Genomic DNA, 56,162 nt, shown 5'->3' on the forward strand with positions numbered 1-56,162 from the left:
TGCCAAGTCGGAGGAAAAGAGATCACTTTGGTGCCAATTTGGCCGGAAATCCGACGTGACATTTTTTATTCATTTTTTACGCCGACGTGGCTCGCCGGAGGCTGAGTCAGCGTGTACAGTCAGCATTTTTTATTTTAAATAATTTTTTTAGCGTGTACAGTCAGCATTTTTAATTTTAAATATTTTTTTCCTTTTTTTTTCTTTCCTTTTTCTTTTCTTTTCTTTTTTTTTCTTTTCTCCCCTCGCCGGCCGGCCACCGGCGAAGCCCGGGAAGGGCTGGGCGAGGGCGGCCTTGCCCATGGCCGGCGAGGGCGGCCGACCCTCGCCGCCGACAGGCGAGGCAGCCTCGCCGGCCCAGCGAGGCCGCCCTCGCCGGCGTCGGGCGAGGGAAGCCCTCACTTGGGCGGGCGAGGCGAGGTCGCCCACGCCCGACTCAGCGAGGGCGAGGGTCGCCCACGCCCGACTCAGCGAGGGCGACCTCGCCCGCCCGTGCGAAGGCTTCCCTCTCCCGACGCCGGCGAGGGTCGCCCTCGCCTCGCCCGACGCCGGCAAGGGTCGCCCTCGCTAGATCTCGGGCGAGGGCGACCTCGCCCACCTGTGCGAGGGCTACCCTCGCTCGACGCCGGCGAGGATTGCCTCGCCGGATCCGGCGAGGGCGACCTCGCCGGCGTCGGCGAGGGAAGCCCTCGCCCGGGCGGGCGAGGGCCGGCCTCGCCAGATCCGGCGAGGGCGACCCTCGCCTGGGCCGGCGAGGGCCGGCCTCGCCTGTCGCCGGCGAGGGTCGCCGCCCCTCGCCGGCCATGGGCAAGGCCGCCCTCGCCCAGCCCTTCCCGGGCTTCGCCGGTGGCCGGCCGGCCACCGGCAACCGGCCGGCGAGGGGAGAAAAGAAAAAAAAGAAAAGAAAAGAAAAAGGAAAGAAAAAAAAGGCAAAAAAATATATAAAATTAAAAATGCTGACTGTACACGCTAAAAAAATTATTTAAAATAAAAAATGCTGACTGTACACGCTGACTCAACCTCCGGCGAGCCACGTCGGAGTAAAAAATGAATAAAAAATGCCACGTCGGATTTCCGGCCAAATTGGCACCAAAGTGATCTCTTTTCCTCCGACTTGACACTAAAGTGATCCGAAAAAAAGTTATGGCACCAAAGTGATCGCCGTACACAAGTTATGGCACTTGTGGTGTACTTTTGCCCATAAAAAATCCTCAAATACAAAATAATGGAAATACATTAGAAAAGTCGGAAACACATTTTCATGGAATCTCTGCCATATTATTATCAATTGCCAATTGATTGGCAATTCTTTTCTTAAGCATGTTGATCTCGATATCCTCCTCAGTCGATGTATCGTCGATAACCTCATCTTGTGCACTTCCAAACGGGTACTCTGAATCACCATATTGGGAAAAGTTCTTATCCATCTTGTCTTGATCACGGATGTAATTATGAATAGCACAACATGCAATTACAATACATGACTGCTTTTGAATTGAAAATGAAGGCATGTGTCTCAAAATGAAAAAAAACGATTCTTTAACACCGCAAATGATCTCTCAATAACATTCCTTAGTGAAGAATGCCTATGGTTGAATAATTCTCTTGCTGTTGTTCCTGCCTCACTCTACCCCTAAAATCATTAATATGATACCGTTCCCCTTTGAAAGGAGTCAAAAATCCCGGAGCTGCAGCATAACCAAAATCTACCACGTAGTATTTGCCTATCACAAGGTATTCATATATTGATTATGATTCGCAAATGCAATACAGTTATAAAGAAAATTATCCCATGAAAAACAAGTAAATACCTGGTGGAGGTCGAGGAAATTGTAAGCGATGTGTCTCGAGTGCTGCCGAGAGCACTCGACAATCGTTGGCAGAGCCTTCCCAACCAGCATACACAAATGTAAATTTCATATCAAATGAACAAACACACATCACATTCTGAGTGGTAATTCCTTTCCTGCCTCTAAATGGGATCTGTTTCGACACTAGTACAGAAGCATGAATGTGAGTGCCATCAATAGCGCCTATGCAGCCCTGTCATTTCAGCAAAGACTAGCATTATACAAGATTATCAACAAAATGTAAATGACGGTGTAAAGGAATGTATGAAAATCCTACCTTGAAGTAAGGATTATATTTAGGATTGATAAGAATTTCTTCTGGGACAACATCAAATGAAGGTGGTACGATAATTTCTCTTGCCAGATTCAGAACTGCTTGCAACACTTTAGCAAAGTACTTGCTTATAATTTGTCCCGAATGTTGGAATCTCTCACATAAATCTCTATTCGAGTTCTTGCGAGAAATCATAGATAAAAATATCCCAACTTGTTCGTCTACCCTAATATATCGACTATCTACCAACCAACCCCTTGCCTTCATTAAATCACAAAGGTTGAGAAAAACATGCCTCTCCATTCGAAAAGCTTCATATACCCTATCTGAATGTCCATAAAGAATCTCTCTTATTCATTTAGGCCCTGACAATTTACTGTCCCTAATAGGTTCTCTCGTGTGCATAGACATGTTCAACGAAACAGTACCCATCCATGCTTTCAGTAAATTAAGTTCAAAATCATCGAATACCTGTTCAATTGGTTCAACTGATGCTATTGGACCATTATTGCTGCTACTTTCACCCCCCTCCATATTACCTATGCCCTCGCACGAAGAACACAAACACAACAAATATATCAGGAATCAACAATAGCCACAACGTCATCATAGTTCCATAATTAACAATAGCCACGTCATCATAGTTGCATAATTAAAAACAAACCAAAGTCATCATAGTTCCATAAATAAAAACAAACCAAAGTATCTCAAGGACACAAGTCATTAAGTGAAAATAAAGCAAACATGAAAAAGTCATCGTAGTTCTCAACATCTATTCAAAGAGATTCAAGAAGACCGCCTCTCCTTTCAGGTAAAGATAGGACGAAACCCCCTCTCTCCAGTTGGTATTAAGGAATGCTTGGTTCATAGCTTTGTTGTAAAGATTCTGCTCTAAGTCAGGCATGTCATTTAAGATGGCAACCACGGCTCCCATGGAGTAGGGGTTCTCGGGTGGGGGGGCATGTGAGGTGACAGAGCCACTTGTTGATTGACCCGCCTTGGACTTGATCATATCTTGAATGGCTTTGCAGGTGACAGCAATATCATATATGCTACTCTTTCTCCTCCTCTTGGAATTTGGAGTCCTATCCAACTTGTGATTCTCACGAACTTGCGTGGCACTCACGTCAGGTGTGAAGACTCCATCACTAAGTTCGTTTGGATCACCTACCAAAGCACCACCACCATTGTCACCATCACTACCGTTGTCTTCCCCCTCCGACACTACCAAGTATTCTGCATTTCCTACTGCGTAATCCCCAGTAGCATATGTATCGCCAAACACGATACACAGATCGGGATATTGAGGAAACCCATCCTTTCAGAATTTAGCCCATTCGATGTTATCCAACAATTTCAAAAATAGTGACATACGTCAGCAACATAATCGAAACATACATCCACAATAAGAACAAAATAACCCAAGTAAACTGATACCTTGATGTGATTATCCCATATACTTGGATCCTCCACAATAACCGTTTTGTTAACATGATCCCATCCAAATCCAGATTGTGAAAGAAGCTTCTTATAACTCCCATACTGTCTCCTCAATTTGTTTGTCCTGTTCTTCAACTGAACTACACTAAACTGGAGTGTTGTTTGTTTATTGAACTCGGTAACTATGTTATTCCACCCTACTTTGTTGTAGGTAGTAGTGGTGCGATTTCCTCTTTTTACCTCTTCTACCATTAAGCTTACAAGCAAATTGGTTAAAGGCTCAGTCCACTTTGCCACAAATGCCTCTTTTTGAGATGCCATTTACCCTTAACTGGTTGAACATCAAATGAAGCATATCATATGGTGTACCAATTCAAATGCAAAAGATTTGATGTAAAGAGCCATATCATCTACAATTTGAGAGGTTCGATGTACATGTGCTTTAATGTTGAGTGTTCTGATAGATAATTATCGGTAACTTTATTGTTTGAGAAATTCAGAAGAACTCAACATAAGTGCAAATGATGTAGGAGTATACTGATATATTCAGGCAAAACTTCGTAAATGGAAAACGAAAAGGAAAGTAAAAAGCCAGGCTTTATTTACTAAGAAGACCTGAGCAGCTAGAGTGTGGAGAAAAGTCCAGGTGGCCCTCCCGAGCTCTCCTTTACTTACAGGTGCAGCAGCTTGTACCTGAAAAAAATATTTAGTTAGAGTTTCAAACATGCAACTAATCTCGACGAACTCAAAACTGAAAGTACAGGACCGGAACAGAATGATAGGAAACCAGAAAACCAAACAGTGACCACTGTCAGTGGTTTTCCACAAGAGCAACATGATTAGCATCATAATGATTGCCAGTAATGTCCAAAATGGGGGAAGAAATAAAAATATTTGCACAAAGAAACCGGATAGTATATGAAAAGGGATAAGTATATAGCTCATTAATAACAATAATCACCGGAAAGAATGATCTTTAGACTTAGGGCCTATTTGTTTATGTTTTTTTAAAAGTAAGTAGCAACTTTTTATTTTCAAGCAAAAACATAAATACTATACAAATTTTAAAGAAATTATAAATAATTATAAATAAATGTATGTGTCAGCATTTGTATATTGCAAAAGTTTCAAGGAGCCAAGATAAAGTCAAACTGTGTCCGCCGTAAGATTTAGATTAAGCAAATGGTAAAAAATATAAGCCTATCTAACCACGCCCTTAAATAACTAGATGGCTCTCTAAAATACTGAAGATACGTATAAAATCTCTCTGGGTGAAAATATAGGCAATAGCCAAATTAAAGGGTCAAAGCTATCAGTTTTTGTATCTGATCAAGAAATGAAGTTTGTTTTTTTCCTCTCCCCTGTTGTGCTTAATTATAGTATGAAGCTACAGTTGCACTATCGCAGAAAAGTATAAGAGAGAAAATGGTATAGTACTAGTCATCAATCATATTTCAGCATTCTTGAAATTCAATAAGGTTCACATGCCATAAGAACAGCACCATATGAAAGTTACAGCGGCAAATAGAGTTCTGCAATGGCAGCTAGTAATAACTTCTGCACATAAAGCCAACTTTTTCTTCTTGTTTATATTTTCTATAAGATAAGTAAAACGGAATCCACCGGTAAAAAACTTGGATGTCCTTGTAAACGACGAAGCATAGACACTAAGTTGCTACTAGTGCAGCAACTGCAACAAAGGGGATAAACAGCAAAACTAACTGTTGAAAATCACACCAAATTTCAAAGGAAAACCAGCATTTAGGATTTGCAACTGTCATCTGATCCATCCATGGGGCAAGACAGTTCAGAGAATTGCAACTAAATAATTGCAATTAGGCCCTATGTGTCTATTTATCCAATATCATGTCAGATATCCCTCATGTTGTAGTTTAGTTGCCTGTTTCATGCATGCAAGCAGCAAAACAATAAGCTCCCGTGAGTGTTTGTGATTATCACCAAACTGCCTCTGCCGCTGAACATGATCTGGGGGAGGCCGAGCGGCCTCGCCATGGCCGAAGGAAGAGATAACTCTAAAATATTGAATTTTTCATACAAAGTTCACTTCGATCGCCTTGACTTGCGAACGCCCAACAGATCATGTTACACTCTAAAATCCCACGACAACAATTCAATCAACTGAAAAAACAGGGGACACATACAAAGCAATCACGACAGCATCAGCCCCCGAATCAAACACTAAAAACAACCGAATTTTCCCCAAACTTACCGAGGGAAAGCAACGGACGCCGAGACTCTTGGGAGGAGGGGTGATCTCGACAACCTTGTAGGGGTGGCGACTATCTCTTTCACGATCTTTCTTCCTACATGAGATATGAAGGCCCTGCGCGCGAGCAAAAACCCACCACGTAAAAAAGCCGGCGACTTTTCGAGACGTCAACCGCGTTCGCACACACCCATTCCGTAAAAATTAAGGATTTCGAAATTCAACGAACAAACAAAAAAGGGGGAAAAAACCTCCATGGAAATGGCAAAATGCTGGCGGTCGACCTCGCCGTTGCCCAGATCTGGGCGACGGCGAGGTCGACCGGCGGCCATGGCGAGGCCACTCGGCCTCCCCCAGATCTGGGGGAGGCCGAGCGGCCTCGCCCAGGTCTGGCGGTCGACCTCGCCGTCGCCCAAATCTGGGCAACGGCGAAGTCGACCGGCGGCCATGGCAAGGCCGAAGCTGACCCCCTCGATCACGGTGACTTCCAAATCTAGAAAAGAAAGAGATGAGAGGAGATCCAGCGCAGGATCGGAGCTTACGTGGAGCAGAAGCGAGCGAGCGAGCGGCCCTAGCTTCCTCTCGGCCGGAGCGAGCGAGCAAGGGGCCCTGGCTTCCTCTCAACGGCGACAGAGAGAGAGTACAGAGAGAGACGGGCTTCCAGATTAGAGAGATGAGAGGAGACGAGTTCTGACTTTTGTTCAAGAAATCAAAAACCAACTTTTTTTTTGTTCTGATTTCTGGTTCAGAATCGGTTCTGGAACAAAAACTTGTCCCAGAAATAGAAAAATGAAATTGCGTTAACAAACGGGTTTCTGGTCCAAAACTGATTCTAGGAACAAAAAACCAGTTCTGGACAGAACCAGAATGGTTATCATGCGGTACCTAAAGTTCCCTGTACCATGCACGAGGCAACCGTATCAGCAGCAGCAAAATCTGAAGAAAACGAGTTCTGCGAAGAAGAAAACACGTCTGCAAAATTTGACCCACCCTCGCTCCACCTGAGTGGGCTCCACTCCCCCGACCAGTCTTCTTCCTTCTTACATCTCAGTCCCAACCTCCTGCCGCAATAATAGCTTCATCGTACTCCACCTCCTTATCGCTCTCTCTCTCTTCTTCTTCTTCTTCTTCTTCATCGTCACTCGTTCGGAAGAGCAGTCGATCTCGCGACCCGAACCGTACTTGTGCGCTCTTTTGGAGAAATGGTCGGCGCTCCCGAGTGGGATCTGAGCTCTTTCAAGAGGCAGTCGTCACCATCGCAGGCGTCCCGGGATCGCGGCTCGACCTGCGGGCTCCGCGCGATGAGGTTCAGGCTTGGTGCGATGCGGTTGAACAGGATCTTAGCTTCGGCTCTGCTGGTGCTCACCCTCATCGCGATGATCTTAGTGTTCTACCCTCGCGACGGGGAACGGCGAGCTTCCGACCAGGTCCTCGGGTTCGCGGAAGCTAGGGTTTTGGAAGGGAGGGCAGAGGCACTGAATGGCAATGCCACGCCACTGGTCTCAGGTAATATTCGAGGTTGTCTGTGCGTGGATGATGTGCATTCCCACTATATGGTTGCAGTCGCTTTGGATCGACCTCTTTATGTTCCCCTTGTCTTGGACTCCTTGAAACTTTTTGATCTGCTAAGGATACCGAGTTCGCATGATTTGAGATTAATAGCTAGCGCTCCATCATTCAGATTAGTTGCCGATGCTTGGTCCTACCTAATGAAGAGAGAATCTCGACAATTGCATTGCTGCCTCTTTGAATATTACTTTAAATGATTCTACCGAGACTTTAAGGCTGCGAATGATAACCATTCTGTTTATCTGTTTTTCTATTTTTCTGTTCCTAGGAATAGGTTTGGAACAGAAATCCGTTTGGCAAGGTAATTTCATTTTTCTATTTCTGGAATAAATTTTGATTTAAGAAATAAGTTTGAAATAGAAATGAGAAGTAAAAATTTTCTACTTTTTTATTTCTGGAATAAAAATGAGAAATAAAAATTCTTTTCATTACTCGCCCTCGCTACTAGCCAGTCGCCCACTCACTGGCCACCTGCTATCCACCACCTGCCGCTGTTCGCTGGCCACCATCTCTAGCCGTGGGCTGCCACCCGCCTCCCATCGCTCGCCCGACGTCTGCTGCCTCCCGCTGCCCGCCTATGGTTCGCCGCCTGCCATCCGCCGCCTCCCGCTGTTCATTGTCTATCCTCCTCCCGCCGCCTCCCGCCATGGGCTGCTGCCTCCCATTGTCCGTTGTCCGCCCTCCTCCCATCGCCGGCCGCTGGCCGCCTCCCGCCGCCCGTCATGGGCCATTGCTTGCCGTCCGCTGCCTCCCGCTGTCCGCCATCTGTCCTCCTCCCTCCGTCCGCCGTCTGCCCTCCTCCCGCCGCTGCCCGACGCCGGCCGCCTCCTGCCGCCACCGCCTCCCCCTGCAGTCCACCACCTGCCATCCCCTCGCCCGCTGCTCAGGAGGGAGAAATTTTATGCCGTTATCAAACAAATTTTTATTTCGGGAACAAAAAATTTGTATCGTTATCAAATGCATATTTTTACTTAGAAACTCATCTATGGTACGCATATTCTGGCCAAAAATTAATTTCTGAAACATAATGGTTGTCATTTGCGCCCTAATTATCCTGTCACGATTGCCCTGCCCCCCTTCGATGCATACATTGTGACCTAGAGCTAGTATCTCGTGCGTTTAATTGCACAAGTAATTTTGTTGCATAATGCCAGTTGGGCCTTTGAGTTGTACATTTATTCCTGCTCTGTACTTCTCAAAGTTTCATGATTAGTAACATGATACTGTGTTCGGTCTCAGGGTTTTGAAGCCGTCTCTCGTGAGTCCACAAAGATGTTTAAGTGGCAGCACAGCGTTGGAGAGTGAAACAAAATTATCCTTTGAGATGCTTGTTGCTCTCACCTGGCAACTTTTGTCAACTAGATCTCAAAACATTTACAATTCTAAAGTTTTTCATTTTTTTTTCTCTTTGCTGGGCTAGACCATGCGAAAGTTGCTTATGAGCAATCACTCATCCCTTAGCCTCTTATCTTGCTGCTGCTGCTGCCTTTGTTGTTTCATTATCTTGGAAAATTTTAATCGCCTTCTCTTATGCTTTCATTTGATATGTTCATATGACACCGACAGTTCCTCTCCGCCAATGCACTTGCCTAAGAATGATTTGCTCGGCGGGCTTCTTGCTGTTGAGTTCGATAAGCAATCGTGCTTAAGCAGGTTCCAGTCAGCCATCTATCGGAAGATTTCACCCCATAAGCCTTCTTCATATCTCATTTCCAGGCTCAGAGAGTATGAAAAGCTTCATAAGCACTGCGGTCCCTACACTCAGTCCTATAATGAGACATTGGCGAACATCAATTCTGGCAAAGCTATTGGTTCTATGGATTGCAAATACATAGTCTGGATACCTTTCAGTGGCTTGGGAAACAGAATATTGACCCTGGCTTCAGCATTTCTTTATGCTCTCCTAACCAACCGTGTCCTGCTTGTTAACCGAGGAAAAAACATGGCGGATCTCTTCTGCGAGCCATTTCCAGAGAAATCTTGGTTACTTCCTACTGATTTCTCCCTATTTAATCAGTTCCAAAGCTTTGACCAGAATTCTCCCAATTGTCATGGAAACATGCTGAAAAATAACATCATAAACACATCTACCAATGCACTACCAGCCTATCTATATCTCCACTTGGCCCATGACTATGATGACCAGGACAAGCTTTTCTTCTGCGATGAAGAACAAACTGTTCTTGCAAAGGTTCCTTGGTTGGTTTTAAAGACGGAAAATTATTTCGTCCCCTCCGTGTTCTTGATGCCATCCTTTGGTGAAGAACTGAGCAAATTATTTCCTGATAAAGAAACTGTTTTTCACCACTTGGGTAGGTATCTCTTTCATCCCACTAATCGGGTGTGGGGACTGATTACTGTTAAGGAAAATTCCCAATAGATTTTGAAGTTGACAAAACTGTCCATGAGTGTTTTGTAAGTATGATAAATGCTTTGAAGTATTTTGATTCAGGAAGTTATTTTTGGAAGAAAAGCATATGTCAATCTTGATCTAGTTCGTGTTCAGATTGTGAAAGAACTTCAAGCAAAAGAGATTCAGACTCAGAACGAGAAAGTTCAAACTCAGAATGAGAAGTTCAGACTTTACCGAAGACCCACACTAATCTAAGTTCTGAAACAGATGCAGACGCAGAAGTTATGCAGACGCAGAAGCAAAACTCATTCAGAACGAAATATACCAGCTAATGATCTGGTATGGATTTCACAGAAGGAAAGTTTTGATTGTTTCAATCTAAGGCTATAATTGATTGACAATCAAATACTATGACAAGTATGCATTACAACGGATAAAGCTCTACTTATGGAAACCAAGATTCTGATTGTATGGGCGACCAGAATTAGCGGGATTCAGATTTTATCAACCAACGGCTACTCAATCCATTTTATACAAATCTGTCCAAAGGTGAATATTGGAAGATGATCCTCTGAAGACTGTCCAACGGCTAGTTTGGAAGTTATAAAAGGAGATCAACGAGGAGCAGAAGGTAGAGAACGAAATCAAGAATCAACAAGTCCAAAGTATGAGCATACTCCGATTCAATCTCTTGTCTTTCGTGAGCTTAAACGTGTAATCATTTGAGAGGTGTAGACAGTGTTATAAGTGTGTGCTTAGGTGTGAGATAGTGTGATCTATCGGCTTGGTATAAGCAGCACTAGCTTCGGGGAGAAGTGCTTGGGTTTAAGCGGCACAACTTGCTGTAACTTTTCATAGATTTGATTAGTGGAATCTAGCCAGTAGGCTGTCAGCGTGGGAAAGTGGACGTAGGCTTGATCTAAGCCGAACCACTATAATTGTTTGTGTGCAGTTTTCTCCATCTCTAATCTCTTATTATATTATTTATACTGCTCACAAGAACATTTGTCACAAAGTCTGATCAGAATCTGCTTGTTGTTCAGACTTTGTTCTTGATCTTTTACTTCCGCTTTAAATTGGTAAAGAATTTATTTAGATCACCTATTCACCCCCCCTCTAGATGATCCTTGCTAGCTACATCAATTACTAGGTACTACCAAGCTTATTTAGTGAAGGCAGATGAGAAGATCGGGATCCAGGTAAGAGTTTTCGATGTGGGAAATGATCCATTCCCACACGTAATGGACCGAATATTAGCCTGCACACTGAAGGAGAAATTGGTGCCTGAAGTAGATGAGAAAGGATCCATTGGCTCTCCTCCAGAAAACCAGAAGCTAAAAGCTGTTCTTATGACATCTCTAAGTTCCGGATACTCTGAAAAATTAAAAAACATGTATTGGGAGTACCCGACTGTCAATGGGGACTTCGTTGGGGTTTATCAACCGAGCCATGAAGAATACCAGCAGACAGAAAGGCAATTACACAACCAGAAAGCATGGGCTGAAATGTATCTCCTTAGCATGTCTGATGTATTAGTCACCAGTTCGTGGTCAACATTTGGGTATGTAGCTCAGGGCCTCGGGGGTTTGAAGCCTTGGATCCTTTCCAAGCCAGAAAAAGGAATCGCTCCCGACCCACCCTGTCGTAGAGCCATGTCGATGGAACCCTGCTTTCACGATCCTCCTTTCTATGACTGCAAGGCTAAGACGGGAATCGACACGGGTGCATTGGTGCCTTATGTAAGACACTGCGAGGACATGAGCCGGGGCCTTAAGGTGGTCAGTGGTCGTAATGAGTTATAGTTTTATGATGAGCTTAAGTTTTTAGTTTTTATCTTTTTCAATTTCATTTTTTGAATGCGACTTTAGCTTCAGGTAGAAATTATGGTGGTAGTAATTTGATTTATTGCAGTGTTCTCACGAGGGTTGTGCATAATTTTGACATACATTATTGTCGATGTAGAACGGCAGAGTATTGGAGAATTTTGAAGTACAAGAAGGATTGGAAATTTCAGGCTAATGAGTTGAAGTATGCTTTATTATTCAAGAATGTTATCAATTGCTATTATCGTTTTATTTATATGCTTAGTTGTAACAAAATGAATGACGCAACGGAACGACGATTTCTTCTAACAAATGAATGATGTAAAGGAGTGAAAAAAACGAAATGAAATTGGAATCTCCAAATGCCCATGTAATGACTGCCCAGGTTGATGAATTATATTCAGAAATTTGTGCAACGTAATAGTTTGCTTCTCGCAATACCCCATTCATTATCTTTTGGGTGAATGTTTAGCGATTTGTAATCCCTTTAGTTGCTTGATTATACTGCAAAATGGGAGAATAACCAAAATGTAGAGCAATCCTCTTAAAAGGACGAACTAAAAGCGGAGAAACAAATCGTTGTACTGCTCCATCGGCTACCTTCCTTCAGTAGCAAGCACACAATCTCTTGCTATCCTCTCTTTAATCCGAGCGCAGGAAGCAAAGCATAGGACAAAAGATACACTCCTTGAATTTTCAAATATTTACGCTGGGAAAAAGGGATAAAGATAAAGGGTGAGATGCACATCCTTTTCCTCGGGAACGCTAGGAACCCACGTCTTTCTTTGTCCCCCCTTTCAACCTGATTACTAAAATAGATGAGCAATTATATCCACATACTAAGCAAAACTCGAAACACTAGAAGGAGAGGAACATCTATCTTCCCCATTACCACTTAGAAACTCTTATGGCCGATGTCGGGTATATTAACCAAGGTCTGTAAAATCTACATATCGTGTATCACGGACTACAAATGTGCGCTCTAAACAAATTAGGCACGTTATCGAGTATGCAAATCTTTGCCGATAACTTAGCTACAGGAACTTGGAAATAAATGGGAAACATCACTAAACCATATATGGAGAATTGTTATCCACAAACGAGTCGCATGACTGAGACAAGTAACTAGAAGAGGAAACCACCACCACCACCAGTCCATCCTCCTAAGATCCTCTCAGATCCTCCTGATATAAATGTGGGGGACCTCATTGGCTAGAGCTTACCGGTAGATAGAAGAGAGGCAGAGAAGGAGCAATCTCTGCTTTCAATTCTTCCTCCCAAACATCCTTACTCATACGATAAGTGGCTCTCACTCAAGCTCACCAGCCATCATCACTCATACTTCCCCAATTCAGTTGTCACCTTCCTCCGCGCTCAATTTTGATTCGTCTCTGCATCAACATCTCCTACGATGAACAGCTTCAGCTTCCTTGCAACTCCCACCACCAACGCTCACAACTTTACCAACCCAACTACGTCCGCAGCCATGTCGGCAATGCTGCCGAGTGCCTCATCCACCTCTACTGCATCGTCCCGAGGCTGACCCTTCCACGATGACCTGCTCTTCCACTACGACGACTCGGAGCTCGTTGAGCACCTGAAGCTCTCAGAGATGACCCTCCGGAACGCCAAGGAGAATGGAGCGTTCAAAGGTGACAAGGCATGGCAGAAGAAGGTCCAGTCGCTGTTGCCAGCCGAGTGGATAAAAGTGAAGCACAGGAAGACCGGAGAGGACATGCTCCTCTCGAGGAGGGTGGTCGCGGTTTTCTTGATGATGGCCATGGCCGATTTCAGCGACCAGTATTTTGGGTTTCAGGTAACGGTTATCGTGTCATGGTACTCGGATCTGTTATTCGTTACAGTTGCTGTTGAGAAATATTACTACTATAAACAAATGAGCCAATCGGTTATTTCGAGTTTCTCTGTGTAAATTCTTACCACGTTCGAGTCTTCTTGTGGTGAGAAACTGACACTAGGGCGGAAAATATTTTCCGAGACTTTTTTAAATTTCAGCCGAACACCGGAAAATTGTGTCATATTTTAGGAAAATGGCTTTCTGGAAAACATTTTCCGGAAATGTAACATTTCCTGCGAAACGAACGGAGTCTTAATTATTGTAATTTTCCATTTCACGTTTTCTGTTAGTCGAAGGATATGCTTACCTAATGGGGGTCCGAATCTACCTCAAATGAAATTCCGCGTAAAACTTTAGAGGAGAAATTGATGGATGTGCCTATATATTTTGTAATAGGAGTGAGCGGTTCTAGATTCCGTTCAAGTTCCACCTGAAATCTAAACTTACTAGTTAGAACAAGTTTCTTATTTTTTTGCAATTAAACATCACCTTTTATGATCGCCACTGCTATAATTAGAGGTGAGTGGTTCCGTACAGGTTTCATAAAGAACCTGGAATATAACCGTGGGAACAAGTTCCTCATTTTTTGAAATCCAGAACCTACTCTGCATACTTTGGAACTAGGGGTGTGCAAAAAACCCGATACCCGCCCAACCCGCCCAGGACCGCCCGGAACCGGACCAGGACCGGTGGGTTCTAAGGGTTTCGGTCCGGTTCCCGGTTCCAATTTTTTGGAACCGGTGGGTACCGGTCCGGTTCCCGGTTCCGGATGTGGAACCGCCCACCCGCCCACCCGGACCGGACCGGTATAATATATATAATATAATATTTTTTAGTTTTTCGTTCGAGTTCTCGCATCTCGAAGAATTTCTGCGTCCGCTTCGAAAAATTTCAGCTTCGCATCCGCTTCGAAAATTTCTCCGTCTCGCGTCCGAATAATTTCGTAGCTCGAATAATTTCTGACATGTAACTTAGATTATGTGAGTCTTCAATAATGTATTTACTACAACTTGTAAAGTCGAAAAACTTCCTTCCGAGCTTCCAAAATATACGTACCTGGAATAAATTAGTTCAGAATAAGTATCAGATTTACAATAACATGGAAGGTTTTGTCAACTTCAAAATCAATAGGAGTTTTCCTCAATAGTCACTCACTGCGCTCGGTCCGGTCCGAACCCATTGGGTCGGTTGGTCTCGGGTTAAACCTGGTACAAAAAATGAAATAAAAAAATTATCGGTTGGTCTCGGGTTGACCCTGGACCGGACCGAACCCATTGGGTCGGTTCGGTCCTCGGTCCTAGGCTCAATAGGGTCGGTCCTCGGTCCCAAAAATTGAGGACCAACACTGTGCGGGTTGGTCCTAGGGTTAGGGGGTGGACCGGCCCAACCCGGACCATGCTCACCCCTATTTGGAACCTGAAACTTACCATGTTACAGGTTTCAGGTTAGTTCCAGGATCTACCCAGGTTCCACCTGCATTATTAATTGAACGATTGCAATGAATCATCACCTTTAATGGGGAAAAATTACCAAAAAAGTTATAAACCTATTGCAATTGTGCCAATTCAGTCCTAAACAATTTTATTAGCCAATTCAGTCCTAAACTTTTTGTAATTGTGCCAATTCAGTCCATTCGGCCACTTTTGGCCGGCCGGCACTGATGTGAACGTCGTCTGGTGTCTACTGTCCGGGTGACGCTGACGTGACAATTTTTTAATTTTTATTTTTAATTTTTTTCGATTTTTTTTTTACTTTTTTTTTCCTATCTTCTTCCACGATCACTGGTTCGGCGACCAGCCAGAGGCTGAGGCCGGCCTCGGGTGAGGTTGGCCCTCGCCATCATTGGGCGAGGTCTTGCTAGATTTGGGCAGCCTCACCGTCGATGGGCGAGGTCGAGCTCACCATGCCCACCGATGGCGAGGTCTCGCTAGATTTGGGCGGCCTCGCCGTTGATGGGCGAGGTCGAGCTCGCCCGGCCATGGCGAGGCTTGACCTCACCCAAAGACGACGAGGGTGGATCTGGCAAAACCTCGCCGTCGGTGGGCAAGGTCGAGCCTCACCATGGCCGGGCGAGCTCGACCTCGCCCATCGATGGTGAGGTCTCGCCAGATCTAGGTGAGGTCTCGCCAGATCTAGGCGAGGGTGGATCTGGCAAGACCTCGCCCACCGACGACGAAGTCTCGCCAGATCTGGCAAGACCTCGCCCACCGACGGCGACCTTTAACTCGCCCGCTGATCTGGGCAATCTCGCCGTCGCCGGGCGAGGTCGAGCTCACCCAGCGAAGGCGAAGCCGCCCAGATCTGGCGAGACCTTGCCGTCGTTAGGCAAGCTCGACCTCACCCAGCCATGTTGAGGCTCGACCTCGCCTGGCGACGGCGAGGCTTACCCTTGCCAGTGCCGGCAAGGGCCAGCCTTGCCGGCTTCAGCCTCTAGCCGGTCGCCGGACTGGCGACCAGGGAAGAAGATAGGAAAAAAAAAAAGAAAGAGAGAAAAAAAAAGTAAAAAATAAGGTCCGGCGACCGGGGAAGAAGATAGGAAAAAAAAAAGAAAGAGAGAAAAAAAGTAAAAAATATAAAAAAAAAATTCAAATTTTTTTTAAAAATTGCCACATTAGCGTCGCCCGGTGTCCACGTCAGTGCCGGCCGGCCAAAAGTGGCCTGATGGACTGAATTGGCACAATTGCAAAAGATTTAGGACTGAACTGGCAAGAAAAAAAGGTTTAGGATTGAATTGACACAATTGTAATAGGTTTAGGATTTTTTTGATAATTTTCCCCCTTTAATGGCCACTAACCACAACTTATATTTAGACACACGAATAATATGAACAATTAACAAAGTAAAAGTCTCATTCATAAAATGGAAGTTCAGACTAGTGGTTCCATATTATACACTTTTCATTTGGACGTCATATAATATCGCAGGATTGCGTAAAGACATAGACAAAGAAAAACACAGAAACTTGTTTCAGGTTCCAGATTCCACCTACATAAAACTTGGAACTTACTCGTAGAAACATATTCACGAAACTTTGAAACCTGGAACCTACTCTTCATACCCTGTAACCAATAGGTTCTCACTGGTCTGGAACCAATAGGTTCTCACCGATCCGATTCTTAGGTTCCAGATTCTACCCTGGAACCATACTAACCCATAGATACAATTCACTGGCCACAACTTATATTCAAAGTAAAAGTCTCAGTCATAAAATGAAAACTCAAATTAGTACGTCATGAAATACCGCAAGATTGCATGAAGACACAGACCAAGTAAAATACAAAAATTAATTTCAAGTACTAAGTTTCGGGTTATAGGGAACCTACTCGTTAAAATAGGCTCCCCAAATTTTTGGGATCTGTAGCTTACCCTGCATACCTTAGAACTTGGAACCGGACAGGTTCTTATCGATCCGATTCTCAGGTTCCAACCTGTCCGATTCCTATGGTTTCATGATTACTATCCCGAAACCATGTTCACCCCCATTTTGTGGCACGGTCCGCTGACTTATCAAGTGTCCAAAAAATTGCGTAACGTTTATTTATTTTTATTTTTTTTGGTCGAAGTGTAACGTTGATTTAGCGTACCAAATTATTATATCGGTGAATCTTATTCGACCCTCCCCAAAAAAGAAATAATAATCTTATTGCAATCATTAAAGTTCCCCAGATTACGCCAGGTTAGCAACAGCAGCAAAACCTGAAGAAAACACGTCCCGCAAAATTTGACCACCAATCACACTCCCTCGGTCGCTCCACCTGAGTGGGGCCCGCTCCCCCGACCAGTGTCCTTTCTTCTTCCTCACCTCAGTCCCAACCTCCTCCGCAATAATCGCTTCCTCGTACTCCACTTCCCCATCTCCCTCTCCCTCTCCCTCTCCCTCTCCCTCTTCGTCGTCGTCGTCGTCGTCGCTCGCTCGATCGGAAGAGCAGTCGATCTCGCGATCCCGAAGCGTCCGCCCGCGTCAGCGACGACGAGGAGGCTCTCTTCTGGAGAAATATGGCCGGCGCTCCCGCATGGATCTGAGCTCTTTCAGGAGGCGGTCGTCGCTGTCGCCGCCGCCGCCGGCGTCCCCGGATCGCGGCTCGGCCCGCGGGCTCCTCCCGGCTCCCGCCAGGGGGTTCGGGCTCGGTGCGATGCGGCTGAACAGGATCTTGGGTTCGGCTCTGCTGGTGCTCCCCCTCATCGCCACGATCTCGGTGTTCTACCCTCGCGACGGGGAGCGGCGAGCTTCCGATCGCGTCCTCGGGTTCGCGGAAGCTAGGGTTCTGGAAGGGAGGGCGCTGGACGGCAATGCCACGCCACTGGTCGCAGGTAAAATCCGAGGTTGTCTGGGAGTGGACGATGTGCGTTCCCACTATATGCTTTGCAGTCGCTCTTCATCGACCTCTTCTTATGTTCCCCCTGTCTTGTACTCCCTGAAACTTTTTGATCTGCTAAGGATACCGAGTTCACATGATTTGAGGTTGATAGCTAGCGCTTGGGAGATGGAAAAACTCCATAACCTGCCCTCCATCGTTCAGATTAGTCGCCGGTGGATGGTCCTACTTAAATGAAGAGAGAATGTCGACAATTGTATTGCTGCCTCTGTGATTATTACTATATAAAGATCATTCATTTGAGCTTGTTGAAGATCGACTTAACTTTAAATGGTTATACCGAGACTTTAATTATCCTGTCACGATTGATCGTTTCCCCCTTCGATGCATACATGAATGACCTAGAGCTAGTGTCTCGTGCGTTTGATTGCACAAGTAATTTTGTTACATAATGGCAGTTGGGCCTTTGAGTTGTACATTTATTCCTGCTCTGTATTTCTCAAAATTTCATTATGAGTAACATGATAGTGTGTTCGGTCTCGGGGTTTTGAAGTTGTCTCTTGTGAGTCCGCAAAGATGTTTTAATTGGCAGCACGACGTTGGAGAGTGAAACAAAATTATCATCTGAGATGCTTGTAATTATATAGGGATAATTTAAATTTGCATGATCTTTGCTCTCCTTTGGCAACTTTTGTCAACTAGATCTCAAACATTTACTATTGTTCCTTTTTTTCTCTTTGCTGAGTTGCTTATGAGCAATCACTCATCCCTTAGCCTCTTATCTTGCTGCTGCCGCTGCTGCCTTTGTTGTTTCATTATCTTGGAAAATTTTAATATCATTATCTTGGAAAATTTTAATATCATTATCTTGGGAAATTTTAATTGCCTTCTCGTATGCTTCCATTTGATATGTTCAGATGACACTGACAGTTCCTCTCCGCCAGTGGACTTGCCTAAGAATGATTTGCTCGGCGGGCTTCTTGCTGCTGAGTTCGATAAGCAATCGTGCTTAAGCAGGTTCCAGTCAGCCATCTATCGGAGGATTTCACCCCATAAGCCTTCGTCATATCTCATTTCCAGGCTCAGAGAGTATGAAAAGCTTCATAAGCGCTGCGGTCCCTCCACTCAGTCCTATAATGAGACGTTGGCAAACATCAATTCTGGCAAAGCTATTGGATCTACGGATTGTAAATACATTGTCTGGATATCTTTCAGTGGCTTGGGAAACAGAATATTGACCCTGGCTTCAGCGTTTCTTTATGCTCTCCTGACCAATCGTGTCCTGCTTGTTGACCGAGGAAAAGACATGGCGGATCTCTTCTGTGAACCATTTCCAGAGAAATCTTGGTTACTTCCTACTGATTTCCCCTTAGTTAATCAGTTCCAAAGCTTTGACGGGAAGTCTCCCAATTGTCATGGAAACATGCTGAAAAATAACATCATAAACACATCTACCGATGCAATACCAGCCTATCTATATCTCCACTTGGCCCATGACTATGGTGACCATGACAAGCTTTTCTTCTGCGATGAAGAACAAACTGTTCTTGCAAAGGTTCCTTGGTTGGTTTTAAAGACGGACAATTATTTCGTCCCCTCCCTGTTCTTGATGCCATCCTTTGATGAAGAACTGAGCAAATTATTTCCCGATAAAGAAACTGTTTTTCACCACTTGGGTAGGTATCTCTTTCATCCCACTAATCGGGTGTGGGGACTGATTGCTAGGTACTACCAGGCTTACTTAGCAAAGGCAGATGAGAAGATTGGGATCCAGGTAAGAGTTTTCGATGTGGGAAATGGTCCATTCCCACACGTAATGGACCAAATATTAGCCTGCACACTGAAGGAGAAACTGCTGCCTGAAGTAGATAAGAAAGGATCCATTAGCTCTCCTCCAGAAAACCAGAAGCTAAAAGCCGTTCTTATGACATCTTTAAGTTCTGGATACTCTGAAATATTAAAAAACATGTATTGGGAATACCCGACTGTCAATGGGGACTTCGTTGGGGTTTATCAACCGAGCCATGAAGAATACCAGCAGACAGAAAGGCAATTACACAACCAGAAAGCATGGGCTGAAATGTATCTCCTTAGCATGTCTGACGTGTTAATCACCAGTTCATGGTCAACATTTGGGTACGTAGCTCAGGGCCTCGGGGGTTTAAAGCCTTGGATCCTTTACAAGCCAGAAAACAGAACCACTCCCGACCCACCTTGTCGTAGAGCCATGTCGATGGAACCCTGCTTTCACGCTCCTCCTTTCTATGACTGCAAGGCTAAGACAGGAATCGACACGGGTGCATTGGTGCCTTATGTAAGACACTGCGAGGACATGAGCTGGGGGCTTAAGGTGGTCAGTGGTCGCGATGAGTTATAGTTTTATGATGAGCTTAAGTTTTTAGTTCTTCTCCTTTTCAATTTCATTTTTTGAATGTGACTTTAGCTTAAGGTAGAAATTATGGTGTTAGTAATTTGATTTATTGCAGAGTTCTCACGAGAGTTGTGCATAATTTTGACATACATTATTGTCGATGTAGAACGGCAGAGTATTGGAGAATTTTGAAGTGCAAGAAGGATTGGCAATTTCAGGCTAATGAGTCGAAGCATGCTTTATTATTCAAGAATGTTATCAGTTGCAATTATCGTTTCATTTCCATGCTTAGTAGTAACAAAATGAATGACGCAACGGAACGACGATTTCTTCTAACAAATGAATGATGTCATGGAGTGAAAAAAACGAAATGAAATTGGAATCTCCAAATGCCCGTGTAGTGACTGCCCAGGTTGATGAATTATGTTCAGAAATTTGTGCAGTGTAATGGTTTGCTTCTCCCAATACCCCCATTCATTATCTTTTAGGTGAATGTTTAGCGATCTGTAATCCCTTTAGTCGCTTGATTATCCTGCAAAATGGGAGAATAACCAAAATGTAGAGCAATCCTCGTAAAAGGACGAGCTAAAAGCGGAGAAGCTAATCATTATATTGCTCCATGGGCTACCTTCCTTCAGTAGCAAGCACACAATCTCATGCTATCCTCTCTTTAATCCGAGCGCAGGAAGCAAAGCATAGGACAAAAGATACACTCTTTGAATTTTCAAATACTTACGCTGGGAAAAAGGGATAAAGATGAAGGGCGAGATGCACATCCTTTTCCTTGGGAACGCTAGGAACCCATGTCTTTCTTTGTCCCCCCTTTCGACCTGATTCCTAACATAGATAAGCAATTATATCCACATAATAAGAAAACTCGAAACACTAGAAGGAGAGGAACACCTATCTTCCCCTTCTTCACTTGAAACTTTTATGGGCAATCTCAGGTATATTAATTAAGGTCTGTAAAATTTGTATATCGAGTGTCGCGGACTATAAATGTTCGCTTTAAACAAACAAGGCACGTTACCGAGTATGCAAATCTCGCTTCGTATGCCTCGAGCATTATTTTGCTGATGACATAGGTAATGGAACTTGGAAATAAATGGGAAACATCACTAAGCCACATGGAGAATTGTTATCCACAAACGAGTCGCATGACTGAGACAAGTAACTAGAAGAGGAGACCACCACCACCAGTCCATCCTCCTAGGATCCTCCTGATATAAATGTGGGGGACATCGTTGGCTAGAGCTTACTGGTAGATAGAAGAGAGGCGGAGAAGGAGCAATCTCTGCTTTCAATTCTCCCTCCCGAACATCCTTACTCATATGATAAGTGGCTCACAATCTCACCAGCCATCACTCATACTTGCCCAATTCAGTTGTCGCTTTCCTCCTCGCTCAATTTGATTCGTCTCTGCATCAACATCTACTGCGATGAACAGCTTCAGCTTCCTTGCAACTCCCACCACCAACGCTCCCAACTTTACCAACCCAACTACCTCTCTCCCTCCATGCCCACCCCCTCACAAGCCCAACCTGCTCACTCTCCATACGATCGCATTCGACTCCAGGCACGCCCCTTCTCTCGTCGCTCGCTGTTCCACGAAGCCCAACGCCGACATCACCAATGGAACCGATAAAAATCCGAGCTTCGAATCCAGTCATGGCTCGAAATTCCAGGAAATATCAACACCCTCATCAGATAATTGCACCTCTTCTTCTGCTTCTTCTTCCACGATATCGCTTTGTTCGAGAGGTTTGGTGCTTGACTTGGGCCCTGCAAACTCGTGGGACAGTGCAGAAGTTGGGTCTCCAGTTGTGAAGAGGTTCTTGAGCGATGAGGAAGAGAGGTGGTACATGTGGTACCATGGAAGCTCAGATCAGAATCCTAGTTCTGATGCAATTGGATTGGCAGTTTCCAGCAATGGGATTCATTGGGAGCGCGGAGGAGGAGTGGCGGCGGCAAGATCAACCGATGTTGCAGGTTTGGTTTTGAATTGCGGTAAAGATTGGTGGGCTTTCGATACAATGGGCATCAGGCCTAGTGAGGTAGTGATTATGTCCAGTAACATAGTCAGAGCCTCCAGTGCTGTTTACTGGCTTTACTACACTGGTTATAGTTCCGAAAATGTCGAGTATTTCGATGATTCTTTGGAACTCGCTGTGAAAAACCCCGAAAGATCCTGCAGCAGAAAAGGAGAGATCTTCAAGTCCTTGCCGGGGTTGGCCATGAGTCAGGATGGCAGGCATTGGGCAAGAATTGAAGGGGAGCATCACAGCGGAGCTCTGTTCGACGTCGGGTCGAAGAACGAGTGGGATTCCCGGTTCATATCTTCGCCACAGGTCGTTTTCCATGGAAGCAGGGATTTGAGAATGTATTACCACTCCTTCGACGCGGAGAAGGGCGAGTACTGCGTCGGGCTCGCGAGGTCGAGGGACGGCATCAAGTGGCTGAAGCTGGGAAAGATACTGGGAGGGAGGAAAGGGTGCTTCGACGAGCGCGGGGCTGCGAATGCTCGCGTGGTGAAGAACAAGAAAGATGGCCGGTACTTGATGGTGTACCAAGGCATGGGCCGGCATGGAGAGAGGAGCATAGGAGCCGCGGTTTCGTCGGATGGATTGAAGGATTGGAGGAGGCTTGGGGAAGAAGCAATCCTGGGAAGATCGGATGGAGGATGGGATGGGGAGGGAGTGGGAAGTCCATGCTTGGTGCAGCTGGATGGGGAGGCAAACGAGTGGAGGCTGTATTACAGAGGCGTTGGCAGCGGAGGGAGGACAGGAATCGGTTTGGCGGTTGCTGATGGAAGTGAATTGAGCGGTTTCAAAAGATGGACAGGTTTTCATATCTGAAGACATTGGATTTTCTCTTCTTATTGCTTTGAGTTTGTATTTCTGGAGGTTCTTCTTGTTGTCTGCGGTATTTTTTTTTTTTTGACACAACTAATTGAAACACATTTTTGCATTCTTGTGAGTGTTAACATCTAGCTATTCTGTTAGATCGATCTTGTTTTGGTCGGAACAAGAATATCCACTGCTTCTGCGAGGACCGGTGTTGAGCTGTTCCCAGTGACTCGGTAAACTGTGATTGAAAAGTGCATTAGGAAGCAATTTTGAGAGAAATGCCATGTAACGTGAAACACGTTTGAAAAGTCATTTGGGGTAACCCATTTAAGCTCTTTATTTTTAATTTGTTTAAAATTGAACAAGCAATGACCGAAGCTTTTACGGCTTGACTATTGAGAACAATGTAAAAGAGGCGTGATAGCAAGTTGATGAATGAAAAAGAGAATCACGTTTCTTGATTGGTTAAAAAAAATCACATCAAAGTGGAACATTGCTAGAGTAGAGCGAGTCATTCAGACTGTTGTTTAATTTTCGGAGATTCAATACAGATTTTAGGCTCTAGCGACTATTCAATTTGCTTCCGCTCTAGATCAAAAACTCCAACCAAACCAAGTAGATAATTGACTGTACAATTCCTACCCTACCTAGCCAACCAGAACATTATTTAACTCCCTCCAATCAAGCCTACTCCTAACAATCATAGATGCATCATAACATGCTAAATCGCCGTTTTAGAGATGAGTTAGCACAAAAGTAACATATTCCAGTCGAGACAGAACACATTGCCAGTGACCTCCAATTCCAGAAATATACAAGTGACCGTAGACCATCTAACTCGGATCTAATTTCAGTCTAGAGCCAAAAGGGCTGCAACTGCATGCAGATGGAAGTGCATCTTATCAAGGCTATCGCCCGCCCAAGAAGCAATGGTCGGTAGAATGCATGGGTTTGAGCTATCTCGGTGCGATTTCGAGGATCATTCACGGATTCATCCCTCAATGCCTGAAGAATATCTTCCGATGGGAACTCCCTGCGAACAGAGTGATAATATCACATTTTACTCCGTATTCCCACAATGCACTGCTTTTCCCCAACGACCCTCCAAAATTTTTCACCAAACACAATTGCATTTGCCCGAGAATTTTTTGAGCCCCAAAGCCCATTTCCAAAACTGAACCAAACGCACCAACCATAGCAAATGGGTGAATGAGGACAGGCTGCCCAACTCAACCATGCCCTGGCTGACGGAAATTCTCTTGTTAACATTCCAACAACTTCAGAAACTTCATAGAACACTGGAAACCAATTAAGACACTGAAACAGTCACCGGAATAACAGGTTGCGTAGTGTGTGGAAATAAATGGCTATGCTCAGACACTACACTACTCCATATCCCAGCACTTAGAGAAAAGACCGGATAAGATAAACAGCATTTTAAAGTTTCTAATTTTGGGCTCGGGAGAAGGGTGACAGAGATCAATATGTTAACCCATAAGAAATGTCTTCGAAGCAAGACAGAAGTCGCAATAAATTCTTGTCGGGAATTCGGAGAGAAGAGGGAGTTCAAACAAAGAGCATCTCGATATCTCTTTAAAAGCCAAAAACAAGTAACAACATTTTGATGACCATCACCACCATCTTCCCCAGTGCAATCCTGAAATGGATTATTATCACACTGTTCTTGCCTCGTTGGCAACACCTGTTATTCATCAGATGAAGAGCAAGTGATGATGACTTATGACTACCTATTGCACCTCAGGGCAAATTGACCATGCTGTAAAAAGCAGAGACATTTGGTGTGCCTGATCCAGAAAAACGAGGAATCTCATTATCTTATTCTCACTTGAGATTACCCTTGCACCCAATGCAAAGTGATCGCAGACACTCCAAGTTTATCAGAAAGATGACATGCCTGCAATTGTTCTAAATTTTTCATAAGAAACCCAGAACACAAATTGCCAAGGACCAAGCCTCGCCCATGTCGGGAAAAAGCCCTTCCAAAGAGCCTTTATGCCTTCAAATTTTACAGTCTTCACCAGGCAATCATAAGAGCTTAGATACATCGCTTTACCATCCTTGTTTGTTGCCTGATTCATCATTCTCGTCTTCACCACATCAGCCGGGCAGCTCAGAGCCGTAGCTGATAGACCTGACATGATCGATGCCAAGGTGTGGGCAAATATATTATCTTCAGCAATTTGATTCTGAATGACGAATCTCTTCGCCTGATCGTAGCACGCCAATTCCCCCATGTTCACAAGAAATGCTCTCTGCGCATTTGGGAAAACCCCTCTCCAAAGCCCCGGGACACCTTCTTCGCGTACAATCTTCCCGAAAGCATCCAAAGGCCCGGAGTACCGAGGTTGAAGACCCCGGCTCACCATACGACCAGCAGCCTGCATCCTCACCTTGACAAGATCCGCGGGGCTCGCCACAACCTGAATAATAACTAACCATATACCGAAAAGGCGCAGATTTGAATTGAAAGTTGAAACCATTGAGTATCACGAGTGAAATCTTGCCCAAATGACAATTCCATTAGCAGATCGCCCCACAAATTCTGAACAGCTTATGAATAGATTATAATCATCAACCATACATATGCATCTACTAAAAGCGCTGATCTTGGAGACAATTCAGCATAAGAAATCATAGTTTGAAACTGAAAGCATCGAACAGCACTCAGTTGATCAGAGCATATTTGTTTTCAGCTCGCGTCGGAGCTCGTCTGCGCTAGAGAATGACGACTTGCGAAACCTCATCACCATCGATGCAGTTAATACGATAGAAGGAGCGATTTTACCTGAGCCACGACTCCAGAAACTCCGCCGGCGAGCGCCTTGCCGGGGAGAGAGAGGGACCGATCGCCCGCGTCGACCGCATTCCTCAGATTCTCGTAACCGACGATCCTAATCGGAGTGTAGAAGAGGTGCCTGACGATCGCGGGAGACAGGCCTTGGTAGAGGCCGGGGAGACCCTGCCGGCGGACGATGTCGGCGGCGACGCGGAAGGCGGTGGCGGCGGCGGGGCGAGCGGCGGCGGCGGAGGAGGGGGAGGGGAGGGACTGGCCGTGGAGCTGGAGGCGCGTCTTGGTGAGGTCTATGGGGAATGTGGCGGATTCGGCGACCATGGCGGAGAGCGACGTGAGCAGGATCTTCGCGCTGGTTCGGTCGCCGGTAGTGGCGGTGGCGGCCATGTGTTTGTGGTGGTGCTGGATGGCTCTGGTTCGTGTGAAATGGGGAGCATTACTATTAACCCGCAATTTTCTAATCGATTTTTGTTTTTTTGGCAATTCCACAAAAAAAATTGACATTATGCCCGTTAAACGAGTGGATCTGATCTGATCGGATTAAAAATGGTCCTATCCAAATTAAGTTATTTATATTCGATATAAATTTAACAACTCGTAACCGATTTTGCCTTACCCGAGTTTCAATTCTTAACAATTTTTATCTCTAAAGAATGGGTGACTCCATAGATCAACTTGTTTACTCGGTGAGAGAGCTCGGTTGCTTGGATAAGGTCGTGGACTCCGTTTGTCACATGAGCAATGTGAAGACATGGGTGAGCATCGTGCCGACGAACAAGAACACGTGTGTATTGGTTGGGGGGTTGGGTTTCGGTTACGAAATTTTATTTTATGTTTCCTTGCATTTGCAAAAAGGGCTATGCATGGAAAGATACGTAAGCACTAAAAGAATTTGAAAATGCTTTAAAATTTAAAAATTTCAGACTCATTCAGATTTGTAGCATTAAGAAGAAAATATGAGAATGGACCATATACCAATGAAAAAAAAAATAGGCTGAAAAACAATATAAAAAGGAAATGTGAAATATTGGCATATAAAACTAAAATATGAAAAATTGGAAAAAGGAAGAAGTCTCATTGTTGTGAGTTAGTTTGATCCTACAGGGTATATACAACTTAAAATATAAGTCTATTTTTCTAGTTCAAATGAAAAGATTTATTTAAATTTGTTTAGACATTTCAACTGGGCCAAAACGGATCAAGGAAAAGACCCAAAAATAAAAACCGATCCAAACTTGTAGCTGTAAGCCTTTGAGTGTCGAGAAAATATTGGCTAAGATAGTCTTGCTACGTCATCGCTGAGATAGTTCACCTAGCTCACGACACATGTCTTTCGGGACCTACCGAGCAGAAATTTTTTCAAAAAACCCTCTCCTTTCTCTCTCCATTTGTTTCCCGTTTGCTCTTCGTTATTGCCAAGAAAATATTAGGTGCACTAGGAACTCCACATCAGCGATGAGACACTGCATTAGGTGCACGACATGTGTCAAGCGGATCCCACCTGTTAGCAGATTTTGAAAACTCCGTCCAGCTTGTTTTTTCGGCCCGACGAGCGAAAATCTGTTGAAGGTTGGGGTTTTTCTCTCTCGTCTCTCCCAAAATCGCAACGAGCTTCCACTGTCGCCTCACTTCGTCTTCTCATCTTCAAGGAACGAAGCCACCTCCACTGTCGCCTTTCAAGAGCCCATCGGCGGCTCCGGCTCCTTTTCTCCGTCCGACGAGCAAAGATCAAGTGAGGGTTTTTCTCCCATTTCGCTTATATTCGTGAGTCTGTACCTCTAGTTGCATAATTGGAATGAGTGAAGGGAAAGACACTACGCAGTAATAGGAGTGAAGGGGTCGGCGAGCTCATTGGACCCAGAACACGGATAAGAGGCAAAAAGAGTGAAGAGTGTAGAGAGAGGAGGAGAGGTACAGAGCCATGAAGAGAGCATAGCAGAGAGAGGAGTGGAATCGTGAAGAGCAGAGTCTTTGAAGAGGATAGAGAGAGAAGAGGCTTTCACATGAAGAGAGTAGAGCAGAGTCGTAGCTGCCATTGGCAGTAATGAGAAAATATTGGCTAAGACAGTCTTGCCACATAATTGCTGAGACAGTCCATCCAACTCACAATACGTATCCTTCGGGACTCACCAATCGGAAAATTTTCAAAAAACCCTCTTCATTCTCTCTCCATTTGTTTCCTGTTTGCTCTCTGTTACTGCTAGAAAATATTAGGTACACCGGCACTCTACATCAGTGATGAGACACCCCATTAGGTACGCGACACATGTCAAGCGGGTCCCTCCTGTGAGCATTTGAAAACTCCCTCCCATCTCTATCTCTGTTACCTCCGTTATTTCTTGCTCTCTTTCTCCCTCCTCCCGAGAAGGAGCTCTCTTCACTTGCTCTCTCTCTCTCCCCATCACTCTTCACGAACAAAAGTTTTTGTCTCTCCCAAAATCGCCTTCGTCTTATATTTTTCTCTAGAATCTCAAGGAACGAATTTGCCTTTGCCATCCTGTACGAGAGCCCATCAGTGGCTTCGGCTCATTTTCTCCGTCCGACGAGCAAAAATCTATTGGAGGTTGGGGTTTTCCTCTCGCGTCTCTCCCAAAATCGCAACGAGCTTCTGCCGTCGCCTCACTTCCTCTTCTCATCTTCAAGGAATGAAGCTACCTCCGCCGTCGCCTTTTAAGAGCCCATCGGCGGCTCTGGCTCATTTCTTCGTCCGACTAGTGAAAATCAGGTTAGGGTTTTTCTCTCATTTCGCTTATATTCGTAAGTATGTACCCCTAGTTGCATAATTGGAACGAGTGAAGAGAAAGACATTATGCTGTAATGGGAGCGAAGGGGTCGGCAAGCTTGCTGGACCCAGAACATGGATCGGAGGCACAAAGAGTGTAGAGAGAGGAGCGGAGGTGTGGAGCCGTGAAGAGAGCACAGCAGAGAGAGGAGCGAAGTCGTGAAGAGTGGAGTCTTTGAAGAGGACAGAGAGAGAAGAAGCTTTCGCGTGAAGAGAGTAGAGCAAAGCCGCAGTTGTTATTAGCAGTAACGAGATAATATCGGCTAAGACAGTCTTACAGTCCATCCAGCTCACGACACATATCTTTCGGGACTCACTAGAACGGATATGCTCACCAATTGGAAAATTTTCAAAAAAAACCCTCTCCCTTCTCTTTGCGTTTGTTTCCCGTTTGCTTTCCGTTACTGCCGAGAAAATATTAAGTGCACCAGGCATTTCACGTCAACGATGAGATACCCCATTAGGTGCATGACACATGTCAAGCGGATCCCACCTGTCAGCAAATTTTGAAAACTCCCTCAAGAAAATATTTGGTACCCAAGTGATTCCAGGCCAGCAAAATATTAGTCCACTTAACGTGCGACTCGTGGCGATTGTGAGCCCACATGTCAGATCTCTCTCCCTTGCTTCTTCGCGACTCTGCTAAAATTTTGCTCTTTTTCATTTCTTCACTGGTTTGGCTCTAAATTGAAATGGGAATTTGAAACTGGGGAAGAAAGGGAAGGCATTCTTCTGGTCTTTGGGAGTTTCATTAGTTTCCAAAATCCTATTTTTCTCAGCCATGTGTGTCCCAGAGATAAAGAGGAGAAATTTGATGGATTTGGGTGCGAAACTTTTTTGCAAAGGCTGAGAAAACAGAGAGAGTCATGGGTTTTGAAGAGGGTTTTTGTTGGGGGTTCTTCTTGAAGGCACTCCTATTGAACAACAGCGCTCCCAACGATGGCGGCTGCGACGACTTCACAAACTCCGCCTCATCCGCCGCCCCCTGGGTTCAAGAACCTGCCCAAGACCCCGTCTTCATCACCTGCAACCTCGAGCCCTCCCACAGCCCATGCATCCCCGAGTTCCCTTACGGCTCCAATGTCATCGCCTCCCTCCGCAGCTTCCGAATCTGGTGAGCCCTTGCTCGGGCAGTGAGGGTCGGGCCCTCGCCAAAGGCCGCGAGGGTGATCCTCGCCTCTGCAAAATTTTTAGCGGAGTTGTGAAGAAGCAAGGGAGAGAGACGTGACATATGGGCCTGCAATCGCCACGTGTCGCACGTTAAGTAGACTAATATTTTGCTAACTTGGAATCATTTGGGTACCCAATATTTTCTGAACTCCCTCCTGTCTATGTCTCTGTTACCTCCGTTATCTCTTGCTCTCTTTCTCCCACCTTCTCGAGAAGAGCTCCTTCTTCACTTACTCTCTCTCTCTCCCTATCACTCCTCACGAACAAAAGGTTTCTATCTCTTCCAAAATCACTTTCGTCTTCTTATTTTCTCTGGAATCTCAAGGAACGAAGCTGCCTTTGCCATCCCGTACAAGAGCCCATCAGCGGCTCGGCTTGTTTACTCCATCCAACAAGCGAAAATCTGTTGGAGGTTGGGTTTTCCTCTCGCGTCTCTCCCAAACTCGCAATGAGCTTCCGCCGTTGCCTCACTTCGTCTTCTCGTCTTCAAGGAATGAAGCCACCTTCGTTGTCGCCTTTCAAGAGCCCATCGGCGGCTCCGGCTCATTTTCTCCGTCCGATAAGCGAAGATCATGTTAGGGTTTTTCTCCCATTTCGCTTATATTCGTGAGTATGGACCCCTAAGTCATAATTGGAATGAGTGAAAAGAAAGGCACTACACAGTAATGGGAGTGAAGGCATCGGCGAGTTCGCTAGACCTAGAACACATATTGGAGGCAAAAAGAGTGAAGAGTGTAGAGAGAGGAGTAGAGCCGTGAAGAGAGCATAGCAGAGAGAGGAGCGGAGTCGTGCAGAGCAGAGTCTTCGAAGAGGACAAAGAGGGGAAAAGCTTTCGCATGAAGAGAGTAGAGCAAAGCTACCGTTGCTATCGACAGTAACAAGAAAAGATTGGCTAAGACAGTCTTGCCACATCATCGCAGAGACAGTCTATCCAGTTCACGACACGTATCCTTCGGAACTCACCAATTGGAAAATTTTCAAAAAACGCTCTCCCTTCTCCCTGCATTTGTTTCTCGTTTGCTCTCCGTTACTACCAATAGCAGCTGCCGTTATGCTCTACTCTCTTCACACGAAAGCTTCTTCTCTCTTTATCCTCTTCAGCAACTCCGCTTTACACGACTCTGCTCCTCTTTCTACTATGCTCTCACCTTCACTCTTCTCTTTGCACTCTCAATTCTTTGTGCCTTCGATTCGTATTTCTGGGTCTAGCGAGCTCGCCGACCCCTTCTCTCTCATTACTGCATAGTGTCTTTCTCTTCACTCATTCCAACTATGCAAATGGGGATACAGACTCACATATATAAGCTAAATGGGACGAAAACCCTAACATGATCTTCACTCATCGGATGGAGAAAATGAGCCGGAGCCGCCGATAGGCTCTTGAAAGACGACGGTGGAGGTGGCTTTGTTCCTTAAAGATGAGAAGATGAAATGAGGCGACGGCGGAAGCTTGTTGCGTTTTGGGAGAGACGCGAGAGGAAAACCCCAACCTTCAACAGATCTTCGCTCGTCGGACAGAGAAAACAAGCCGGAGCCGCTAATGGGCTCTTGTACGCAACGGCGGAGGCGGCTTCGTTTCTTGAGATTCCAGAGAAAATGAGAAGACGAAGGCAATTTTGGGAGAGACAGAAAGCTTTTGTTTGTGAAGAGTGATGGGGAGAGAGAGAGAAAGGGGGAGAGTGAGAGCAAGTGAAGAGGGAGCTCCTTCTCGAAAGGAGGGAGAGAGAGAGAGCAAGAGATAGCGGAGTAACGGAGACAGAAATGGGAGGGGGTTTTCAAAATCTACTGACAGGTGGGATCCGCTTGACACGTGTGACACACCTAATGGGGTGTCTCATCGCTAAAGTGGAGTGCCTGGTGCACATAATATTTTCTCCCGAGAGAGAAGCGGAGTCGTGAAGAGCGGAGTAGCTGAAGAGGACAAAGAGAGAAGAAGCTTTCGCGTGAAGAGAGTAGAGCATAGCAGCAGTTACTACTGGCACTAATGAGAAAATATTAACTAAGACAACCTTGCCACGTCATCGCTGAGAAAGTTCACCCAGCTTACATCACGTTGCTACTAGCTGTAACGAGAAAATATTAGCTAAGACAGTCTTGCCACGTCATCACCGAGAAAGTCCACCCAGCTCACAACACGTATCCTTCGGGACTCACCAATCAGAAAATTTCGGAAAACCCTCTCTCTTCTCTCTCCATTTGTTTCCCGTTTGCTCTTCGTTACTACTAGTAGCAGCTGCCACTATGCTCTACTCTCTTCACACAAAAGCTTCTTCTCCCTCTGTCCTCTTCAGCGACTTCGCTCTACACGACTCTGCTCCTCTCTCTACTCTGCTCTCTTCACGGGTCTGCACCTTCACTCATTTATTTGCACTCTTAACTCTTTGTGCCTCTAATCCGTATTTGGGGTTTAGCGAGCTTGCCGACTCCTTCGCTCCCATTATTGTATTGTGTCTTTCTCTTCGGTCATTCCAACTATGCAAATGGGGATACAGACTCACGAATATAAACAAAAGGGGAGGAAAACCCTAACATGATCTTCGCTCATCGGATGGAGAAAAGGAGCCGGAGCCACCAATGGGCTCTTGAAAAGCGACGGTGGAGGTGGCTTCATTCCTTAAAGATGAGAAGATGAAGTAAGGCGACGGCGGAAGCTCGTTGCGATTTTAGGAGAGACGCGAGAGGAAAACCCCAACCTTCAGTGGGTCTTCACTCGTCAGACAGAGAAAACAAGCCGGAGCCGCTAATGGGCTCTTGTACGCGACGGCGGAGGCGGCTTCGTTCCTTGAGATTCCAGAGAAAATGAGAAGACGAAGGTGATTTTGGGAGAGACAAAAAGCATTTATTCATGAAGAGTGATGGGGAGAGAGAGAGAGAGAGGGGGAGAGAAAAAGCAAGTAAAGAGGGAGCTCCTTCTCAGGAGGAGAGAAAGAGAGAGCAAGAGATAGCAGAGGTAATGGAGATAGAGATGAGAGGGAGTTTTCAAAATCTGCTCATAGATGGCACCCATTTGACACATGTCACACACCTAATGGGGTGTCTCCTCGTTGACATGGTGTCACGTCCCGAATCAGGACCGTGGCACTCGGTCCTAGCCCAGTTGTGATTTCCTTTATGCCAGGGGTTTTCATCACGACATCCCGTTATGATTTTCTTTGGTTACGTATAGGCGGAAGCGATTATACTTAACAAGCAACAACATGAGCTATGAAACATGTTTTACAAGCACACACTAACTTACATGATAAGTGCTTCTTTTACAAGCCTTTTTTTTTCTTCCTACGGAGCTTTCTTGCTTATTTACATCCGGATTGTATTCGGTCTATCACATATTATTCGTGCAGTCGGGGTAGTCCTAGCTTCTCTACCACGGCTTCCTTCACAAAAAAACAAAAGTTAGTTTTCCCCAAGCTCGGTCGACTAGCTACGCTCCTCCTATGTTCCCCATTGGGCATGTTATCATTGGCGACTCTAGATGATCTGCTAAATCTGGGAAGGGGTCCGAGCAAATCTCCATCGAACCAAACAAACCATGCTTCGTAGCGATGGGGGACCAGCTCATTGGCATCCTCTTGTACCCAAATCGTGGTGACACACGTACAGTATGTGACTTCCGATTCTACATCAACTATGTCAACTATAGAAACATGCATTTCTATTGGAAGACCGTGACGATCTGGGGATGGTGTAGCCATATCTACAAAGCTGAAATAAAAAAAGTGAGTCACAACTCAGTAAGTAAATTCACAAAACTTCGGCTAAGAGATAGCCTCGCCATTGAACAAGAGATCAACCGTTACCGTTTCACTTGTCGATGGTAGATCAATAGCAAAATGCTTTTTACCTTGCCTATGTATTATACATGTCATGCTCACCAAGCAAGCGAACACCAAGCATGGTAATTAAACGTTGCATGCAAGATCAACACATGGGATTCATTATTTCTCAACCGAAATCCATCGGTTCCTCCGGTGTTCAATGGGCATCCAAACTCCATCGGGCATCGCCTCGAAATCTATCGATGACGGCATCGTCTTGAAATCCATCGATGACGGCATCACCCCGAAATCCATCGGTGGTGGCAACATTCCGAAATCCATTGGCGACAGCTTTAGTCTCTCGTGAGATCATGCAACAAACCTCAAACAATCCAATTTGTTATCTTATTAACATTAGCCCATGCATTCAAGCCCTAAGGCGTGTGGTGCTCGTATAGTCCATGATCTATAGATATGTCTAATATGCGGGGCGCGATCTAGGGTTCGTGGCTCGCCGAACGCAGACTTGGAGCCTAACTCGGCTTGGGTCTATACGCCTCAACATAACCCCGCACCAAGCCAAACTCGATCCGTCACGCTACAACATGGATACAAGACCATACGATGCCTTTTTTCGTGACCCGGTTGTGCCTTGATTCACGACCATGATGCAAGAACAAGCAATTACGCATACAAGCCTAAATCACCACAAATAGAGGTGGCATCTAATAATAGAGGAAAATTTTGCAAGGATCTTAGACCTAATAATTGGGAGTTCAATTATCTAACAAATGTCCTACTTGTCTTGCAAGCCTATCATTAGGTCTTATGCCATATGTTTAGGTTATATGAATTACCCTTCTCATTAATGACTAAGAGGACACCTAAGCCTCTAATGATGGCTTTTTTACTAATTTCAATGGCTTGGTCTCATATTCTTCTTGTTCTCCAAGCTTCTTGGGCGTGTGGCTTCTCTAGAACACTCAAGAACACACAATTATTGGATATCTTAGAAAATAAGATCTTCTCTAATGATTAGTCCTCAATTATTGACCTAAGTTTCACTTGGTCTTCTTGGCTTCTTGTCCTCCAAGCTTAGGGCGTGTGAGACTTGTTATTGTCCTTCAAGAACACCCAATAATTCACTAAAGACAATTAACTTATGGTTCACATTTTCATTAAGCACAAACCTCCAAAACTTATTATTACAAAAGCAAAGGTGAACTAAGGCGAAATGAGAATTTTATGTGCTCATTAACGATCGACAATCCTTATTTGAACTGAGGTTTGATGTGGAAATATGTCCAAGTATGACCAGACATAACCGAGTCAAAGTCTGGGTTGATTGGTGCAAGGTCGGACCAGCTGGACTGATTAGGCGCATGACCTGTTCGGTCGGGCTTGACCGGGCGCAAGGCCTGGCACACGGTCGGGTCACACGGGCACGGGGTCGGGCACACGATCGGATCATACGGGGCGCTGGTCCGGCTGTACGGGCGCATAGCCAAGTGCATGAGTGCTGTGCCGAGCCGCATGGTCGGTGCGCCAAGCGCAATGCTGGGTCACACGAGCGAGGGACCGATTCATGGACCGAACACATGCATTGGCTCACGAATGGGCACAATGCATGGCTCGTGGCCAAGTCTGTTTGGCACGGAACTAGGTCGGAGCCAGGTTTGATGGGCACAAAGCCTGGTACAAGGGTCGGACACAATGACTGGCACACGGCCAGACACAGGGCCGGTCCGTGGCCTAGCTAACGGGCACAAGGGTCGGTCCATGACCGGGCACAAGGCCCGGCTTGCGTGGCCGGCACAAAGCCTGGTGCGCGACCAAGCCACAAGGCTTTTGGCCTGGAACATGACTCGTCCATGGCCTACCCGACTCAACGCGTCGATCCATAGCCGATTCGTGACCGGTCCACGTTCGAGTATCAACGACCCATGGTCGACCCTCGGTTGTCATGTAACCGTGTGGAAATCAAGTACTACGGGATCAGTCCATGGTCATCCGCGATCGATGCATGGCCGAGCGGAATCACCCACGATCGACACATGCCCGCACGGCACTGATCCATGGTCGTCCCGGACCATCCCACTAACGACTCTTGTGGTCGAAAGGTCGATCCATGGTCAGATCGGTCTAATCAACTTGCGTGATTGGGGAGTCATTCCATTGTCGATCCCTTGGTCAATCCATGGACAATCCTTCGATTGTGCCATGACTAACCCTCAGTACACTCATTCCAACCATACTATCCGTTCTATTATCGACCCTCGGATCGGACCGCTCGCCAATTCCATTATCATTTACCTTTGGTCGCCTTGGTCCAAATTGGGGATGTCACACATGGAGTGCATAGTGCACCTAATATTTTCTCCTAAGTGTCCTCTACTCATCTTCAACCTCGCTACTTGAGAACACCTCAGTGACTCTGTTTCCACGAACTCTAAGTTCTCGTATCTGGAAGGAGCAGTTTTCGAGAAGTTATTTTTCAATTTTTCGATATTTAGATAACGAAATACTAATCGATCAATGAAAAATGTTTTTCTTAAACTGAAAACAACGAATTTAGATTGGGGAAAATAATTTTCTTTTCTAGCAAGAAGGAAATCACTTTCCCTAAATTATCAAACAAATGAAAACTAACGATTTATCTCGAAAATGATTTCCATAAAATATATTTTCTTTTAGCACGAAGTTTTTAGTGAAATAAACGCGCCCTTTAATTAAGTTGATTAAGAATCAAATATCATATTGCACCTAATGGATGAAATTTTAATCCGCTAGGCTGCGTAGAAGATGAAAATTAAGAATAACAAATCTTATCCCGAAAAAAATAAAAATAACAATAGCAAAAATAAATAAAATAAAATAAAGACGAGGAGCACAATCCCGTGGTAGCCGTTGGCGTTACAGGAACGTAGGATAAAGGAAAAGCATAAAATACGGAACCAAATGTCGACCGTTACAACAGGCGAACCCCCCAGATTTTCAAAAGAGTCCTCGCTCCACAACCTCGGCCCCAAACGAAGAACAGCACGAAAACCTCTGTGCAGATGCTCATGGCAGAGGAAGAGCTCTTGCAGGAGCTCAGGTCGAAGGCCACCGAGCTCTTTCTCCGCGAGCAGTGGGCCGAGTCGTCCGGCCTCTACTCCCAGCTCATCGATCGCTGCCGTGCCTGCCTCTCGACTGCAGACCGAGCCTTGGACCCGGACAGATTCTCCAAGCTCCAGAAATCCCTCTGCCTGGCCCTCGCCAACCGGGCCGACGCGAGTGTGAAGCTGAGATCCCTCGACGAGGCGCTGAGGGACTGCGACGAGGCGCTCGCAATCGAGGGCTCCCACTTCAGAGCCTTGGTCTGCAAGGGTAAGATCTTGCTGAGCCTCGGCAAGTACTCAGCTGCCCTCGAGTGCTTCAAGTCGGCGGCTTCGCTGGTTCCTCAGGCGAACGGGAATGCTGAGACTCTGAATGTGTGGTTGGAGAAGTGCAAGAAGCTGGAGTATCAATCCCGGACCGGCAATTTCGATTTCTCCGACTGGGTCTCGGGCGGGTTCCGCGGAGAGATTCCCGAGCTTGCGGAGTACATCGGGCCGATGCAGATCAAGAAATCGGAGATCAGTGGGAGAGGGCTGTTCGCGACAAAGAACATCGACGCCGGGACTGTGGTGCTGGTCACCAGAGCGATCGCAATAGAGAGAGGGATCGTGATGGGAGAGGATTCGGGTTCGGGCGAGAACAAGCAGTTGGTCATGTGGAAGAACTTCATAGACAGAGTCGCGGGCTGTGTTTCAAAATGCCGAAGAACCCGTCACCTGATCAGCACTCTGTCTTCAGGGGAAGATGAGGAGGGTCTTGAGGTTCCAGATCTGAGCATTTTCAGGTCAGAGGCAAGTGAGAGCCATGACTGCCCAAATGAGAAGCTTGACATGAACAAGATTTTGGGCATTTTAGACGTGAACTCTCTAGTGGAGAATGCGAATTCAGCTAAGGTCATGGGTAGGAACAAGGACTACTATGGCGTCGGGCTGTGGTTCCTCGCTTCTTTCATCAACCACTCGTGTTGTCCCAACGCGAGGAGGCTCCACGTGGGGAATCACCTGATGGTCATCGCCTCTCGGGACGTCAAAGCCGGGGAAGAGCTCACGTTCGCCTACTTCGACGTGCTGCAGCCGCCCACAAAGCGCCGCGAGATGGCGGCCACGTGGGGGTTCGATTGCTCTTGCAAGAGGTGCGAGTTCGAGGAGAAGACGCGATCGAAGCAAGAACTGATGGACATCGAGACGGGTCTCGAAGTCGGGATGGATGCGGGAGGAGTCGTGTACAGACTGGAGGAAGGCATGAGGAGGTGGAACGTGAGGGGGAAAGAGAAGGGGTATCTGAGGGCCTCGTTCTGGGCCGCGTACGGTGAGGCGTATGCGTCCGAGAAGTCGGCGAAGAGGTGGGGTAGGCGGATTCCGGCGGCGGAGGCGGTAGTGGACAGCATCGCGGAAGCGACGGGGAGCGACGATAGGGTGTTGAAGGTGCTGGTGGAGCAACTGGGCAGGAGCGGGAGCGGCGGCGGACTTGGTGGTGGGGCGACGTTGGAGATGGAGAAGGCATTGAAATTGGGGAGGGGGATATATGGGAAGGTGGTCAAGAAGCAAGCATTGAGGGCTCTAATTGAGCTTTGACATTTTGGGAATTATCAATGAATTCATTTTCTCCTGTTGTTCTTTCATATTTTTTGTCATTTTTTCCCAACTGGCTAATGTTGGAAAAAAGAGATGTGATTTGTTGATTCAAAGTCTGCTCGAGCAAAAGTGCCAAATTGAGAATAAATAATTTCATTCAAGCGTGCATGAATCTCAGTGGGAAAATGAGCTTGGGCCAAGAAGGGGCCATTTGTTTTGGGCCGAACCGTGGGCCATGCACGGCATAGCAGGCCCTCGATCTTTTTCATACCGCAATCCTTTACTCTTGAGGGAGAAACACATCTCCTGACGAGACCATCGATGTGTGAATGTGATGATCATTGAAATTCAAAGATATCGTCAACTGATCCACGGCCATAAGTGAAGATGTGACTAATTAGACAACAAATTTGGCTCTCTCTTCTCCTTTGGCCGCTGCTGTCGCATGACATTTGCTTGTGTCGTTGGGTTGGCTGCTAATGTTGTCAAGCGATGAGTGATGAAAGGGTGAAGAGAGATCGGGGATTAGGAATGAGTGGTTGGAGGATTACAATTTTGCAAGTGGGGATTCCTTTTACGGATAATCGGTAAATTAAAGGCAGATGTATCTATATTTTCGCATTTTGCGAATTTAGTAGCTTGTATTTTTTGACCTGTTTTTGGTCAGAGTAATTTTTTTTTACTTAATGTAATTCTTTTTCTTGGTTTTTTTTTATAAGTAGAGGTGGCAAAATGGGTTTAGAATCCAAATTTTAACTCATATTTAATTGTGTGGGTCATAAATGGGTTGCCTTAACTTTTAAAAACAAGCTTAAATGAGTTACCTAACAACTTGATGGATCTTAAATGGGTCATATATAGGTTACCCAACAAGCTTAAGTAAACAGGTCATTTTTATTTTTATTTCTGATTTTATTTTTTAAAATTTTTCTGATTTTTTTTATATTCCTTTATTTTTTTATTTTTTTTTCCTTTTTCTTTTTTCTTTTCTTTTTGGGATATGTTCACTGAAAATTCTGAAACTTGTCACGAAAGTGCATTTTTTAATCCTAAAACTTGCAAACTATGCAATCAAGTCCTAAACTTGTCAAATTGGTTCAATCAAGTCTTAAAATTAACATCGTCTAACTTACTAACCGAAAATGCTGACTTGACTTTTTTTATATTAATTTTCTATCCTACGTGGCGATGACGTGGCTTTTTTTATTATTATTTTAATATAAATTTGGGCTAAAACGATGTCGTTTTAGTCTAATGTTTCATAATTTAGCCACATCATCGCCATGTAGAAGAGAGAAAATATTAAAATAAGCCACATCAACGTTTTTCGTTAGTTTGTTAGACAGTATTAATTTTAGGACTCGATTGCACAAATTTGACAAGTTTCATGACTTGATTGTAATTTTTTCAAATTTTATGACTCAATTGTACATTCACGATAAGTTTTAGTACTTTCAATGAACATATCCCTTTCTTTCTTTTTTTTCTTATCCTTCTTCCTCAGCCAGTGCCCGGCTATAGGCAAGGGACGAGCTCAACAAAAGCCAGCAAAGCTCGAGCTCGCCGACCTCAACTCAAGCCTCGTTAATCTAGACTGTTATTTGTATAATTGAAGAGACAAGGAATACAATACGAATAAATGAATCATAAACAAGTTAATGGCTCAATTTAAATCAGAACATTTAGGTCCCGATCCAAACTCGATCCGAGTCACATGATTAACGGTTCTCGTTTTTATATTATATAGTTGTTTATCCAGTTTCATTAGGATTGCCGTTGTGGTCAACGTGGGTCCCAGCAGTGAGGTGGCATGATAAGAACCACCTGTTAAAAAAAAAAACAACAATCAGCAAGTTGCAATTTCTGTGGTTCTTATCTTACCACCTGATCGCCGGTGCACGCGCTTTTGACAAAGTCCGACGAAAGCCACGTCAGCGCACTGATTCACCGAAACGGCTTGCGACTTTGTCCTAATCCGGTCTAGGTACATTGAAACTCTACTATCGCGGGTGTACAAAGATCCCTACTCGCTCTTTCTCCAGTGGGGCTTCGCTTCCCGTTCCGGTTCCCATTAGCAAATGTGGAGTTCGTGGGTGCGCGTGCTCCATTGGAAAAGTTATCGGACATACTCATGTTGTTGTGGTACGGTAACATAAAGTGGGTTCGAAAATCCCGTGACCAAAGTGCGGTTCTTCACTATCCTTGTAATTGATTCGATTGAATAAAACTTCTTTAGGTAATTAGGCAATCGTCTATCGATTAATGAGACAATTGCCAGTTTCAGCTTTCGTCCATCCCGAATTCGTGAACCATCAAAATGGGTTCCTCCGAAATGTGCAAGATCATTTTAGAGGGTGGTAGTATATGATCTACCCTTTCCTAATCGAGAAGTATTTGAAGAAAATTCCAGCGAGGTGAAAAGTTGGAAATTTTTTATATGGAGTGGCTGAACTTGAATAGCAATCTCTTGATCTGGCTATAAAATGTGGGTAATGTTCATTGCTTATGGGAACTAGCAAGTGCTGTATATACTTTATTGGTTCTTTAATGAGTCGCTTACCATCTTCTCGATTAACTTCCTTGGCAGCTCGAAGATGAGGTCAAAAGCCAATTTAATCTAGATGTCCAAGTCGTGAGATCAGATGATGTTGCCCATGAGGTCATCAAGCTAATCTTTTAGTCACTGGCTACAGAATGGATATGTATGGATTAGCTGTGATTGTAAACACAAGATTCACCTCATTCGACTCAAGCGTTCAATCACTTGGATATACTTCATTTCTCTGGAGTACTGATTCCAGGAAAAGATATATTACATGGATATACTTCACAGAAGGGACAAAACTTTAGAAATGGCAGTCCAATCAGAGAGAGCAACGAGGCTTTCTGTCAAAACCTATGCAAGCATGACAAAGAGCCGCCAAGTGAGAAATGCGGGTCCAAGAAGCCACCAATCAAAACCATGAAAGTCTCACAAGATGACAAAAACGACCATCGATAAAAGGAGAGGCCTTCTTCGAGCAAACATTTCAAACACCTCAGTTTCTTTCTGTGGGCTCTCTCCCTTTCAATTCTCGTGGCCTTGCTTTCCTCTTTGCAGCTGCGACATATAGCTCAGACACTAGGTGGTTTTAGCATCGACACAATTTTTTTGGTTTACCATTCACTCTGTTCCAATTTCAAGTTTCGAGAGCTTGCGATGAATTACAAACTCCCTCCTGGTTTTAGATTCCACCCAACAGATGAGGAACTGATTGTGTATTACCTCCAAAACCAAGCCATGTCCAGGCCATGCCCTGTGTCCATCATCTCCGAAGTCGATATTTATAAATTCGACCCGTGGCAGTTGCCTGGTTAGTTTTCCAAGATGATGAGCATAAGTCTTAACATAGTTTTTGTAGCTAATATGGAGAAAACATCAGTAATTGCTATCAGATTTCAGTATCTGGGTTGGCTGTACTAAGTATATTTTCAATATGGATTGTAGAAAAAGCCGAACTTGGTGAGAAGGAATGGTACTTCTTCAGCCCGCGTAACCGGAAGTATCCAAACGGAGACCGTCCTAACCGAGCGGCGGTTTCAGGGTATTGGAAAGCCACGGGTACGGACAAGCCGATCTATAGCGGGTCTAAGCATGTGGGAGTGAAGAAATCCCTTGTGTTTTACGAGGGCCGGCCGCCTAAGGGCTTAAAAACGAATTGGATCATGCATGAGTATCGTTTGGCTGATTCAAGAAGGGACGTCCAAGATCGCTCTATGAAAGTAAGCCTTCTTTTATCAGGAGACGATCCAAAATTTGTTCTCCATATTTTGTTAAAATTCAAATCACATGGTATTGGATCAGTGACTAGCCCTTGATAAATTTGACTGTCACTTTATCTTTCATGTGTTGCGTTTCAGTTGGATTGGGTCCTATGCAGAATATACAAGAAGCAACACTCGAGTAAAACTTCGGATCAAAAAGTGGAAGACTTCCATGGCCAAAGTAACCGAACCATGACAAGTGACGCTAGTGACAAGCAAGTGCTGAGATTACCTAGCACTTGCTCACTTACTCATAATCTGTTGCAATTGGACTACTTTGGTCCCATCTCACGGCTTCTAATAGACAGCTCATACCATCCAACCTTGGATTGCCAAAACATCATCGTCGACGGTGAAGCCTATCGTGCTGAGAAGAAACTTCAGTTCCGTGGAAACGGAATGTCCTGCCTTTATGCAGATCAAGGGAAATTATGATCAAATCAGATTAACTATTCAGCCACGCAAGATCTGCCGAGCTCGGTATCAGTGTGCTGTGATGGTTCACAAAACACAGGCTGGTAAACTAGAGGAGGATTGTGCTGATCATCTTTTAATTTGTGAAATTTGTGTACTTAAGAGCATATGTACATGTAAACTAATTTTGAAATATAATGGTTCTTGAAAATTTTAGCCATCCTGCAATAGCATCCAAGTATGACAAGTTACTTCATCCAGTAGTTACAATTGAAAGCAAAATTGTACTTTTCTTTAGCAGATGTGGCATGGCATCTGTTGTGGTCTATTTGTATAATTGAAGAGACAAGGAATACCTGGTTGACGACTCGACATAGATTGATTAATGAATGTGGTATTATCATAAGAGAGCAGCGCAGAAACACTTCCGTAGTTTTTTTCTTTTTTTGGTCGAAAACACTTCCGTTGTTCTTTATAGTAATTTTTTCAGCTTATTCAGATCAGTCTATGAGGATAATCAAGAGGCGAAGCTATCTGTGTGCTGTTCACAGGCAACTAAAAATACACATACTCGCACTTGCAAAGGAGGGTATTGTTCCCTCCAGCGAACTTGGATCATTTCCATCAATTGCTTTAGCATGTCTTATTCATATCCTATTAAGGTGTACCAATTCATCAAATATTTTAACTGTCACAAGTTGAGTGAAGTTAGGTTGTAGGTTCAAAAGATGTGATTTGTTCTTGAACCTAAGCTTCTTGCGAAGCGAGTCACAAAAAGATTGTTTTCACAGAGTTGCTAATCCACCCTCTTTACATCTGTGCAACTATCAAGCGGTAACCTACTTCCTATGTACATTATAAGAACCGGTCCATGTCTAGAACTTCATTCTATATCGTTCCAGAATGGAAGCCGATGATCTCTCATCAGCACATTATCTCCCAGGTGTACATACGGGATGGTCGATTTCTATTTGTGTCATTGTGTCATCGATCATTATCTACAGATGGAACCAGAGAAATAAAGTTGGCCCGAAGACGTGGCCACTGGTAGGGGCAGCGGTCGAGCAGTTCATGAATTACGAGCGGATGCATGATTGGCTAGTCGAGTACTTGTCCAAGTTGAGGACCGTCGTGGTCCCTATGCCATTTACAACCTATACTTATGTTGCAGATCCGGAAAATGTAGAACATGTCTTGAAGACCAACTTTGCGAATTATCCAAAGGTATAACATTGATTCAGGTTTTTAATTTTCCCACCAATTTTTCACAGAAATTCATTTTTAACGCCAGTAACACCCGATAAAAATGCCCTTAATTTTTTGAGTGGTTTGCACTTATAAAGAATCTCTCTTTTTCATCACCTAAATAGCATGTTCATGCATCAAGGAAGCACTTTTTGCTTTTAATTTGTCAAGATTTGTGTAGATTTGGCGATGGCAGTGGTAGATGGTTGTTCTCTTTTCTTTTCATGCTCAATTTTTCTTTTCCATTATTACTATTATCTGTATTAAGGAGGTTAATCATCTGTTGCTGAAGGGGAAAGTTTATCATTCATACATGGAAGTTCTGCTCGGAGACGGGATATTTAACGTGGATGGTGAATCTTGGAGGAAGCAAAGGAAGACCGCGAGTTTCGAATTCGCGTCCAAGAATTTGAGGGATTTTAGCACTGTGGTCTTCAGAGAATATAGTCTAAAGCTTTCATCTATCCTAAGTCAAGCTTCATTCTGCAACAAAGAGGTGGACATGCAGGTGAATAATGGTTTTAATAAAAACTTCATTCTGTTTGACAATAACAGATCTGTTTCACTTCATGTGGTGTCAAAATGTCCCCTATTTGCTGTATGAAGCCTGACAAAGCTTGAGAAGTTTTTCGTCTCTAGGAGCTGTTGATGAGGATGACTCTGGACTCGATATGCAAAATGGGATTCGGTGTCGAAATAGGAACTTTGGCTCCGGACTTACCAGTTAACCGCTTCGCTCAATCTTTTGATGCAGCAAACATAATTGTGACCTTTCGATTCATCGATCCCCTCTGGAGGATCAAGAAATTTCTGAATGTGGGGTCAGAAGCTCTTCTTAACAGAGCCATCAAAGTGATTGATGATTTCACCTACTCTGTCATTAGAAAGCGGAAAGCCGAGGTAGAAGCGGCTCGTGAGTCTCGCGAAGATGCAAAGGTAAATAAACTTAAACTGCCGGATTCTCAATGTTCAAGTATCCTCACGATTGGAAATGACAAAAAGATCTATGCAATGAAAACTACAGATGAAGCATGATATACTGTCAAGATTCATCGAGCTAGGTAACGATCCAGAGAGCAATGTAACCGACAAAAGCCTCAGAGACATCGTCCTGAACTTTGTGATCGCAGGGCGTGACACGACAGCAACCACCCTCTCATGGTCTATATTCATGATAATGACCCATCAGAATATTGCCGAAAAGATCTATTCAGAACTTGAAAATTTGGAGAGAGATCAAGCAAGGGAAGAGGAGGTCTCACTACTTCCTTATACTGTGGACGACCCTGAATCATTCAATCGGAGAGTGTCGCAATTCGCCAAACTAATGACATATGACTCCCTTGGAAAGTTGCACTACCTACATGCTGTAATCACGGAAACGCTGCGCCTGTATCCAGCAGTACCCCAGGCATGCACGATTATTCTCAATTCAAGTACAATATTGCTAAGTATACATTCAGAATGGCCAAATGACAGTTTCATTTTTCTCTCTCACGAAACAAAACTTGACTGCAGGATCCGAAGGGTGTGCTGCAGGACGACGTATTGCCTGATGGGACAAAAGTGAAAGCGGGAGGGATGGTGACGTATGTCCCATATTCTATGGGAAGAATGGAGTCCAATTGGGGTCATGACGCCGCTTTGTTTAAGCCAGAGAGGTGGCTGAAGGAGGGGTTCTTTCAAAATGCTTCTCCGTTCAAGTTCACCGCATTTCAGGTAAATCGATGGTGACTGAGAGACAATATATAACTTCTGCTCATGATGAGCGTGGCCTATGTTAAGTTCAAGCTTTGGAGGGACACTTCAGTATGGTCATCAGGCATAGCACCTACAGTGTGATACCAGGATCTGTCTTCCTATCAGGCCTAACAAGCTGCAATGTGTGATCTTTGTTTTAGCTGTTATTTTACTGAGACGGCCCTATCATGAGCACCGCTTGTTTCGATCAAATTGTTATCGCCAGAGACAGAAAATCTGAAGGATTTTAACTTAAAAAACCATGAAGGTGGAGAGCATTAACGAGGCTCAAGGAAAAAAGAACAAGATTTTTATGATATTCAAAACTGGTAGACTTTTCAATGTAACCAACAAGCAAGTCTTAATAGGGAAGCACAAACGATCTTATTTGATGGATGCTGTATGTTTCTTTGTTGCTATGCAGGCGGGGCCGAGGATATGCCTAGGGAAGGACTCAGCATATCTGCAGATGAAGATGGCACTGGCCATTCTGTGCCGGTTTTACAAGTTCAAGCTGGTGCCAAACCACCCGGTGGAGTACAGGATGATGACCATCCTATCGATGAAGCATGGCCTGAGGCTGACAATAGCAAGACGCCCTTGAACCAATACCACATTTCTCAGTTTTCACTGGCTTTTGTTGCATTAGTTTGGTTCCAGGAGCCTAAGATGCTGTTACACTCTGCCCATCTACTATGCTACTTTAGACAACTCCGTGGTCAATGTTTCGCCTCAGAACAAGTCATTTGTTGTGGGCACTGGAGAGTGATAATATATAGTTCTCAATCATTGCAATGCACCATAAGAATGAAGTGTTAGAACCTTGTTTGAGGTCGAATTGATTTATCGTCGTAATGGAAACTAAATGCCCGAAGAATTTATTGGAAAAGATAAATGGTAAATGCGTGTTGCAAAGAGGGATCGCCAAGTCATCAATCCGGAGAAACAAGAGCAGTAGGATCAGTAGGTGGAACTCAATCTCCACCATTGAATCGTGAGACGAGGATTGGTATCCACCAAGATGTATCTCTATCACCGGATTGGTCGAGACAAGGATCAAATTTTTCTACCGTTAAATAGTTAAGTAGGAGTGAATCTTCACAGTTAGATTAGTAGGCGAGATTAACTTGTGAGAATAAATCTCTACCGTTAAATGAGAGATAAGATCAACATTTGTGATTATGGAGACTCTTGTATAAATATGGAAGTCTGTCTTCCCTCTCAGCGTGGAAAGTAACCCAATATAATGTCGGGTAAAGAACTGTAAACTCTGGTGAGCTTGACTAGGTAGTTGGGCAAAAACATGTACCAACGGACTGATTTTTCAAACGCGCTTGTCACGACTTCAGAAGTCATATTTATGGATAGTTTCTTCGGTATTGTCATCACCAGAGCTGTTCGAACGGGCAAATACATGAACCCTCGTGAGCTTGACCCGGGTATGATGGTCGGGCAAAGAATATATACTGCCTCGTTATTAAGTTCCGAGACAAGAGCCCTTGGGAGCTAGTTTTGAAATCAAAGTCAAAGTCTAACGTGGACTAAAAGAATTACCGACTAAAAAAATAACTAACCGATATTAAAACGAGCTAATGTTAAAAAGTAATCCTAATATAAACGCAAATAATTTTTTTTACCTTTTTCTTTTGATCGATTTTTTGTATGTTTATATTTTGTTATTTATTTCATCAAGAAAAAAATTAACCAAAATTCATTTTACCTGAGCATTGGCCTGTGACGTCGTCATCAATCATCATGCAACATCCCGCGCTGGAATCTGAAAGATAAATGCGCGTGGCGTGGCATTCAGGCAGAGGACAAAGCATCTCATTCTCGTGCTTTTCCCGGTATCTCAACATCATCTCCACTCTGTTCATCTTCCATTGAAAGCCTTTGAATTCTTACAATCCTCAACGTCCGGTTTCTCGTTGGAGCTCTTCCTAATCAGGTAATCTCGCATCCTAGTTTTGTTCGAGCAAGTAGTAGCAACAAACAGACGTGCTAGTGCGAAAGATATCCGGTGGTCCGTGCAAGCTCCGAAGATTTTCCCTTTTGCGTGGAGGTGATTTTTTGCTTGTTCCATACTGACGAACGGGTGCGGACCGCATTTAGCTGAAGAGCTGATTACGACAGTGAACAGAATTAGTGTTGTGTAGGCTGAAAACGAGTGTGATTTTCTAGCTTGAAGCAGGAGGAGGTGAAATTTTATACCAGGATGCTCTAGGATCAAACGTGAAACCACACTGAAGACCGACCCATGATGTGGCATAGTGTGATCATTCGTCTGAGTCGTTTTTTTTTTTTTTTTATGGTGGAATGTTCAGTGCTCGGATTGTCTTTTCAAATTTTAGTAAAGAGAGGCTGGATTGTCAGAGATGCCGTGGTTTGAGTGCAGATATTGGCTTGCTAACTTAATCCCAGGCAAAGTTTTCGATGCTGTATAAAATCATATGTAGCATCCGGGACTCTAAAATGTGTGTACCCGGGTGGATGTTTCGTTGATTTCTTTTGATATTAGCTTGATGCTGCTGTGTTCACGCTTTTTTTCTTTTTCTTATCGAACAAATTATCTTCTTCTTTCTCTCGGGTGAGTTTTTCTCTCGGGCGAGTGGTGAGTCAGTAATTGGAGGAACCTTCTGGTATTGACGAATGAAAAGACAAAAAATTGACCATCCTGTTATGTAGTGATGATGTTTGTGTTTTTCCTGACTGCTTGGTATCATCTGCTTCGTCATTTCAGCTATTGCCCGTTCAATTAAATGTCGGGCACAATCGTTGAGGACTCACGGGACCAAGTGCTTGCTGATTGTCCAATTAAAAATGATGTTGAAGGTGAAGGTTCTTTTAAAGATATGATAGATTCAGATGTAGGTGATGAGAATGCCGTGCCTTCCCCAGAGGAGGAGGTATGACTAATTGTTGCTTGTGCATTCTGTAGTCAGTTGAGGATCATGCCCAGGATGCTTGTACAGGATAAAGACAGTATATTGGACTTTGTTTAGTTTGGCTGTAGCTGTCATGAAACTTTTCCGAAGACAAAAAATTTTGTGATGATATGTTAAGTGCCTTCCTCATTCTTTTATTTTCTCAAGTCATCTAACCAGAGAAAAGTATCAGTTGTTTCCTAAGCTAAGATAGTCAATGACATGTACTGTGTTTTGTTTTCTATTATTTTTGGATCTTGGTCTTGGGTAAAGTTTGTGTGGATTCTTTTATCTAGAAAGTATGTCTTCTATAGGAGGAAATAATCAAGAAAAAGTATGGGGGCCTGTTACCAAAGAAGCCTCCATTGATTTCCAAGGTATATTTTTTTTTGTCCACCTTCGACTTCTTTAGTTCTCCAAAATAATATACTCCAGCAATATTAAGACTAGCGTCCTCTGAAAAAATGTGTTATCCAGGATCATGAACGCGCTTTTTTTGATTCTGCTGACTGGGCTTTGGGTAAGGTACTTGTAACTCGTTCAAGCATCTCCAAATATTGCCTTTGGATAAATACTGATAGTTGGTTCTAATGTTTAATATCCTCATTGACCAATGTTGCAGCAAGGAGCACAGAAGCCCAAAGGACCGCTTGAAGCTCTCCGACCAAAATTGCAGGTACTTGACGTTGATGCTGATGTTGCAGTTTGTATGTCGAACATCTGCCAGAATTGTAACCTGTTGAGTCTCAGCAAGCAGCCGTGCAGATCATTATCAGCGCATTTCGAAAATCTCTGAACTTGTTTAAAATATGTTGAGGAACAAGCATTTCACAGTGTGTACCGGGACTGAGACCTCCAACCACGTCTTAGATATGAGAGAGAACAGGTCATATAAAGTTTGCACGGTGAATGCCGTGGTAACTGAATTTTCCTTCAATGAGGATACATCATGTGTCCCAAACAAGGAAAACTTTATGCATGATCTTAGGTATTAGTATCTGCAGTGTTAAATACTTATTTGAACCTTCAGAATGGGGCCTCAATTTTCCTGGTTAATAGTTGATAATCTTGCTCCCTTTACACATTGATGCATGCCATGGTTGATGCTGGTTTTTTTTAGTATCTTCATGTTCTTCTTCTTTCTTTTTCTTTTTTTTGTTTGCATTCCATCTCAATGTTCTTGAAATCACCAATTCCTGCTGAGAACATGTGCTGCTAAATGCTAACAGTAGGACGACATGAACATTCATTTATGGCGAAGATTTGGCTAGCAGAAAGGACAATCTTCACATGTATTGGTGGTGCAAATACACAATTCAACTTCACATGTCATGCTATAACAGGTTTACAGTTAGTTTCTCGACTTCTTACTTCTCTTTATCCTCTTGCTATAATCAGCCCACCCCACATCACCAAGGAAGGTCAAGGCGTTCAGCATATGCACCTGCGGATGATGGTAATGAAGGTAAAGCACTTTGGCACTGTCAACCGATAATTTAGACGATATAGCATCCTCTACTCTAGAAGAGGGTTCACCGCTAAAAGAGAGCATGAATTTTTCTGCTGATTTTTGAGCAATCATAAGGAGGCACATCTACATTTACTTTTTCCATGTATGAAGATTGAAGAACCCAAGTGCAGAAAAATATGCATCTCCTGAAGTCCTAAATGTGTATTCTGGTCAAGATGACCTTAGTAGGTTGATTGGTATGAAAGAACCAGATTGTCAACTTGTCAAAATCCTTCTCTTTTAATTCAAAGCGGTAGACGTAACTTTGTTAGTCCCTTGTTCATGTGTCACAGGGAATGGCTACCATAGCGAAGATCCAGAAGATGAGAGCCACAAAGTAGAGGATGGTAACGAGAAAGATCTTCCTTCGGAGGAGAAAAGCTGTCAGGATGAGCCGCATGATGTTCTGTGCTGAGTCATTTTGGTCGAACCGGTGTTTTCTTTCCCTTCTGTAATTGACAAATTGTAAACCAAAACAGGAGGCATTTGAACTACATAAGGCCTTTGATGAGAGTTGAACCGGAGAGACGGAGTTGCAACTGCAGTATTCAAGGCAACACATATATCGGTACACCCTTTGGTCTTTCTCACCGGCACAATTACTCTCGTTCAGTAAGGGATAAATTCAATAAGGACAATATGTCAAACACAACTTGCGGTCGAAAAGATCTTTTATCAAATTCGAGACATTATCACAGACCACATTACTGTTCTGAACGGAACTGTTAGAGAACAAGTTCCTACGTCGCATTCTTGAATCTTGATCATGTGTCCGAATTAGTGTCAGTTGAAGAGCAACACCTGCAGAATATGAACTCGGGGTTTAATATTCACGGTGTCATTTACCATCCCATTTCACCGACATGGCTTCCAATGAACTTGACGTGAGACTACCGCCAACTCGATGTCCAAGCTTAAGCTTTTGGACAAATAACCTATCTGGATTCACCACAATTTGATTGAAATCCACCCTCGTGCAAACGGCATTCGTGGAAACCCAACAAATTTACCGAAATGAAAACATCTCCGCGAATTTCTTTAACTGTGAGTAGGAGCGAGACAGTTCGAGGACTTCAAACGGGGGATTGTGCACGGAACAAGGTCTTTGATGAGAGAAAATACTTAGACGTAGCACGTAGTTTTCCTCAAACATGCAGTTATGGTGTGGTTTGGATTTACGTTTGACCTCAAACTTCCCTCCTTTAAGAAGGGTATACCGAACTTCTTATGTTTTGAGCCACAGCAATTCTATCGCCATCACTATCAGAGAAACAGAGACAGAGGCGGGTGTTTTCTGCAAGCTTCAGCAACATCTTCATGGCTTCTTAGCCGAAAGTTAATCCCGCCTTCTCTTCCCACACATGACGATGAGGGTACTCCACTCTTCTTCCTGGCCCTCCTCCGTCTTCAACTCCAGCTCCAACTCCAAGTTCGACACTCCCACCTTCTCCACACGAATGCCCATCAGAACCTTTTCTCTCCCTGATCGTGCGGTCGCGCGCTCCGGTTCGTGTTCGGTGGCCGAAAGCTCTGATTCCGACCTGAAACGAGCTCTCGCCGGTGAAGGGTTGCGCGACGGCAGATTCTGCTGCTGCGGGAGACGGCATTTCATGGCGGCAGCTGTAGCGGCCGCATCGCCATTCATCCCAACTCGTCCTTCAGATGCTTCCGATTCGTCTTCTGATTATGCGGTACCCATGCTTGTCTCGCTCGCTCTCATAGTGATATCCGTTCGCGGGGATGTGTTCATTTCGGTTCATTTGTCGGGTTTCCACATATGCCGTTTTCGAATTTTTTTGTTTCCTTTACATGGGGGTGGATTTCAAATCAAATGTTGGCGGATAGTTCATTCTGTCTCTCGTAGCTTAAGCTTTTTTAATTCAAGTTGGCGATAGTCTCATGTCAGGTCCATCAGAAGCCATGAAATGTTAGAAGGAAAGTCGGTGAAATCAGATGGTAAACAACGCCGTATCTATTAAACCCCGACTTCATATTCTGTGGTGTTGCCCTTCAAGTGAAACTGATCCGGCCACGTGAACAAAATTCAAGAATGCGTCGTGGGAACTTGTTCTCTAGCAGGTCCCATTCAGAACAGTGATTTGGTCTATGATAATGTCTTGAATTTGATAAAAGACCTTGATCCGGAAGTTGTGGTTAACATATTGTCCTTACTAAATTCAGTCATTACTGAACCGGGATGGCTGGATTTTGGGCATCGATTGCATTCTGTTTGGAATGCAAGCGATCTGCGTCTTCATCAATGTGATATCAAAGGGAAGTTCTCTCGCTTTAATGTTCTGACTCCTCATTCGCCCTTTGAATATGATCAATATCCATGCTTTAGTTGTAGTTATGATGTCTCTCCATGTGAGAGGGTGTTAACCCATGAATAAATGAGCCATAGCTACACAGTTTGTTTATTGGACAAATAGGTCGCCTTCTCATGCGGTTGAGTATCGCTTTATTCCGACCATGTTTTATTTTCTATGAGTTTACGAGATTGTCAGATATGGGCATGTGAAGTTCTAACATCATTTAACTTGCATTATCTGCACATAGGCGATGTTGGATAAATTTCACGCTCCTAGACCTCAGTGGTATGAGGAGTTGCAAGCTATGGAACTCGATAAGGGTATGGAAGCTTATGAGGCTGAGGTTAGTCTCCCTTTTCGGATTACCTGAGTTGTCTCTTAAAAAAAGATTCTTGTCTTGAGTTCTTACATAACTATCTGCGTGCATTCTGTTACTTGGCAAGATTGCAGGGTACAAGTCCCAGCTATTCAGCAAATTGAAGGGAAAAGTCAAGGAAGTTTTGGAAATCGGTATAGGAACAGGTCCTAATCTCAAGTATTATGCCAATGACAACAACGTCCATGTTGTTGGGATAGACCCAAAGAGAACAATGGAAAGATATGCTCGTGCAGCAGCAGCAGCAGCTGGTCTACCATCTCCCAACTTCAAATTTCTCCAAGCAGTATGTGCGCATGAATATGGCAATACTAGTTACTGAGTTTTTCTTTTTTAATGTTTTTACTTTTGAAATTTGTGCACTTTTGAAGAGTGTGGTCAATGGAATTGGTATACCTCGCGGAGATGATTGGACTTGAGTGATCCATGGTCAACTGGATCATATAAACTTTAACAAGAAGGTTCTTTGTGATAACTGTCCAAAAACAAAGGACGAGGTTTTGTCCAGGAATCTTTGAAAATGCACAGGCTGTTGATGATTTTGTAGTGCTTCTTCTAACTTGTGTTCGGTGAATTTAACTCGAATATTCAGAGTGGAAAATGCTTTTTCAAGTAGGAGGTGAATATTTTCTTGCCTTCAAGATATTACAAATAACTTTAATGGCCTGATAATTTGTCAACTTGCAAAGAAGATCATCCAAACCTTAAAGATCTTGGTTGGCAGGATAATACATATGGTGAGGGGGTGGATCAAGAAGGGGGAAAATGGCCATGGCTAGCTATTGGGCTTAGTTAATCTGAATACCAAGGATAATACCCGCTGGATATGACCTCTGTCTGCCAACTATCAATGTCTATCATGCCTTTTTCTTAGTTTCTGATCTCTATGGTTGATGTCATCCAGGTTGGTGAGGCTATACCACTAGGGGATGCATCTGTTGAAGCAGTTGTTGGAACCCTCGTCTTGTGCTCTGTCAGTGATGTTGACCTGACGCTGAAAGGTAACGTCTCTCCAAAGGCTGTGATGTCCTTTGTTTACCATCTGTCTACTTCTGCACTTCTATAGTGCGAATCTGAGGTGTTGAGCTTCTCTTTCGACTTCCTCATTGGTATGCAAAGTCAAGCAAGGTGTCATTATTCCAATGGCTACTAGAAAACTTGGCATGTGAGTTATGTAACATTGTTTATTTGTGAGGATTATACTCCTTCATTATAGCTAGCTGGTTGAAGCCATTTGGTCTTTTTCAAAGCGTGATATTTGTTTTTTGTCTTTTTAGAAGTGAAGAGGGTGCTTAAACCAGGTGGTTCTTACATCTTTGTGGAGCATGTGGCTGCAAAAGGTACGAGCCCTGAAAACGGCTAAACGGTTGTTGCATGAATCGCAAAAAGTTTGAGTTGACATCACTTTAGATATACTTGGGTATGCTTTAGTGTTGATACTTTTTGCTCAAATTTGATAAGTCAGATGGAACAATCCTCAAGTTCCTCCAGAGTATCCTCGATCCCTTGCAGCAGGCAGCTGCTGATGGATGTCACCTTACCAGAGAGACAGGGAAGAACATATCTGAGGCTGGATTCTCTAGTGTTGAACTTGGCACGGCTTTTTTAGCTAATGCCCCCCTTATAAACTCTCATATTTACGGAATTGCCAACAAGTAGCGCTGCTAAACAACCACCAGTTTATAGAGAAGTGGCGAGCATGTCAAATCATCACCTGGGTTTTGCTAGTCTGGTCCCCTTAGGATTGTTTTGATCTGGAATAAGCAAGATAGACGATATTGGTATCTAGATTTGTGTATAATGAAGAAAGCTATGACTCCTTTGGCCAAGGTAGGTGCACTCTGTCCTTATGATCCATAATATAGCGTTTGTATCTACATAGTGGCGCATTCTTGTGCCTGACTTTGATCAGCATCAAGCTGGAAGAAGATAAGGAGTATGGGGGATGGTCTTTGCTTCATGAAAAACTACTGATTCATGAGGTCGATTGCAACTGGAGGATCGTCAGTCAATCTGGTGCAAAACTAACACCATAGATGGGCTTACTGATACTGGCTGTTGAAACCAAACATGCTCTTATTCTTCCTGTTCTATGACCAGAAGTAACCGATTAATGCTTAAGCCTGAGGAAAAGAAAAATTGCATTGCGAGGTGGTTGAAGGGCTGCTGATGAATTTATCCAGAGACATTTGAATTAAACGCATCACGAGCATGGCTAACCGGAAACCAGCACTTTTTGACTCGTTCTCGATGAAAAGTAATTTTTCATTATGCCAAAGCGTGCTTGTTAAGACGTAAATAACGGACATGAATAGGTTGCCCCAACACGAGTTGACAGCTCTGGGCTGAGGGTATCCTCTGAATCAGGCCAACATCTCTGTAGGGTGGCTGGATTTGTTCTGACTTGTTTGTTCATGGAAAACATCTACAGTTGAGCCATTCCTTTTGTTACTTTTGGCTGGCACTTTAATCAATTCCTTTGGGTTGAGCTTAAAGCCAAAAAGCACAAACACAAGTGCCCGTGCTTACTACAGCTTGATCCGGTTCCTGGAAGAATTTGGACGAAAATCTACTAGTCAGATGAACAACGAATGCCTTTTGAGTGTGAATTGCATCATTCTCCAGCCGTCATCTGATGGATTTTGTCCCTTCTCTCGTCGGCTCTCTGTCCTTTTCGGTCTGTTGAACAAATCTTAATCTTATTCCCCAAATCAGACGGTCATCTATAACTTATTTCCTATTCATTCTTTTAGAGGCGAAAAATGATAGGACCGACGAGGGAGTAACTTGAACAAGAAGTGAAATTGCAATGTGTCCATAATTTAAATTGTCATGTGATCAGTGAGTTAGGTTCATCTCAAGTGTGACCTGGGGAAAAAGAGGCCTTTTAGTACAGTATTCAGGCATTTGACGAAGCACATCAAACCACTGCACTGAGATCTACTTTAATGAATATGAATGTATCTGCATCCTTTATAGTACAACATTCATGCATTTGATATAGCCATATAAAACTCGATTTGTCGTGTCATTTGTGACACCATGTACCCTTTTCTTTTCATAAAGTTAAAAAGGAGCTTTGCCCAAAAAAATAAGAGGGCGCATTTGGAGTGGAACATGAATCATAAAGGGCCAGACGACAATGCTTGCAGTTTCGAACACAGTCCCTTTGACAAGGACTTGGTATGAATGGAAGAATTTAATCACATCTTTGTATTGTAAAACAAATCTAAAACTACTTTTTAATCTCAAATTTCTGTCCTGAAATTTCGATAGTGATTCACAGCTATCAAATTCATTGTTAACTCAAGCCCCACCTTTAGTCTCTTTGTGGGGTTTTTCATTTTTGCCCCCACAATCGTGAGTATGTGCATTTAAGCCAGTGAAGAAAAGAAAATAGATTGTTTTTGCTATGAAAAGAAGATTGGTTGATGGGGGCACAAACTTGACGGTTAGAATCCACATCACTCAAGGCATGTGGGTCATTTTTTTTCGAAAACAATGATCAATTCAAAGTGATAGCAAGCAATCAACATGAGTTATGATTAATTGAATACAAATTGATTATTTATCTTCGAGTTACGTCATGTTCTTAAAACGAAGGAAAAAAGACATTTTGAAAATAAACATCACAAACATCAGTCAAGATCTTCTTTGATGTGTAACGGTTTGAAAGTGTCGACAGAGTAAGAATCGGACACCAACTCTATCCGAGCTCTCAATC

The 56,162-nt window shown here is 44.1% G+C and overlaps 8 protein-coding genes and 1 pseudogene across 13 annotated transcripts; 7 read left to right on the plus strand and 2 right to left on the minus strand.

The window, feature by feature from the left end:
• Positions 1 to 2,897: 2,897 nt before the first annotated feature.
• On the minus strand, positions 2,898 to 4,513 carry LOC115668873 (uncharacterized; annotated as a pseudogene).
• A 2,402-nt stretch (positions 4,514 to 6,915) lies between these two features.
• Positions 6,916 to 20,320, plus strand: LOC115672050 (galactoside 2-alpha-L-fucosyltransferase-like). Of its 3 annotated transcripts, XM_056309171.1 has the most exons (4): positions 6,916 to 7,294; positions 8,911 to 9,716; positions 10,438 to 10,439; positions 10,861 to 11,777. In XM_056309171.1, exons 1-4 carry the CDS (start codon positions 6,991 to 6,993, stop codon positions 11,510 to 11,512), a joined length of 1,764 nt encoding a protein of 587 aa, XP_056165146.1. In that variant the 5' UTR covers positions 6,916 to 6,990; the 3' UTR covers positions 11,513 to 11,777. The 3 variants fall into 3 exon arrangements, with proteins under 3 accessions (XP_056165146.1, XP_056165145.1, XP_030449665.1); XM_056309170.1 differs by lacking the exons at positions 8,911 to 9,716; positions 10,438 to 10,439; positions 10,861 to 11,777 and adding an exon at positions 18,622 to 20,320 and having other exon boundaries at positions 6,976 to 7,294; XM_030593805.2 differs by lacking the exons at positions 6,916 to 7,294; positions 8,911 to 9,716; positions 10,438 to 10,439; positions 10,861 to 11,777 and adding exons at positions 17,223 to 17,699; positions 18,622 to 20,320.
• A 971-nt stretch (positions 20,321 to 21,291) lies between these two features.
• Positions 21,292 to 23,076, plus strand: LOC115671731 (uncharacterized). The gene has a single exon (XM_030593360.2). The coding sequence runs from the start codon at positions 21,515 to 21,517 to the stop codon at positions 22,928 to 22,930; it is 1,416 nt and encodes a 471-aa protein (XP_030449220.1). The 5' UTR covers positions 21,292 to 21,514; the 3' UTR covers positions 22,931 to 23,076.
• Positions 23,077 to 24,486: 1,410 nt separating this feature from the next.
• Positions 24,487 to 26,205, minus strand: LOC115671718 (mitochondrial uncoupling protein 3). The gene is made up of 2 exons (XM_030593344.2): positions 25,728 to 26,205; positions 24,487 to 25,362 (listed from the first exon to the last, which is right to left on the minus strand). Exons 1-2 carry the CDS (start codon positions 26,118 to 26,120, stop codon positions 24,820 to 24,822), a joined length of 936 nt encoding a protein of 311 aa, XP_030449204.1. The 5' UTR covers positions 26,121 to 26,205; the 3' UTR covers positions 24,487 to 24,819.
• A 10,178-nt stretch (positions 26,206 to 36,383) lies between these two features.
• Positions 36,384 to 38,269, plus strand: LOC115671739 (methyltransferase FGSG_00040). The gene has a single exon (XM_030593370.2). It carries the CDS (start codon positions 36,500 to 36,502, stop codon positions 38,111 to 38,113), a length of 1,614 nt encoding a protein of 537 aa, XP_030449230.1. The 5' UTR covers positions 36,384 to 36,499; the 3' UTR covers positions 38,114 to 38,269.
• A 2,871-nt stretch (positions 38,270 to 41,140) lies between these two features.
• Positions 41,141 to 42,255, plus strand: LOC115671714 (NAC transcription factor 29). The gene is made up of 3 exons (XM_056310282.1): positions 41,141 to 41,466; positions 41,601 to 41,875; positions 42,034 to 42,255. The coding sequence occupies exons 1-3, from the start codon at positions 41,313 to 41,315 to the stop codon at positions 42,058 to 42,060; spliced, it is 456 nt and encodes a 151-aa protein (XP_056166257.1). The 5' UTR covers positions 41,141 to 41,312; the 3' UTR covers positions 42,061 to 42,255.
• A 100-nt stretch (positions 42,256 to 42,355) lies between these two features.
• Positions 42,356 to 46,164, plus strand: LOC115671713 (cytochrome P450 704B1). Its single transcript, XM_030593337.2, has 6 exons — positions 42,356 to 43,555; positions 43,869 to 44,084; positions 44,216 to 44,512; positions 44,601 to 44,987; positions 45,095 to 45,295; positions 45,741 to 46,164. The coding sequence occupies exons 1-6, from the start codon at positions 43,235 to 43,237 to the stop codon at positions 45,918 to 45,920; spliced, it is 1,602 nt and encodes a 533-aa protein (XP_030449197.1). The 5' UTR covers positions 42,356 to 43,234; the 3' UTR covers positions 45,921 to 46,164.
• Positions 46,165 to 47,121: 957 nt separating this feature from the next.
• On the plus strand, positions 47,122 to 50,289 carry LOC115671725 (uncharacterized). 3 transcript variants are annotated; one of them, XM_030593353.2, is made up of 7 exons: positions 47,122 to 47,264; positions 48,057 to 48,222; positions 48,555 to 48,617; positions 48,718 to 48,765; positions 48,863 to 48,916; positions 49,639 to 49,705; positions 50,044 to 50,289. In XM_030593353.2, exons 2-7 carry the CDS (start codon positions 48,076 to 48,078, stop codon positions 50,163 to 50,165), a joined length of 501 nt encoding a protein of 166 aa, XP_030449213.1. In that variant the 5' UTR covers positions 47,122 to 47,264; positions 48,057 to 48,075; the 3' UTR covers positions 50,166 to 50,289. The 3 variants fall into 3 exon arrangements, with proteins under 3 accessions (XP_030449213.1, XP_056166058.1, XP_056166059.1); XM_056310083.1 differs by having other exon boundaries at positions 47,238 to 47,378; XM_056310084.1 differs by lacking the exon at positions 47,122 to 47,264 and adding an exon at positions 47,362 to 47,411.
• Positions 50,290 to 50,840: 551 nt separating this feature from the next.
• LOC115671723 (uncharacterized) lies at positions 50,841 to 54,315 on the plus strand. 2 transcript variants are annotated; one of them, XM_056310082.1, is made up of 6 exons: positions 50,841 to 51,441; positions 52,310 to 52,405; positions 52,506 to 52,724; positions 53,343 to 53,439; positions 53,716 to 53,778; positions 53,900 to 54,037. In XM_056310082.1, the coding sequence occupies exons 1-6, from the start codon at positions 51,112 to 51,114 to the stop codon at positions 53,962 to 53,964; spliced, it is 870 nt and encodes a 289-aa protein (XP_056166057.1). In that variant the 5' UTR covers positions 50,841 to 51,111; the 3' UTR covers positions 53,965 to 54,037. The 2 variants fall into 2 exon arrangements, with proteins under 2 accessions (XP_056166057.1, XP_030449211.1); XM_030593351.2 differs by having other exon boundaries at positions 50,846 to 51,441; positions 53,904 to 54,315.
• The last annotated feature ends 1,847 nt before the right edge of the window (positions 54,316 to 56,162 follow it).

The sequence above is a fragment of the Syzygium oleosum genome, unplaced genomic scaffold (assembly GCF_021117445.2).
Source record: "Syzygium oleosum isolate NSW1041296 unplaced genomic scaffold, Sole_v2.1 Sole_v2.03, whole genome shotgun sequence".
Classification (NCBI taxonomy): domain Eukaryota; kingdom Viridiplantae; phylum Streptophyta; class Magnoliopsida; order Myrtales; family Myrtaceae; genus Syzygium; species Syzygium oleosum.

What these genes read in the sequence shown, in the direction of transcription:
- LOC115672050 (XM_056309171.1), top strand. Translation starts at nt 6,991, where the DNA reads ATGGTCGGCGCTCCCGAGTGGGATCTGAGCTCTTTCAAGAGGCAGTCG. An exon ending in TGCCACGCCACTGGTCTCAG is followed by an intron (nt 7,295 to 8,910) that starts GTAATATTCGAG and finishes TGATATGTTCAT; the next exon opens with ATGACACCGACAGTTCCTCT.
- LOC115671731 (XM_030593360.2), top strand. Translation starts at nt 21,515, where the DNA reads ATGAACAGCTTCAGCTTCCTTGCAACTCCCACCACCAACGCTCCCAAC.
- LOC115671718 (XM_030593344.2), bottom strand. Translation starts at nt 26,120, where the DNA reads ATGGCCGCCACCGCCACTACCGGCGACCGAACCAGCGCGAAGATCCTG. An exon ending in TTTCTGGAGTCGTGGCTCAG is followed by an intron (nt 25,363 to 25,727) that starts GTAAAATCGCTC and finishes GTTATTATTCAG; the next exon opens with GTTGTGGCGAGCCCCGCGGA.
- LOC115671739 (XM_030593370.2), top strand. Translation starts at nt 36,500, where the DNA reads ATGCTCATGGCAGAGGAAGAGCTCTTGCAGGAGCTCAGGTCGAAGGCC.
- LOC115671714 (XM_056310282.1), top strand. Translation starts at nt 41,313, where the DNA reads ATGAATTACAAACTCCCTCCTGGTTTTAGATTCCACCCAACAGATGAG. An exon ending in CGACCCGTGGCAGTTGCCTG is followed by an intron (nt 41,467 to 41,600) that starts GTTAGTTTTCCA and finishes TATGGATTGTAG; the next exon opens with AAAAAGCCGAACTTGGTGAG. An exon ending in TCCAAGATCGCTCTATGAAA is followed by an intron (nt 41,876 to 42,033) that starts GTAAGCCTTCTT and finishes GGTCCTATGCAG; the next exon opens with AATATACAAGAAGCAACACT.
- LOC115671713 (XM_030593337.2), top strand. Translation starts at nt 43,235, where the DNA reads ATGGAAGCCGATGATCTCTCATCAGCACATTATCTCCCAGGTGTACAT. An exon ending in ACTTTGCGAATTATCCAAAG is followed by an intron (nt 43,556 to 43,868) that starts GTATAACATTGA and finishes CTGTTGCTGAAG; the next exon opens with GGGAAAGTTTATCATTCATA. An exon ending in TCAAGTTCACCGCATTTCAG is followed by an intron (nt 45,296 to 45,740) that starts GTAAATCGATGG and finishes GTTGCTATGCAG; the next exon opens with GCGGGGCCGAGGATATGCCT.
- LOC115671725 (XM_030593353.2), top strand. Translation starts at nt 48,076, where the DNA reads ATGTCGGGCACAATCGTTGAGGACTCACGGGACCAAGTGCTTGCTGAT. An exon ending in AGCCTCCATTGATTTCCAAG is followed by an intron (nt 48,618 to 48,717) that starts GTATATTTTTTT and finishes TGTGTTATCCAG; the next exon opens with GATCATGAACGCGCTTTTTT. An exon ending in CTGACTGGGCTTTGGGTAAG is followed by an intron (nt 48,766 to 48,862) that starts GTACTTGTAACT and finishes CCAATGTTGCAG; the next exon opens with CAAGGAGCACAGAAGCCCAA.
- LOC115671723 (XM_030593351.2), top strand. Translation starts at nt 51,112, where the DNA reads ATGACGATGAGGGTACTCCACTCTTCTTCCTGGCCCTCCTCCGTCTTC. An exon ending in TGGAAGCTTATGAGGCTGAG is followed by an intron (nt 52,406 to 52,505) that starts GTTAGTCTCCCT and finishes TTACTTGGCAAG; the next exon opens with ATTGCAGGGTACAAGTCCCA. An exon ending in TGTTGACCTGACGCTGAAAG is followed by an intron (nt 53,440 to 53,715) that starts GTAACGTCTCTC and finishes TTGTCTTTTTAG; the next exon opens with AAGTGAAGAGGGTGCTTAAA.